Here is a 72,089-nt window from a genome sequence, read left to right as displayed (position 1 = left end):
GGTGGTAAGAAGTTAAATGTTTTAGGCTTCGGAACAAAAATATTAAAAGCGCCTCTTATATTAATTTTATGGAAAATTCCATTACTTTATGTTTTTTATTATTAAATACAAATTTGAAGGTTTTAAATATGAAAAGAGATCTCAATGGTAATATTCTTAGCTGGATAAAACATGGAAAAGACGAATCAAGTCCGCTTTTCATCAGAATTATTCTTACAAACACTTTCTTCAAAGTAACACGTAGTTTCAAATTTGTAATGTAGGTTTCTCCCGAACATATAATACGATACTGTAATCTACTATTAACTAGAGGAAAGTAAAGAATTCTTAGAATACTTTGAGGACACATGTCGCAGAGAAAGTAGAAGAGACATATACTTGTTAGAAATTTCTTTTTCAATTTTGTAAGATGTAATTTCCAATTTAAATCTTGGTCCAATAAAACTTTTAAATATTTTGTACTGGTACTATTTTGAACTTTAGCACAGTTATCGCATACAATTCCACTTTCTAAACAGACTTGACATTTATAAACTAAGTCGGTCAGATTCCGTTATATGCCCCCAACGCTTAATCTTTTTTCAATGAACTTAGAACGTTATAAAACGGTGTAGTTGAGTAATAGAACTAACATTATGCCCCCAACGCTAATTTTTCATTTACGGATGATTATAATGAATTACAATTGGTTACTAGCTAAGAAAAAAGGGTACTTAGCCTACGTATTATATCAACCACACCCCTACATTTCTCCAAACACAAAAATTCAACAAAAACAAACATTACCAAACAAAAAATAAACTATTTATTGAAAAAAACACACACAAAACTTATTTTTATTCTTGATCACACTTCGCCACCCAAAATGCGAGTGCCTCCGGCCATCAGCGCGGGCTTCGGCAGCACCTTCAGTGCTGATGTTAACGAAAGAAAAACATCCCTCGAGATACTACCTATCAGTAAAATATCAAATTCTAGAGGAGCTGATCAGAAATATAAATTGAATTGTAATTGAAAGGCAATTATGTACCGTGTAAAAAACTTAAATAATCATGTGATGCCGCGCGGCCTGCTGTAATCGGGATTCTCGAGAAAGATAAGATGATTGATGGATTATTAGTTCTGTTACTTAACTACATTGTTTTATAACGTTCTAAGTTCATTGAAAAAGGTTTAAGCGTTGGGGGCATATAACGGAATCTGGCCAACTGAGCCAATGGCACAGTGTAGTGGGTACGGCGGTTATCGCAAGATAACCAGATCAAGCAACGTCGAGCGTGGCTGCTGCTTGGATAGGTGACCGCTGAGCGATCCTGTCCTTGCAAGCGGCCCGCCTGCCCGGCCATTGGTGGTGGTTCGGAAGTCACCTATAAGCCGTTGGTCCCCAGGTTAAGTGTTAGAGAGGGCTTCTTAGCCCTAACTTCGCCTGGTAAAATAAGACATTCTTTACTTTACTTTCATTTTGCACATGACGATTTTGTCTCAAAGAAAAATTAATATAGCCTACGTAGTTTGTTCAGTACTCAAGACAAAAAGCTGTTAATTCCCCCTTGAATTTTCCATTACACAAATCATTAATACAAATTATAAAGATTGCACCCAGTACAGAATCTTGCGGCACTCCACAAATAACTTCCCACCTTTCACCTTAAAACTATTCTCCATTTTGACCCATTGCTGTCTTTTGCTTAAATAACTACTGAACCACTTTTGAACTGTACCTCTAAATCCACAGTGGCCTACTTTTTCTAGCAAAATCAAATCTCATGATCTACAGTCTCAAATACCTTCTTAATATCAATAAACAGTCCAGTTACAAATTCCTATCGTTTACCCCCACATTAATCTTCTCCATAAAAATGCACAACGCTAACTCTGTATTTATTCCTGCCATAAACCCATACTGATTCTTTGAAAAAATAAAAATAAATTTTTATTTTAGAAAATCAACATTTTTCTTTTATAATCTTTTCGAAAACCTTAAAAAAGGTTGATACTAAAGATATGGGTCTAAAATTACAGCAAACATCAGACGGGCCCGCTTTATAAATAGGTATGACTACTGTGTGTTTAAACTTTTGCGGGAATACCCCTGTTTCGAAACTTAAATTCACAATGAAAGTTAACATGTCCAAAATTGTTGGATATATTGTGTTTAGCATGTTAGAATGGACACCATCTAAACCTGGTGATTTACCGTTTTAAGGTTTTAATAACCTTCTCTACATCTGAACTTAAACCTGGCTCCATAAAAAACGAGTTCACTTCATAATGTGCCTGAAAACTACTGGAATAGCTCATATTTTCAAAATTTTCACTTATTGTATAGCTTCTCACAGTTTCTTGAACAACGCTAAGAAAATACCTATTAAACTCTTCAGCTATATAGTCACATCTTTCCTCAGCTTGTTTCTATAATTTAAAAAAGGTTTCCTAAATTTATCCTCTAAAGGTCTATATTTTATTTTATTATATAAATAATTTATTTTCTTCATCCTTCTGCATATACTAGTTGAGATCCATGGTTTAAGTCTTTTATTAATGCTGTATTTACATTCAGATTCTAACGTTCAAGCAGATATGCAAGTGATAAGCTGTTTTTCAAACAGATCATATGCGTAAGATGCTCAGTCTGCGACGTAACGATTGACAAAGTATACTCATCAGCGGATGACGCGGGGCGCGGGCGGGGGGGCCGAGGCAGTCAGCTGTCAGACCGGCCCGTCGTACCTCATACCTCAATCCCCACACCCGCACACCACAGCCGCGCAGCACCTTCACGCAATGGTCCGTTACCTGAGTCTGCAAAACTTGCGCTTCAAACTCAATCCAACGTTTGCTTACTAATCTAATAAACACATGATCAATACATGTCCGTGACATATTGGTTACCCGGGTCGGCTCATTTATCAATGATTTAAAGCCAAAACTGACCATTAGTATTTTATTATTGTCTATATCGTTACTCTCTGAAGAAAGCAAATCCAAATATTAATATCTCCCAAAAATATTAAATTCTTAAATTGTTTGTCAAATTTATTTTTCATTAAATACATACGTAACTCATCAAAAAAATAATGTGCTGTAAATTGCAGCATTATATAGATTTCCAAAATATGAAATTCCCTACCTAAATAAATAAATCTAATTTTGATCATGTCAGCTGATAATAATTTTGGTATTCCCTGTTCTACTACATTAATATCACTTTTTACGTAAATAGCCACTCCACCAGAATGATGATTATTGTTGGCATTTATTATCAAATCATAATAAGGAATGTTATAATAATTTGTCTCATAAGAGTTAATACATATTTCAGTAAAAATTATAATATCCGGGTACCTCTCCCAGGTTATAATTTCGGCTAGAAAAGCATCAAAATTTGATCCCATACTGTGAATATTTTGCTGTACAATATTTAAAGAAATATTGGATTTGTGAGAAGATTAAATTGACATTAAATTAGATTAAATCGACATTATATTAGATTAAATCGATTGGTATTTAAATTGAACAATACAGCAAAATATTTGTTCATTCTACTTACATTACTATTTAAGCTACAACCCATTGAGGTCAGCCTGGGTTGTTATCTCTACTACTGGTGCTTTTTCTTCCTTCGTCAGCAAGATGTTGCCGTTCCGCAGCCATATGTACTTGTATCCCCGTTCCTTCCTCAGCTGCCGTGCCTGGGCAAGGTGTATATATAAATGTTAAATACACCTTAATTCTATGTAATAATGCCATGTATATAAATACAACTAATCCTAGTCATTTTAATTTATTTGTTTTAAATGTGCTGATTTTTTTCTAAAATAACATTCCTTATTATAATTTTTACCTTATGTCAAATATGGTCTTAAAGTCCACCCCCGCCCATTAACTTTCTTATGAATAGAGATGGAATATGATTTTCTTGGGGGATGTTTATATTACCAACTGAGGAGGTTTTCGATATAAGAAAATGGCGGGGAGATCTGAACCACTTGAGTTCTCTGACTTAAAAATGACTAAGCCATAAGAGCGGCACGCCTCTGATGCCATGAGAATGTAGTCTGTCAAGCAGTATTTCATGGTCAACGCAGTCGAATGCTTTGAACAGGTCAAGGAACACACTTAATGTGTGATCCTGACGTTCTAGCCACTGTATAACCGTATCAAACAGACTCACCATTGCGTCTATCGTCGATTTATTTTTTCTTAAATCCAAATTGGTGTTCAGAAAACTGGCTGTGTATATTTAAGAAGTAAAGCATTCTCGTTAGAAAAAGTTTTTCAAATATTTTGCTCAAAAGAGTCAAAATTGAGTTACAAACAATCACTTTATTTAGTGAATAATACACATTAAGACTTCATCACAGGTATTAATATAGAGTAAACAGAAGCTACAATCAGTGTCGGAAATATTCGTACAAAATGTATCTGTTGTCATAATTGAACGCGTGGGGCAGAACTCACGGCAGAACTCACGTCAGACAATATACAAACACTACTTGGCAGCAACACAAGAGAGTAAACAATGGTTGACCCCGACCATTTATTAAAATAGAATACTTAATTGTTCATAGACATATTAGGCCTACAGCTTTTCGAACATGAGCATAACGTTTAATAAATTCTATGAACAGTTAACATCAGACAAGCAGTAAAATTCCTCATTCATAAGAAAGGATCCCAGCATGGATTTAAAAGAACGAATCTAAGGGCAACTCTAAATGGTGTCAGGCAAGAAAATAAATATATCTGGTCCCAAATATAATAATGATTTTTGGAAGAGCTTTAATCTATGTGCTTTAAATCTATGCTTTAATCCTCTCACTTACCATTCTGATATATCTAACCTAACACTATGTGATTGTCAACCTTTGGAAAGACTAAACCATTTTAAGTATCTGGGGATTATTTTGGACGAAAAAATGAGTTTTGAACATCATATTAATAGTTTGAATAAAAAATTAAAATCTTCCATTAGACCGTTTTAATTTTTAAGAAATTTTTGTACTCTAATATTGATTTTCTACGTTCCCTAAATTTTGGCTTAATAAACTCAGATTTCAAGATGGTATAATATGTTGGGGCGAGATATAACTTACGTACATGTATCTTTTACGTGTTATCTTAAAAAATCTAAAAAGGGAAAGTTCGCTTCCCCTCTACAAAGAAATAAATATTAAACATATTCAACACCTTTTTGTGTACAAAGTCCTGAGATTGTTTTTTATTAAGAGTTGGGAATGTAGGCAATGACACAATCTACATTATTGTACTAGATATGTAAATGGAAATAATTTTAAGACTACCAAAGATAGTCTAAAAATAGAAAATAGAAAAAAGAAATAGAAAAATCAGTTTTTCGCCATTATTTTCAGTATTTGGGACCAAAGTTGTTTAATGACATTCCATTACACTGTTAAGTACGGTAACACTTAAAAATATTCCAAATAAAAAAAATGTGTCAACAAGTAATTATTTGGCTTACTTTGCAGCAAGACATTGACTATTTAATTACTGTGATGTTATAAGGTGTAAGGTAGTTTGATAGTTTCATGGTCTTTGTACATCTTGTATATTGCTTTTTACCTTTTTTACTGATATTTATTGACATTTATTAGTATTTATTGTTATTTATATTTGTGTATGTTATTGTGGTGTACAATTTATTCGTTTTGTGTATTTGTTTATTATATATAATTTATTTTCTGAATTGTATTATTGCATAAATATTTTTAGTAGATACCCAAATGGCGGTTTAAAGTAATCTAAGATGCTAGAATCTCCTCATAGATGTGTATTTATTATTTGTTTGTATTTACTAACTGGCCACACTGCATGTAAAAGTGGCCATTCGATTTCAAAAAATGATAATGTTTATAATTTTGTTTATATTGATTGTAAATAAATTTATTAATTTATTAATGTTTAGGAATTATGCAACTGATCTTGTGTGTTGTATTATACTGGTAGGAATATTGAGGAAATAGGTTTTTATAATTGAAAGCAAAAAGTATAAATTGATTGGAAACAATGGAGGTCAGAGTTAAGATTTCCTCTCGATCAAAATACCATCTTGAGCTTTCTCTGAGGCCTCAGATAATCCTAAGCGACCTTTTTGGAAGCACAAAACTCTCGCCAAAGGGGATTCAGAAGCCCCCCCCCCCCCCAAAGTGCTTCCATAGCCGAGACCGGGGTAAATTTATCCGAGACAGTGAGTAGGGGAGATGCTCAATGAGAGGAGGTATACAGAGTTTTAAATTAGACGGCGTTTAATTTCGCGTTCTATCAGATAACGAAGGGGTGGCTGGGTGAAACCCCACCCCACCCCAGCGCTTGCGCCTGAGGGTTCATTGTGTATTCTGATATAGAAACACAAGTGCCTTTATAAAGGATATTCACATAATGCAACACATTTTTTATCACTATTTAGCAATGAAGGAAAACAATTGTTTCAATTTAATGGCTTGAGTACAAACCCTACTTTGCTAACTGCTTGAATGTGAATGTTAAGATTATCAGTTCGGACTGTTATTAAAATTATGCTTACTTTTAAAATAATTCTTTTCCACTTTCGACTAAAGGGATGTGACCCAATGGCTTCCAATCAACCATTGTTGGTCTCATGAGCGAATTTTTGATTAGTAAAAACAGCTTGTCACTATAACAAACGCGGTGCTCAAGCTATTCTCAATCCACAACGGGGCGTCATGGAGTGGCGGCCTCTACCACCTGTTGGACTTGTCAGCAACTGATAACGACACGAAGGTCGTCCAGAGGTCATTCTGACTGAGCCTCTCTGTGTACTACAACAGCTGTCCAACACCGGTTGAATTTAAAATTGCTCTAAATGATTTTAATCCATTGTTGAATCCGTGTATTATACTTCTTGTATTATTTATCTTTCTTTAATTTATTTAATTCATTTGTGACAACCTCTAAACAACGTAATATGTCCAACGAAAACATTTAATTTAAACTTAAACAAACCAGAAGTGGAAAGCCTTGCATTTTATTTAAATATATAAAATCGCGCCGCACGGCCCAACCTCTAGTCTTGGGTTTGCCACTGGAGAGTGAAGACGTACGTATACTTCGGTATTGTTTTTGTTCAAGTGTTTTGTTTTTTTGTTTTTTTTTTTTTTTTTAAGTAAAAATGAGTGAAACATAAGAGGTAGTGGCAGTCGACTGATGAAGATATTGACATGGAAAAAGTCATAAAGTTCATCATACGATTTGATTGACATACGAAAGTAATGAATTGAATAAAACTTTGAAGGACCCAGAAGTATGTAGATTTTGAAGCAATGGGTGAATCCAATACCGCCTATTTCTTCTTCTTCGCCGTCTCCACAGTAAGTACATGGCTAGCACTTTATTCTTCCGCGGTGTTAACATTTAAATAGTTGAGCATGTACTGAACAGTCAAAACATGGGAGCGCCGCACGGCACGCACCGGACGAAACCAACCTCGTGTGAAAACCTTCAGCTTCCCAGGCGAGCGCCGCGCGGCGGGCGCCGCACGGCGTGCGCCGGATCGTGTGAAAGAGCACTAAGGCCCCGTCCTAGCCGGAAGGAAAGGGCGACGGGCGGTGCTGTCGGTGCCAAATGTGTGTATACTGGGCATCACAAGGCGGCAAGTCATGGACGCACGGTACTCGCGCACGGTTATTGGGAAAATATTTTCCGTGCACCGGAAAGGCTTATTGCAGCACTAAGAGTTTGTGTAGACATTGGAAAAGCTTGTTTATATAAAAATTAGAGATTTATCGTGGTTTGGTTTCCTGTAAATTTATCAATACAGTAGAGTCCCGTTAATCCGACCTAATTGGGACCGAGCCCTATTCGGATTATGTGATTGTTCGGATTAGCCAGAATTACAGAAAAATACGGTTTTAAACTTGAGATGGGTCTATTTTGTTATAGAATTATCAACATTGTTTATTAAAACATGTTTTATGACTGTTGCATTGTATTTCTTGACAAATAAACATGTTTGCGAATACTAAGCACATTTACCGTATTTAGTGTGAGAGTTCTATTGTTAAGCAATGTGAGTCATCCAATAAACTCTCTTCAATGCGACAAAAGACAATAACTGAATTTATGTCTTTTAACAATTAATATTATACTCAATAATAATATCAGTACTGTACATCCAATTTTTGTTTGATTTCACTTCTTAATACAGTAATATAACTCATACTTAACCTATAAGTTTCAATTTGGTACTGTATTTAACTTCATTATTTATGCACTGTACCGTACACAACTTGTCTTAATAAAATACTGTATGTCTATTTAATTAAAGTTTTCTTTGTTTATGTATGAAATGATGCACCCATTTTCATTTTTTAAGTAATTAGTTCCTATAACTGTTCATTATCGTTATAAATAATTCCTCCTGGACCTGTTCGGATTAACCGACGTTCGGATTACACGTGTTCGGCTTAGCGGGACTCCACTGTATTTTCCTTAAGGAATCACTTACGAAGTGTGTATTCCATAAATCGAGTATGTTTTTTTCAAAATAGGTCTTCGTTATTCCAGCCATTTTTAGTAGACTCACTTTAAGGCGAGTAAAATCAATTGTACAGCATATAGCGTTGCGTATAGACGTGGATTTGAAATTTGCATTTCAATATACAGCCTAAGTTATTAAAAACAGTTTTTTGTTCTCTTAGCACAAGAAGCTTATAAATTGCACGTAATCCTATAAGAACCTTAGCGCTGCTTCCGGAGTGACAGGATATTCAGGATGGCTAAGGTTAGGGGGTAGGGGCCGCCTACTATCGAGATCCACGAGGAAAAATTAGGGCACTAATCTCAAAGTCATGTTCCCCCGGAAGAAGGGGAGGCCAGTTCTGAACCAGCCTCTCCAGTCAAAGCAGGCAGGGGGTGGCACACCCTTGTTGAGGCTAGCAAGAACCTCTGATATTTAACAAACCCCACCAACTCAACAGTCGTCTCCCGCAGTAGACTAGACCTATCGAATTACCCTTGCGCCCCATATTCTCGAAATTTGCGGTTAGTGATGTGCCGTTCCTGGACATCCATAAGGTTACCCAGATTTAAGTGACACATCGGTTTTTGCTGTGCCCAGTGGTAGGTTCAACTGGAAGGTATAAACCAGCCAGAAGAACCTGGGTTGGGAGGGCTACTTAACAACCATGTGAACGCTGCAGCGTTATGAGCAGGAAACAAGCAACAGAACAGAGCAACGCCTCTTCTCTGGGGGGTGACCTTGAAGACAGCCCTTCCAACACCCTTCTGTTTCAATGTCCGCGTCCCAGGGACGCGTGAAGGGATAACACTGATAGAAAGCAGCTATGGTTGGAAGGGCTGATTCGATGTGAATGTCCAGTTCACCTTCGTCTTACGTGCAGCATCTGAAACCTGATGCTGTTGCAGACTTTGATTAGTTGAACTGGACCTAAATTCAACATTCACACCGAATCAGCCCTTCCAACCATAGCTGCTTTATGTGTAGAAGACTTGGTTGCTCCACCTTGCTTTGAGATCGTGCTAGTCAACATCGTAGTGTGTTCAGTTGTGCACCTGATGATACAATGAGAATACCTCTTTACTTAGATTGCACTACTTTTTGTAGTCTGGGTGTCTCTGATCGAAACGAAGGGAGGGTTCGTTTTGAGTGTCTTCGTTCTTCGTCGCCGACTATCTTTGGATATCTTCGGACGAACTTGACTCCAGATTTTAGGAGTCAAGTCGACAACAGCGTCAGGGTCTAGATGCTGCACTAAGAGGAAGGGGAACTGGAGTTAAATTCAATATTAACATTGACACAGTTAGCTCAAAGGTTGCCTCAGGCGTTCATGTCTTGAGCAATTTAGCAAATTTCTGCTCGCTGGATGTACTAAAAACCAACCAACTTCGGCATAGTACATCTACATCTGGCCTACGGTTTGAGACTATGGGGCAGCTGTTCTAAATGCAAATTTGATAAAGTATATAAAACACCAAAGAAACTTGTCATTTCGTAATTTTGTAATTTCGAAATTAAAACCCAGAGAGTCGTGTAAAATTGCCCTTGAGGAGCTTGGATTATTGACCTTACCCAGCCTCTATATTCTCGATGTCACACTGTACTGCCGATTCAAATGTGAACTGGTTCAGGGCAGGGACGTTCACTAGTACGAGACCAGAGGCAGGAACAACTTTAGAACTGAACAGCATGTAACGACTATGTTCGAACACTTACCGTCTCAAGTGGGTGCCAAGATAATCAACAAGCTCCCTGGAGTTCGAACGAATCAATGAACCCAAACAATTCAAAAATCGAGTAAGACACTTTTTGTTGTCTAAGGCATTTTACTCTGTTGAAGAGTTTACTAGGGGCTGCTGTAATGAAAATTAGCATTTTATTATAGCATTTTTATTCTATTTCTCCTTTTCTGATATGCAAAATACAAATATATTAAATTCCTGTCAGTGAAATAAACGACCAAACCGGCGTGTTCTTATTACAATTTTTACCTTGTGTCAAATATGATCTAAAAATTGCCACTCCTCCCCCATTAAGTTTCTTATGAATATAGATGGAATGATATACTTTGGGGGATTTATATGACCTACTGCAGAGATTTTCGATGTAAGAAAATGTTTGACTCCCCCCTCAAAATGGGTTGTTTTGGGGGTTAGTCAAAAGTTTTAAATAGGAACCCCTCTGGCAAGTGACACCTAATTTTAAAGGTATTATAAAAAGAAGAATAAATGCTCAAACTACAGGTCTCTAATGTTACTCTATCAAATTTGGTGGCCAATTAAAGTTAGATTTGATCATAAATTCCCACAGTTTAAATTACATTCAAAGTTATTGTAAGGCAGATAACACATTCAGTGAGTAATTATTGTGAGAACTTAAGACACATAATCGTAAAATAAGTCATTACAAGGATTAAAACCATCCACAATCATGATTAACATAGCATTTATTAGGCTTTGTTCTGTCTGACCGAGGCCCATTAGTAAGTCCTGGGAATACGACTATCTGGTTTTGCCATGTCATCTCTTATTGGTTACCAGTTAGTATGAGAGACACATTCAGATCACTTTGATACTACTGGACTGAAGACACTTGCTGGGGGTTCCTATTTCAACATTTTGACTTACCCCCAAAATACCCCATTTGGGGGGGGGGGGTAGTCAAAAATATTCTTACTTCGAAAACCTTTTCAGTTGGTCATATAAACAACGCCCAAAGTAAATCATTCCATCTCTATTCATAGGAAAGTTAATATGGGGGGGAGGGGAGGGACTTTTCAGACACCCGGTAGGCTATAACGAAATAACGTGTTTAACAGCTGGGCTGAACGATTTGTGTTCCCATAACATCTTTCTGGTATCCTGATTACTGAGTAACGGGCGGGGCGAGGCGATATCGTGCAAGTAAAGAGGTTACGAACGGGACCAGTTCTGGCAACGCTTTCCTGGTATTAGGTTACTGAGAAACCAATAACGTAGTGGAGTGAGCTGGATGGTGAGGGAGGGACACTGAATAAAATATCAGATAGAAGAAATAAATAAAATAATTATATTTATCAAAATAGAAAGCCTATTCTTAAATATCTATCTACCAGTTTAAATATTCAATTGTACTGACTTAGTTAAATGTGTTTATACTATGTGTAAATAGCTCTACACGTAGGCCTTTAGTTAGACTGACTTAGTTACTTTTCGCTCTGAGGCTCCTGTCCTTTCTGGTCGACAGGAAAGCTTTGCTTGTTGCCTAATTTGGGATTATCTACCCATATCTTTCATATGGGTCACTGTTTGGGGCTTTGAAAATAGAAAAACAAAATACCGCTTTGAATTACAAAAAAAGCCTTCAAGAACCATATACAATAAAAGCAGACGGTTTTCATGCAGAGAGCTATTTAGTGAGAGCAATCTCTTAACATTTCCTGCTGTATATACATTCTATATAAAGCTTTGTTTATTCGGAAGAATATTAATCTTTTTAACACTGCCGTCTGTAGTGAGCACCAAGTCCGTAATGAATTAAATCTTAGAATTCCAAAACATAGGACCTCGCTTATCGAAAATCAACTCGTTTACAATGGAGTCAGACTTTACAATTATTGATTGTCGGAGCGCTGAGGCAGGAGAGCGGGGTTGCTTTCGAGAAGGGATTACGGAACTTCTCTTGTTAAAAAACCCTTACAGTATTCAGGAGTTTCTTACTTTTGTCTAAAGGAGAGGCCGACAGGTCCCCTTATAAGCCTTATTCTGTCCGACCTGGGCCACTGGCCTGTGCGAGGATCTTATCAAACAGAACAAGAGGGAGAGTCGATACAGTACAAGGTCCAAAGTACTGATAAAGATGCTACGGTCACAGACACGATTTCAACCTGCGCTATCTCAACTCAGACCCAAAGTCCAAAGTCTTGGACCGCTCGGCTATCGGCACTCCCAAACGACAGAACAACGACAAAGGTTGACAATGAGCATATAAATATTTAGCTATAAGAATTAAAATTAACTATTAAAATTAAAAGTGGCTATAAACTAAAACACGGATAGTATAGCTTTTTATTTAACCTTGACCTTATTGTACAGTGTATACTATTTTAAATAAAAACAACTTGAGTTTGAGTGAACTTAAAAACGTCAGTTCAGCATGATATTATTATGGAGCATGGGTCGGCTGGTACCGTGATAACATGTTATTTTGGTAATAGGTTATTGATAAATAACGACAATTCCCACATATAAATAACACAGCAGGACAGGGGAGCTCGCCTATTGGTTGTGTAGCGAGTGGAGCGACAGACCGAAGCGACATGCAACGGAAGCGAGCTGACGCCGCGATGCCGGGGACCGGGCAGTCAAAGGCACCGGTCTACGATTTCCAGGAATTGTTTGTTTCTAGTTTAAACTTGGAAGTCTGATTCCCACACTGCTTTTTTCGTGGAATGTTCTATTTTTATTTTAGTTTATTTTATTTATATCAGGATTTTTCTGGACGCTTACGCGTGTCACGACGCTTTGGTTTGATTTGTTTATTTTAACCTAGTTTGTAATAATAAGAATAAGAATATTTATTTTCTCTTACACACAAACAAAATTTTTTAAGAGTACATAATTTTTATGGCAAACAGAAGGAAACAATATATATGAATATATAAAACTTATTGATACAAAATAATCATTACCGGTACTTAAAGAAATTAAAATAAAACAATACTCCGTACCATAAGCGAGTATCATTAAAAAAAAAATTATTACCTTTTTCAAATAAAATACCGGACATTTAAATACAACGTGGTCGTGAACGTTTTATTTTTTAATAACGTGTTACTTTAGTTATTCCCCTGAAGAAGAGGTCAGATTGTAGATCTCGAAACGTTGTGTTAAATTTTCGGAAAAATCCTGTTTTCGTTTAAATGTATTTTACAGGCTCCTCTTATGGTGATATTACCATAATTTTATCATTATTTTACCTTCACGTAGGCTCTAGTTTTGGAAGGAGTGATGGGGATGAAGACTAGGAAGTCACGAAGGAAGCGACCCCGAGGAAGGCTCATTAGATGGTCGAGGCAAGTACAGAGAGGAGCGAAAAAGGGTGATGCAGAAGATCAGTGAAGATGTGGATGCAGCTTATGTTAATCAACTCAAGTATAGACGACCTGGCATCATGAGTAGGTATGCTAAGTAAACTCTAGTAATATACACGTGTACTTTAAACCAGGGGTTCTCAACCTGGGGGGGGGGGGTCGCGACTCCCAGGGGGGTCACGGAAGAATAAAAAGCTACGTTTATAACAATCAGACCAAAAATTCAAAAGATTATGTATCTAAGTCTGACGATTTCTCGGTTAACTCGGTCAGTACAAAGTTATTTTGTATTGATACCACCAAAGATTTCTCTAAAATAATCGATAAATCTTTAGATTGGAAACAGAAGCACAGCGCCAGCAACAGTGCTAGTCTCTAGTCACTTAAGTTAAAGAGGGTGCCACGGCACTTGGCTTGTAATGGCGCTTGTGGTGTTGCGGTCGCCGCTCTGCTCTCTTCCGACCAGGGTGACCAGACGTCCGGCTAGGAGGACATGTCCTCATTTTTAACGTTTGTCCTCCTGGCTTCTGAAATTTATGTAAAATGTCCGGCTTTTTAGCGAACGCTTAAATGTTAGAGAATAGTAGCACCATATAAAAAATTCATCCGATTTTCGAAGTCCAGAGTAGGTAATGGAAAAGTTATTGCAGCGCACACGTAATGCCATGGCATGTGAACTGCTGTTAGATTCAGTTGTATGTTGAGTGTTGTCTATAGTGTCACTGACTCACTGTTGCTTTCCCCCCTTGATTCTTAATTATGTATTATGAATGATAGGTCAATTGTGTTGCAATACGTTATATATATTCTTATGTTATAGTGATAATTTTTTATATATGTGTGTTAGTATAGCTCACTAATAATGTGATTAATCAATGTGATAAATTAATTCCAGTAATATCACAAAATCTGTTATTATAATTCTAAATATCTGTATTCAAATCAGTTATAATTTTTTAAAGAGAAAATTTTTAACACTACTTAATTCAATCTTATGCCACATACAAAATAATAGCCTCAAATAATACGTTCATCCATCAATATAAACTTTATTGATCAATAAATTCCTTTTATTTTTCTATTTATAGCCTATGTCGAAAGAAATTCAATTTGAGTTTTGTTTTTATTTGCATTACAGGGAATACACTACTGCTGTAATTTATGTTCATGTTTTTAATAATGTACAAATATGTTTAGCAGGTTTGTAAGAATAGTTAATACTGTCCTCCTTTATGCTTTAATGTCCTCCTTTTTCACCCCCAAAGTCCTCCTTTTAGGAGTTTGCGTCTGAAAATGAAAAAATGAAAATGAAAAATTATTTATTTTTACAGGCAAAGTTAGGGCCGCATGGCCCTTTCTTACACTTAACCTGTTGCAATTTAAAATGTAAAACATTAAATAAATATTATCTAAGAATAAAACAAAAAATAATAAAGATAATAAAATCAAGAAATAATTACATTTACACAGTGGTGAAATTAATGTAATATTTTAACGTGTTATAATTAAAATTTAACACATTAATAAATTAACCATCTCTACTATTCTTAAAACATATAATATAAATTTATATTTTTAATATACAAATAAATTAAAGTATTTATTGCTAAATTAACTTTTATCACACACAATCTCACATTCATCCCTCTGCCAGTGTCACGCCCACAGCATCTCAGACCGGAACTGCCCCGGCTAACCGCTCAAGATATATCTTTCAGTTTCGCCACAAACCGGGAACTGCTATCTATGGAAGTAATTGTTTGGGGAAGGGCATTCCACAACCTACAAGCCATTACATGGAATGACTTATCAAACACTGCAGTCCTGTGCTGAGGCATTCTGGTCACTCTGCTTCCGACACGACTGCTGCATTGACCCATCCCCCTTTTCAAATTTGAATTAAGTAACAAAACCAAAGGGTAGACAAAATTAAATACGCTGTCGAATTCTGTAAAACAGTAGGCTAATTTATTTTTATGATTATACAGTAAACGAACAATTATTGGGAAAAAGAAACTGTATGTAATAAACGTGACAAAATACGTTAATCATAAGTGATAATGTACAAAATTGTCCGTTAAAATATTATATTTTGATTTCGTTTTCACGTTACTCCGCATTATGTCGGTTTTACTGTCGTACTTTTATTAGTGGAAGAATAAATTTAGTTTTTATCGAATATTTTATGAGGGAATAAAATAAAAAAAAACAAAAAAAAACACACAGATTCAAGCAGGTCACTTGAGCGTTCGTAAAGGTCACCCTAACATTTCATATTTATACGTACGTAGGCAGTGTTAACCTACTCATAAGTACACATGAAAAACAACTAGTAGATAGAGACAGAATCTCTGAATAAGACCAAAGTACCAATTCAAAGATTGCCTTTAGTAAATGTCAAAATAATTGGTGTTTCTTTCGTTTCAAAAGAAAGTTGAGAAGTATACCAGTGTAGGCCCTCACATGTTTATTTAATGGAGACGGCTACATATTATCATCCCTGAGATTAGTAGATTTCTGAATTACGAAATCTGATTAAAGTAAACGTTTTGGTAGCCATTACTTCTGTTTTAGTTACAATAATTATTTTTGTCATGACAGATCCTAGTGTGGCTTGAGGGAGAAGAGATGTGTAGGGGCCTCGTGATGAATCAAGAAGCTTTCCCGCCCATCGCTATCTCCGCTTGAGAGGCGGGCTTCCATTGGCTGTTTAAGCATACCAGTGTAGGCCCTTACATGTTTATTTAATGGAGACGGCTACATATTATCATCCCTGAGATTAATAGATTTCTGAATTACGAAATCTGATTAAAGTAAACGTTTTGGTAGCCATTACTTCTGTTTTAGTTAGAATAATTATTTTTGTCATGACATATCCTAGTGTGGTTTGAGGGAGAAGAAATGTGTAGGGGCCTCGTAGATGAGTCAAGAAGCTTTCCCGCCCATCACTATCTCCACTTGAGAGGCGGACTTCCATTGGCTGATGCCATCAATGACAAGGGCTCCACCAATGGGGAGTGAGTTCGACGCGCAGCCTTCACGCGCATGTGGAACTAGGAAGGGACGCCAACAACCGAACAAGTGGATCCTTCTTGCATCTTGGACTTCGTGCAGTAAAGACATACAGTACCTGTTAGTGCGTAAAAAAATTATAGTTTTTTTCCGGAGGTTTTCGTGCATTAAAGAAGACGTCTACCGAGAAAAAGTAAGTCAGCATTTTTCTTTCTGCTTTGTTAAAATTTCAGTTAAGCTTTTTTGTGTGGAGAATTATTTTTAAATTTGTTCTAAATCATATAATTTGTATTAGTAACGTTTCTGAAAAAATGTGAAGATGGCCTCGTTGTCACACACAAGGGTTTTGCACATGTGGGAATCTTCCCACGTAATCTGTTTGCACTATATTTGATTATATGTAAATAATATAAATTAATAAATGAAATTTCGGAAACTAGAAGAGACTAGCAGGAAATGCTTTAATTTCATCTATTACACGAGGTAACAAGGAGGCCATTTTGAATAATTGGTAGCATATTACAATGTTTAGCACTGACCTATCTTATTACATCCAGCTACTCTAATTATAATATTGTAATTTACTTTGGGTATAAAACGAATTCTTGTAAGTAGGTAATGTTTTTAATCATATCTGTAGGCATTTTCATACATAGGGTTTATTCTACTACCTTAGGGAGTAATTCATAATCTTAATATTCAAAAAGTGAAGGTGACGGAGAATTTTCTTCTTTAGTTGACCCTATTGTAAAATCAAAATTTGCTAGATGTGTTTTATTACGTGCTTTAGACTCAATAGTGGTTATACCTTATCTTAGTATCCTTTGCTTAATAAACAAATATTATTTTATATATTACACAAATTTTAAATAAACCTTAATATGTTAATTCTTTCATACATGAAATGAAATACCATGTTTTTATACTGATACAGTCATGTTTTTAATTTATGGTTCATGCAAATTTCATAATAAATGTAAAGTAATGGTATCTTATGGCCTATGGTATTACTTTCACTTTCTTTTCAAGTTGCAAGTAAATTTGATAATGAATTTTGTGATTTGTGTAAACATATTAGTTCCCTGCGACTTTCATAGTGTGATCGTGTATCCAACATTTATTGTATGTTATTGGTCTATCTTATTAAAATGTTTACTACTCTCTTTTTAAGCATAGCTGTATTGTAGAATAAAAAAGTTGTAATTTGTACCATACGGGATTTTAACGTGGATAGGATCTGCAGCATTCAAGGTTATAATTTCTCGTGCTTTCACACCATCTGTAATCTGTGATCCACATAACCTTAAAGAGATCTTGTAAGATGTCGAAACGATGCAACAACTCAGTTCAGACAGTTTGGTTTTTAATTTATAATGAAGACAATTCCATTGACCGAAGGCTCTGCTTATGGTAGCAACCCCATCGCTGAGTACAGGTAGCAATGAATTGTCTTGAATGAATCTTTTCAAAAGAAGAACGAGCAATAAACATATCCCTTCTGGGACGTTCATATTTTTCAACGTAATCACCCCATTCAAATTGAGACATTTATCATAACGTGCCACATGTTTTTCGATTCCAGCTTTGTAGAAATCTGCCACCTGAGATCTCAACCACTGATTAACTCCAGCGTGAAGTTCAGGCATCACTATTGAAGTGCTGTGTTGCAAGCCAGGTCTTCATCGCTGGAAAGAGGTGGTAGTCGCTTGGTGCCAGATCTGGGCTATAAGGCGGATGATCAAACATTTCCCACTCAAAATCATCCAATACGTCATGTACGATTGGCTGTATGGGGATGTGCATTGTCGTGGAAAAACAAAATTTTTGAGCTCAATTTTCCCCTACGCTTGTTTTGTATTGTTCTTCGTAGGTTCTGCAATGTTCACGGTACCTCTCTGTGTTGATTGTTGCTATAATTTTTCTCGCTGAAAGAGTTTAGAAACATTTTGTATTTATTGCTTGTTATTATATATTATAAGATACTTTATTACTTATCGAAACTTCATATTCTACTGCAGGTTAGATTTAATTATACACGCATACATATATTATACGCACACACACACCTCACGTCCCCTTCGCACGCACCCTCCCCCACACATAAATCGTTGTTGTGATTATTGTCATAATTTTTTAATTGTTCATATAGTTGGTGTTATTTATTTGTTGCTTGTTATCTTTAAATATATTATTGCTTGTTGTACTGTATTATAAGATAATTTATCTCTTGTTGAATCGGATTTAACATTTGTTGTAAAATGGTGTATGCCGTATATAAATAAATTTTATTGGGAGAATGTGTCCCTATTCCATAGACGGGAGTATGTTGAGTGTTGACAGAGGGTATTGTGCTGTTGCCTATACAGTATAATTACTTTGGAACCATCTTTTCCATTCCTTAAGTCACTGACCTTGCTTGGTATCAAAATCTGTGAAAAGAGAGACAAGACTGCTCTTTCACTAGTACTCCATATTTTCATCTTACAGGATCTCTTTAGGTGTGTGTGGATCACAGATTACAGTGATCAAACCTACGACACGGCTTACAGATTGCAGAAAGCTTTGGCGATGGTGTGAAGACATAAGGAATTATAACATTGAACTACTTATTCGCCACAAGAAATAACCCCGGGTATTCAGTATGTAAACGTAAAATTTTGTCTAACTCGCCCATTTTATTACTCTCCACCAACTTAGAAACTCAACGGCAAGAACCTCTCTTCTTTTACTGTGTTTCACAGGTAACTGGTAAGTCTTTAGTCTCCAAAGAGTCAAAATGAAAGTTCTGCTCTAGAGTCTAGATGTATTTTCATTTAAACCCCTTGAATTGAACTGACTTGATTTTATTAATATCAAGATTATATAATCTTGAATATATTTTATGTGAACATTATTAGTCCGCAACAACAAATACTGCTGGTTTTTATTCAGTCTTCCAGTGAAATTTTATTTCTTTCTAAAGTCTTATTCAATTAGAGATATTCAAATATGTGAATACCCGGGTTGTATTCAAATACTATTTTATTCTATATATGAATTTTGTTAAGTATATTGATGATATTAATATAGATATAATTGAATATATAGAATTTTGTTTTCTCAAAAAGGTCTTTCCCAAATTTGGGGGGGGGAGGGTTGTACCTTCCTTCCCCTATGGGTCAACCATGATAAACATTTACTGACTTGAAAGCATGAATTTTTTTTATCCTATGGTATTTTCCTATAAACTTATTTTCATTTTTAAATAACTGCTTAAAAGAGACTAGGTTGATTTACTATAGAGAAAAAATAAATCAGTGTGGGAATAATCAACGTTTATTTTGGAAGACAGTTAATGAACTGTCAGGAAGAAATAAAAATAAAGATTCTTTCCCAATAGGGAAATATATGCAGGGGACGGACAGTAACATTACTCACTGTGACTATGTGGACATAGCCGACGACTTCAATAACTATTTTTCAACAGTAGGATGTAACTTGGCAACTGCAATCGACTCAAGCGGCCCACCAGTGTTATGTGACAGGGATTACTCTACCGACTCCACTTTTACTTTAAGCACTGTAACTGAGACTGACATTATTGAACAGGTTAACAACTTACGTGGACTGTCCGCGCCTGGGTGTGATGGTGTATCAGCCTCCCTTCTCAAAAATAACATTGAATTTTTTTTGAAACCATTATTGCATATCTTTAATTTGAGCATTATTTCAGGCAAATTTCCATCTGTTTTTAAATTGGCAAAAGTTATTCCGCTCTACAAAAATAATGATTTCCGTATCAAAAGTAATTACCGTCCAAAATATCATTATTAAGCGTTTTTTCTAAAGTACTCGAGAAAATAATTAAAAATCAATTAGTTAAGTATTTAAATAACAATAATATTTTAACCTCATGTCAGTATGGATTTAGAAGAGATAAAAACATAACAGATGCGTTGTACATGCTGACTAAAGGAATTAACGATGCTATTAGTTCGAATAGGCGTTGCCTCATTGTATTTTTAGATTTGGCTAAAGCATTTGACTCCATTTCACGGAGTAAGCTCTTACAAAAGTTACATTGTATAGGCTGCCGAGGTAGCACATACTTATGGTTTGAGAGCTACCTGTCGGACAGGAAGCAATATGTATCGATCTGTGGAGCAAAGAGTAGTGAACAGCAAGTAGACTACGGAGTCATCCAGGGAAGTACACTTGGTCCCATTCTTTTCCTGATCTATATTAACAATCTTGCCAATCTGTATGTGGAGGGTGAGTTGTTTCTCTTTGCAGATGATTCCGCAATACTATACGAAGGAAAGAATTGGGGAGAAGTCAAAACTAAGACATTACGTGGCTTATCCATAGTAAAAAAATGGTTTGATCAAAACTTATTATCTTTAAATGTTTCCAAAACGAAATTCTTGCCAATTTCATTACGAACTAATAATGATTTTAACCCTCCAACTGTTGTTTATCAAAATTTTGATAAACATAACCCTAAGCTGATTGTTGTTCGTCAAAATTTTGATAAACAAACGTTCCCTTGCATAATCACTCATAACAGTATATTCCGGCAACGTATCGATTCGATTCATGCACCATTGGATTCGGGGAAAAAATGCCTAAGGAATACTATAGTTTTATTCCTCTTTATATTGTAGTTGCAACGTACCAAGTTTGTAGTTTGGAACGTAAAAGATGTGACCGCCATGTTGTCGATGCCGTCTGAGTTGTTGATGTGACGAGTCGTGTTTATTAGTAAGTTTTTAGTAGGTTTATTTGTGTTTTAGTGTTGTGTTTAGTGTGTGGTGAATTGCTAAATATTGCAGTAGTGCAAATAAATATATTTTAGAATAAATAAATTTCTCGAAAATTTTTCGCAAACTTTTTGAGTAATGACAAAATGAAACTTTTTTCGACTCTTAAAAAAAAGAGTTATGGAATTTATTTTACTACTGCTGTATAGTTTACTTCATTCTGAGTAATAAAATATGCAATATAACATGTATAGAAGTAAAACTGTATTAGTAAAACTTTTATTAGCAAACTCTTACATATACACCCTATTTTCACAATTTATGCGCATCGCTGCTTTTTGTTATATAGTGTTATTATAGTTTCATAAATTTGTATAATGCTTATGTGTTTCTGAAACTAGAATAAATTTGACACACAATGGTACTCTCACTTTTATAGTTTTCTTACTATAACTTGGTTTGCTAGGTATGGTCCCCCCCCAAATAAAAAAAAAAAAATGTAAATTTTGAATTTCATGGAAAAAAAATTTTAGTAAACATTTTTTAAGGCCAAATTTAAATACTAATATTATTATATGTTTAATTCTGAACACAAAAATATATACTTCTATATATATTACTTTTAATTTATATTTTTAATAAATTTTTTAAAAAACCCTTGCACGAGGCTCGAAAACATGCCGCCACTACAGGAAAAAATGACTGCCAGTTGGAGGGTTAATGAAAATAGTCTAAAACTTCATTCCTGTGGCAATTTCACGAGTGAAACATGCGGTTGTGACACTATAAGCAGTGTCGATTCATATAAATATCTAGGAATTATGTTTGACAAACGGATGCGTTGGGCAGAGCACATAGATTACATGAAAAACAAATTAAGAAAATTTATTTTTGTATTTAGGCAGCTACGTGAAATTTTAAATTTTAATGAATTGAAACTTGCTTATTTTGCTTATTGTCAATCAATGTTATTGGTTGGTATTATAGCTTGGGGTGGTGCCTATAAATCAGTATTAGAACCTATAAATGTTGTCTAAAGAGCCATTCTTAAGACTGCCCTGTGTAAAGGTAACCGTTATGCATCATCTGCACTTTTTAATGATATGGGAGTTTTGGGGGTCAGGCAGCTATATGTAAAAACATTGGTTTTGTATATGTATAAAAACAATAACACAATTTTTAAACGAACTAACCATAGGTACGGAACTAGGATTTCGGTTTCAGTAAATATTTTAACAGATAGATTAACTAAAAGCTTTACATTAACTAATTCTCATTATATAATGCAAATTTTGATTAGAAATTTACCGAGACCATTAACTGATTTTTATAATATAAAAATTGGAATATTTAAGAAGCTACTGGTTAATTGGCTCACGGATTTGGGAGGGGAGGCAACGGAGAACGTTATTGCATCCAATTACAGATAGGATTTTCTTTTCTTTTACTTCAAGCTCATGTCTGTTACTAGCCTATGCCCCGTTACCTTACTTACTTTTTTTAGCTCTATTGTAATGGGAGCTAGGTTCATGTATTTATGTATGTACGTGAGTGTGTTAAGTGTGCTACATATCTGAGTTATATATGATTAAAACTTATCGGCAATGTGGGTCGACCTATCTTTTCAACGACTCGTGCCCACGCACAGGCTTGCCTATGTGGGTACTTTTTTCCTATATTTTAAGTAATGTTAATGTTTTAATCATACTTGAAAATTACTATAGTATATATTACTCTATTATGGAACTGTAATTTCTTTATTTGGAAATAAATAAGGTTTTGAATTGAATTGAATTGAAAAATTTAATATAAATCCACAAGTAGCTAATGCACTTACTCGGTTTGGCAAGTCCAACATGTTTTATCGGCAACGTAAGGGTCTGGTTCGAATTACAATTTGCCAACTTGTGTCTTATTGTTTAATGATAGGGTTTCAATTTCCTGCGTGTTACAGTTGTGAAATTGTTAAGATTTAGAGTGTTATTTTATGATGCAGACAAGCAACTAAAACTTATGTTTTGTAAACCCGTAACTACTTGGTGACCATTTAGTACTGTTTTCATGAATACCATAAATAATAGTGTGTAGCTCTAAACAAAATATGAATTAAATGTCATTTGTTGTAATTTCTGGTGTCTGACAAATATTATTTGCTGTGCGGTTGGGGGGGGGGGGGGGTTGTCTCAATGTCAAACATACATAAATCATTCTAGTGTGATCTTCAATACAAAAGCATTCGAATGTCGAGCACTGTAAAACTAGATGTTAGAACTTTACCATATTGCTGCTATAGTGAGAGGGGAGGGGTCACAGTTTGTGATGAATTCCATAGTATTTCTTTCTTTCATGTATGTATGTACCGGTTTACAACCCGTAAATAGAGGTCCTTTAAACAAGGGTATATACGTACAAGAAGGAGCTCGGGGGGGGGGGCCCAAGCTCCCCCCCTAGAAATTTTAAAAGACGAAAATAAAATTGCACCCTGTTGTTTCTTTCAAACTAGAACACATTTATGAGGTCTTAAAATTCAACAATTTACTGTCAGAAAATTCCCCAAGTACTATTGTTGGACAGTATTATTATATTTCTTGAACCACACTGTGTGTTAGCGCCCTTCCAATAAATAATTTTATTTGTAAGCCCTGTAACACATACGTTTTGAGGTAAAAGTTACAATAATTATATATTTTGAAATCAGGATAAACTTTTGAATAAGTTATACATTTACGGTTTTGATGTAAAGCTTATTGCTAAGCAGTTACACAACGGAATATTTACAAAAAAAATTTCCAAAAAACATTTTTCTTACATTTTGTAAAAACAATAAAAATGTGTTTCCATGGAAACAATAAGAAGTTGTGAATACATTGACATATAATAGTTTATATTTGGACTGACAGTTATCAAATGTGATACATTATAAGAAACGTCTGCGAGGCTGTTAAAATAGAGCCGCCAGTACAGTGACTAGTGACACCATTGCCAGCTCTAGGGTTAAACTTGTATGTATCTTGTATAAACATTTTTTCTTAATCGGATCATAAGTTTCCAAGTTATGAATGTTCAAAGTTGGAATTTGGTTGAAAATCGCCAAAAACTGGTATTTTTTATTGTTATTGCTGTAAAAACTTGGCGAGTTCTTGGTAGTAAAGAGTTTTATATGTAGAAGCGCACAAATAAACAAGCTAAATTTTAATCCAAACCTTATTGCAGCTCTGTTAGTTAATTTTTGGTCAACCTTCAAACTAGGATATCTAGACTTTTTGATTCGATAGTAGACATCAAGATTTACCTTTCGTCTTGATTTACGATTTAAACTTAAATATTTTTTTCTCAATATTTTCGTAACGTGTTATGATTAAATTTTGTTTTAGCTAAACATACTACAGTATTGTTTAATTGAACATACTGTAAACTTGTATTTGTTACAGAAGATTTTAATTGCCCCTGTATAAGCTTCCCCTGATGATTGATAGTAGAGTTGTTGTACTTGTAACCTTATACTCATCAAACTCATCCAAAGGATTACCAAATATGAAAATTAAAAAATTGTCTTCAAATTATACTTTTATTAGCTTGTCACACTTAAAGCTAACCGCCAGGCATGTAAATATATTTTAAATTGACATCAGCTAACCATATAAGGCCTACATACTAATCTGAGTGGTGACTAAATCTTTACCCAGTTGTCTGATAGTCATCCTTCTACTATATTTGTGTGACGGGTTGGTTTAAATGTATCTTCAAGCTAGGGAAAAATATAATGTGAGAAAAACATTATCTCTAATTTTTTAAACCCTTTTGGATACTCTTTCTTAAGGGAAATTTATATATGGATTTTTAAAATCCGGCTTGTTCTAGGATCAAATCGTCAAAAGTCAGGAGGTTTGAAATTTGAATATAAACTGTAATACAAAGTATTTCAACGCTAAGTGAGTTGTTGACGTTTATTAGGTAAAAACAATTCATTTAGACAATAGATCAACATATTGAATACATCAATACGAGGGATCCATATGGGATTGGTGGACAGTTAAATAATCTTGACAGTTGTGTGAAATTGTGAATTATTTGAGCACTTTGAAAATGAAAGATGCCATATTAAAACATTCCAGAAAAACCATTGAATTACGATTCACAAACAATATCAATGTGAATTAAATGTTTCAAAGTAGATTATTAAACGATCTTAAGTTTCTTTAAATTTTAATTTACAGGTTTTCTGAGGACCACCTAGAATTGTTTTTCATGTAGGTATAATACATTTTTTAATTTTTGACAAATAAGTAGGGGTTTCCTGTTAATAGAAGTTGATAAGGTAGGTTGTTATGTTTATAAATTTAAAAAAATTGTCTGCAAGTAAACATAAGGCATGTCAAAGGAATTTAGAAAATTATGGTCGTTTTCAAGAACCCTGTGTTTTTAGTTTTGATGTAAATAATTTTTTGCTAATGAGGATTGATATGGGGTTTAAAAAGTGTACAGGCATGGAAGGGTCAGCAAATAGATTTTTAAAAATGTAGCACACAGGGTGTGGTAAAAAACAAACAAGTTATTATGATAGGTTAGCCGTGAAAACAACAAGTAACGTCGATTCCCAGGGAGTTAAAAATAGAATTTGGTGGTAATGGAGGGGGGGGAGTAGACTTGAGTCGCCCCTCTCTGAGGCCGCTGTCGCCGACGCCAGCCACTGCATCCAGTCTGTCTGCCGCCATTTTCTTTGCCGAGTTGTTTACTCCGTTTCAAGGTCAGCTCAATGTCATCACCATTCCCGCCAATACTGGAGTTTCGTTATCGATTATCGGTTCTGGTCTAACTTACAACGCTAAAGATGGAAGTAGACTACAACCTATAAATTAAATTTTCTTATTTTAAATTAATTTTACCAAGGATTTTGGCGTTGGACTCTTTGATGGATATCACGCAGCCGTCTTTTATAAGTATTATTTTGTATTTATAAATTATTCGGAGCCTACAAAAATTGCGTTTTTAAAATCACTGTGTAACTAATTTCAGTAAAATTAGAAATTCGAATTACGTTAGGCCTGTTCTTATTATAATTACCGTGGTTCCTAAAATCTTCATGTTTTATGGATTTTATCTTCGGAGAGAGTTGAACAGTTTATAATAAATTTAATAGTAAGTAAATGTCCTTGAAAAGGTCAAGTATTTTGAGTGGTGGGGAAGGACTTGTGTTTTTGTCCATATCTGAAATGAATATGCAGTAGAGGTCTTGGTCATCAACTTATCTCTGTTTGACATAAATAAATTTGTCTAAAATGATCTTTATTTATTACAAAATTGTTCCAAGTAGGAGAGTTTATTTTGGAACAATTAATTAACACTTCAAAATCATAATTTATATTTCTTTTGCACAACGTGGTTTCATTTGAATTATGAAACCGTTAAATTTAAACTGTGTAGTATTGCGTGTAAGGCGACTCGTGATTGGTCGTAGTTTTGGCGGCAAGGGGTGAGCAGCCAATGGGACTCTTTTGCACAACGTGGTTGGTTTCGTTTGAATTATGAAACCGTTAAATTTAAACTGTATGGTATTACGTGTAAGGCGACTCGTGATTGGTCGTAGTTTTGGCGGCAAGGGGTGAGCAGCCAATGGGACTCAAGATGAGATGCTTGTGGAGGGGAGGAAGATGACGCGCACGCCATATTGGTTTTCCACCTGTTAGCTTCAGTTTCATTTTTAGTGCGGATTAGTCTTGTTCGCTATTGTTACGTGTTTGAATCTCCTGTGCCATCGAACGTTTAGGAGTTTCGGTGAGTAATAACAAAATACATATAATATTTTACGAATCAAATTTGTATTTAAATTATATATTATTATTTTGTATTTTCTTTACAGACTTAATTTTTTTCCTGACAATATATGAATATTTAATTTAATTCAAAAAGCTTCTGCCTTGATGGCGGCCATCTTGTTCGTTTTCAACCACGTTAGACTTTGAACACTAAAGGCTTCATTTTTTATCATAGAATAATGTAGATGTCTCTTTTTAAAGTTAAATATGAACCTAAATTCTAAAAGGTCTTTAGCTCTTTTTTATATTTATTGGTTATGTAGAAAATTTAAAGTTTGTCATTACTCCATCATTGAAATGTTAGAAAAAGGTTACAGTTTTCCAGTAAAACTGGGAATGCGATTGCTTATTTGTTATTTTAACTATAAAATGGTATATCTCCCACTTTATGATCAAATGTGTGGCCGAGTTCTCCACATGTTCCTGTTCCACACATGACTAGGATGCTCTTAGGACTTGTAGGTGTCACAATATATAATTAACATATTTTCTTGTAAAATATGAAATAATTTTGAATTTTCATAACAAAGTTAAAGTTTGGGGGTTTTTTATTCAGTTTTAGTTATAATGTATCAACTTTTCTCAAATGTGGCATAGTTAAACTAAAAAAATTATTACTAAAAATTCTTTCAATTTTATCATCATTAAGATTGTTCTATTACAACCTCAGATTGTTACACGTAGATAACATGCTATGTTTTTATTTAAATATAATCTATCTACTATAAACATTGTACATAATGAGATTGTTATGTATGTTATACATTTTATGATTCATAGAGTTTTTATGAGGATATGGGGAGTTTTTACAGGGAGCCTGCATGTGTGCACATGTGTGTTTTGGTCTGTGAATCAATGTATTAATTTCTATATAGTGTAGGTTTCAGAAATCAACAAAAATTTGTTTCTTTCTCTGTTTTCATTTATATTTGTTTTCCATAGTTTTATAAAATATGTTTCTTGCGTACTCTTCCTGTATGTTGTCTTAAATCTTACAGCTATTATAATTTCATATAATACAATTTGTTGCATCTTTGTCATCTACTTTCATTACCATAAGTGTTTAAGTTAATTATCATTGCCACACGTAGATTATATTTGCAAAATGTGGTTACCGTACTTTTCACTCCTTGGATTTAGTTAATATGCATCCAAACAGCATGTTACTATTAGTTATTTTTAGTTTATTTTCAATCATACAATTTTAATGTTGTACTAAATCGTACATTGTATATTGGTAATATTGTGATCACAAACTCGGGTGATAATGGACTCGGTTCTCACACACAGGCTTCTGCCCATGTGGAAACTTTCTTTAGTAATCTGTTGGCACTATATTTGTATATATGTATATACGATAAATAGATGAAAAATAATATGTATAAATTGTGGCATGGCAGTAGCGAGTAAAAAATTTTGGGAAGGGGGTTGGAACCCACCCCTCCTCTCATGGTAAAAAGCTCCATCTCTCTGCATTGCAAACAGCAAGTAAATTTAAGTAAATATAAAAAAATGACTCATACCTAGTTAAGATTTTATATCTTGACTCTTAATCGTTTGCACTTGAAATTAGAACCAGTTTTTTGCCAACAGCATAACGCGTTGCACTCTGCGTGATAGTCAACCTTACAAAAATAATAAAATAAATTAAGAAATTATTTATACAATTCTAAGGGGAAATACCAATAATACATTTTGTTACAGTTTTTATAGTCGGACCTGGTGGGCCATGAGGATGGGCTGAATGAGGACAGGCTTTGCCTATCCTATTTTTAAGAAAGAGAAACAATAAGGCGTCCAATAACTGAATTTTACTATGGGGGAATAATTACATGATATCGATTTGTGTATCGTATTAAAATTATATCGCGCCATATAAAAATTAAATTTTCCATGCTGTCAACAAATCTGATCCAAATTTATTTGATTTAATATAATTTTTATAGTTTATACGACTGCACTGCCTCTAGGAGCAGCTGCTAAAAGATAATAGTTGGCCAGTTGTGTATCGAGGGGGTTTGGGGGGGGGATTGCTCCCTGAGGACTCCTTGGAACAACCACCCCGTCTGCAAGTAAAGTAGTTTGCATCGTTCAACTCTAGACACGTTTTATAACTCGTATTAATTATACCTTTCTAGATTCGTTTTTATACTTTTAAGGTTAGTTACGCTTTTAAAATAGTCATTGATGGTTAGTTTTTAGTGAAATTAACTAGTAGTGTTTACCACTGAGAAATACTCTTGTACATAATATATTGTTACATCTCTTTAGTCAACAAACTTCAGATATACCGATTATCTGACAGTGTAAAACTGTAAAAACAATAAAATATGATTATTAATGTTGTGAACCTGTAGTTTATACGCAAATAAACAATATCTATGTAACATATCATTACAGTAAATGCAATTACGAATACATTGTCTAAATGTTCACAGGGTCGTTGCGAGTGCGTGTGATTGGCAGTGATCTTCGTATTTTCCCTTGATGCAAGGTTCGACTACTAATTTGTAATATCGGTAAGTTTATTTGGACTTTTATTTATAAATTTTATTTTAGGAAATCAAATTCATTTCTTGAGTGGTTTTATTTTATATCAATACCTATTTGTCGACATACTTTTACCAGTCTCGTTATTGCCTCTTATGATAGAAATATTAAATATGTTGTATCTTTTTATACTTACTTAGCCTTTAGATTTTGAGATTTTGTAAACGGAAAATTTAAATAAAATTACACACTTAAATTTCATTATGGTGGTGAATCGGACTGTTGGTTGGAATAATATTCTACAAGTTTAAAGACGTGTATGATCACCGTTATGATCATTTATAGAGACAGGTAAAATGGATATTCTGTGACAAGTGGTAGGAGGTTGAATCAGAATTTTGAGTACTCTAACAAGGCCAAAAGAAAAACTACTAAAAATAAAAATATAATTGTTTGTAGTATACTATAAGTTACATGAGAGATACAAGTAACTAGATTTCATCTCTTTATGTCATAAAGTGTCCTTCCATACCTTTGAGAATATAAGTGTTGACCGTAAGCAAATGAATGGGTGGATATTGACGTTTATCACGGGGGTGTAAATTAATTGTATTATAGTTTGCTCTTTTTTATTGAAAACCATTAAAGGTTTTCTTAAAAACCACTCTGACTCGATTAAACTGTGAAATATTTTTAATCTTAGCACATACTTCGTCAAAGTAACTAGATTTCGTCTCTTTACGTTATAAAGCTTCGTTCATATACATTTTGCAAAGATGTTACAGTTTTTGTTCAGCCTTTTTTTTATTTCAGCATTATTACAAAATTGCCTGTATTTTAAATTACTGCCTGTTGTAGTTCCTAGTGGAGTGATTAAACTTTTTTAGTAAAACTGTTACATTCACAAGTTGAGTTATGTCTTCAAATTTACCCATTAAAAAGAATTGTATTCTAGTATTTTACGCTATTTCTGTTTGTTACCAATACAGTTTGTGAAATGTGTGAATTCTGTTACTTAAGATGTTGTCAAAACATGCAGTTTTTTGTATTCTTAGTTTTAAAATTGTTTCCACAACAAGTAAGTATGTTTTTCAAATGGCTAATTTTGCAAAAAAAACTTACAATCTTTTAATTTCAGTTAGTTTAGAACTGATTTGGAACAAACCTTCTGCATTGTGTACATCATAAAAGATAACTAGTTCCGAAAATAGGTGTGACAAGAAACAAGGTTAATAGAAAATAATATGAGGTTTCTGGACAATTTTTAGGGGCACTAGTAAATCAATGCAAAATCCGGTCTAATGAACCAAACAGAAAATCTCTTGTCTAAAAATTAATGAAATATCTATGAAAAATTTAGGCCTACTCAGAATCAAGGAAAATTTAATAAATTATGTTTACCATTGTGTACTTGATCTACATTGAATTGAAATGAGTTTTCTTCCTTAAAGCAGATTTTACCTTACCTTTTTTGATTTTTGCTGAAATTTATGTTCACAGATCAATTATAATTATTAAGCTAAAATTCACATTTTCTAATATTCCCATTCCTAATTTTCTCTTTAAAAAAAATTGCTCCTGCTGTTGGAAGTGCAATAAATGTTTCACCTAAACTAGCATCCGTTGATACAATCTCTCTATTCCTTGATCTTGTAAACATTTATTTACGATATGCATTGAATTTGTATCGGGAGGGTTACGTTGAGTGCAGGTTTCATTAAGTCCAGACCTGATTTAAAAAAAAAAAACTACATCAAATAAAGTGCCTGTCTCATAAAGTCAAGGTTTCACTACATCCAGGTATCTGATATTAATTTAAAATATAACACAGTTTCATAAAGTCCAAGTATCACTGGGTCCAGGTCTGAAATATTATTAAAATACAGGAGACTCAGGAAGTCCACATCTAACAGTATAAACCAGCAGTTCGACGTCCAATGCTGTGTGCAGCTGCAAGTAAAGTAGTTTGTATCGTTCAACTCTAGACACGTTTTATAACTCGTATTAATTATACCTTTCTAGATTCGTTTTTATACTTTTAAGGTTAGTTACGCTTTTAAAATAGTCATTGATGGTTAGTTTTTAGTGAAATTAACTAGTAGTGTTTACCACTGAGAAATACTCTTGTACATAATATATTGTTACATCTCTTTAGTCAACAAACTTCAGATATACCGATTATCTGACAGTGTAAAACTGTAAAAACAATAAAATATGATTATTAATGTTGTGAACCTGTAGTTTATACGCAAATAAACAATATCTATGTAACATATCATTACAGTAAATGCAATTACGAATACATTGTCTAAATGTTCACAGGGTCGTTGCGAGTGCGTGTGATTGGCAGTGATCTTCGTATTTTCCCTTGATGCAAGGTTCGACTACTAATTTGTAATATCGGTAAGTTTATTTGGACTTTTATTTATAAATTTTATTTTAGGAAATCAAATTCATTTCTTGAGTGGTTTTATTTTATATCAATACCTATTTGTCGACATACTTTTACCAGTCTCGTTATTGCCTCTTATGATAGAAATATTAAATATGTTGTATCTTTTTATACTTACTTAGCCTTTAGATTTTGAGATTTTGTAAACGGAAAATTTAAATAAAATTACACACTTAAATTTCATTATGGTGGTGAATCGGACTGTTGGTTGGAATAATATTCTACAAGTTTAAAGACGTGTATGATCACCGTTATGATCATTTATAGACAGGTAAAATGGATATTCTGTGACAAGTGGTAGGAGGTTGAATCAGAATTTTGAGTACTCTAACAAGGCCAAAAGAAAAACTACTAAAAATAAAAATATAATTGTTTGTAGTATACTATAAGTTACATGAGAGATACAAGTAACTAATTTCATCTCTTTATGTCATAAAGTGTCCTTCCATACCTTTGAGAATATAAGTGTTGACCGTAAGCAAATGAATGGGTGGATATTGACGTTTATCACGGGGGTGTAAATTAATTGTATTATAGTTTGCTCTTTTTTTATTCAAAACCATTAAAGGTTTTCTTAAAAACCACTCTGACTCGATTAAACTGTGAAATATTTTTAATCTTAGCACATACTTCGTCAAAGTAACTAGATTTCGTCTCTTTACGTTATAAAGCTTCGTTCATATACATTTTGCAAAGATGTTACAGTTTTTGTTCAGCCTTTTTTTTATTTTCAGCATTATTACAAAATTGCCTGTATTTTAAATTACTGCCTGTTGTAGTTCCTAGTGGAGTGATTAAACTTTTTTAGTAAAACTGTTACATTCACAAGTTGAGTTATGTCTTCAAATTTACCCATTAAAAAGAATTGTATTCTAGTATTTTACGCTATTTCTGTTTGTTACCAATACAGTTTGTGAAATGTGTGAATTCTGTTACTTAAGATGTTGTCAAAACATGCAGTTTTTTGTATTCTTAGTTTTAAAATTGTTTCCACAACAAGTAAGTATGTTTTTCAAATGGCTAATTTTGCAAAAAAAACTTACAATCTTTTAATTTCAGTTAGTTTAGAACTGATTTGGAACAAACCTTCTGCATTGTGTACATCATAAAAGATAACTAGTTCCGAAAATAGGTGTGACAAGAAACAAGGTTAATAGAAAATAATATGAGGTTTCTGGACAATTTTTAGGGGCACTAGTAAATCAATGCAAAATCCGGTCTAATGAACCAAACAGAAAATCTCTTGTCTAAAAATTAATGAAATATCTATGAAAAATTTAGGCCTACTCAGAATCAAGGAAAATTTAATAAATTATGTTTACCATTGTGTACTTGATCTACATTGAATTGAAATGAGTTTTCTTCCTTAAAGCAGATTTTACCTTACCTTTTTTGATTTTTGCTGAAATTTATGTTCACAGATCAATTATAATTATTAAGCTAAAATTCACATTTTCTAATATTCCCATTCCTAATTTTCTCTTTAAAAAAAATTGCTCCTGCTGTTGGAAGTGCAATAAATGTTTCACCTAAACTTTGATACAATCTCTCTATTCCTTGATCTTGTAAACATTTATTTACGATATGCATTGAATTTGTATCGGGAGGGTTACGTTGAGTGCAGGTTTCATTAAGTCCAGACCTGATTTAAAAAAAAAAACTACATCAAATAAAGTGCCTGTCTCATAAAGTCAAGGTTTCACTACATCCAGGTATCTGATATTAATTTAAAATATAACACAGTTTCATAAAGTCCAAGTATCACTGGGTCCAGGTCTGAAATATTATTAAAATACAGGAGACTCAGGAAGTCCACATCTAACAGTATAAACCAGCAGTTCGACGTCCAATGCTGTGTGCAGCTGCAAGTAAAGTAGTTTGCATCGTTCAACTCTAGACACGTTTTATAACTCGTATTAATTATACCTTTCTAGATTCGTTTTTATACTTTTAAGGTTAGTTACGCTTTTAAAATAGTCATTGATGGTTAGTTTTTAGTGAAATTAACTAGTAGTGTTTACCACTGAGAAATACTCTTGTACATAATATATTGTTACATCTCTTTAGTCAACAAACTTCAGATATACCGATTATCTGACAGTGTAAAACTGTAAAAACAATAAAATATGATTATTAATGTTGTGAACCTGTAGTTTATACGCAAATAAACAATATCTATGTAACATATCATTACAGTAAATGCAATTACGAATACATTGTCTAAATGTTCACAGGGTCGTTGCGAGTGCGTGCGTGTGATTGGCAGTGATCTTCGTATTTTCCCTTGATGCAAGGTTCGACTACTAATTTGTAATATCGGTAAGTTTATTTGGACTTTTATTTATAAATTTTATTTTAGGAAATCAAATTCATTTCTTGAGTGGTTTTATTTTATATCAATACCTATTTGTCGACATACTTTTACCAGTCTCGTTATTGCCTCTTATGATAGAAATATTAAATATGTTGTATCTTTTTATACTTACTTAGCCTTTAGATTTTGAGATTTTGTAAACGGAAAATTTAAATAAAATTACACACTTAAATTTCATTATGGTGGTGAATCGGACTGTTGGTTGGAATAATATTCTACAAGTTTAAAGACGTGTATGATCACCGTTATGATCATTTATAGAGACAGGTAAAATGGATATTCTGTGACAAGTGGTAGGAGGTTGAATCAGAATTTTGAGTACTCTAACAAGGCCAAAAGAAAAACTACTAAAAATAAAAATATAATTGTTTGTAGTATACTATAAGTTACATGAGAGATACAAGTAACTAGATTTCATCTCTTTATGTCATAAAGTGTCCTTCCATACCTTTGAGAATATAAGTGTTGACCGTAAGCAAATGAATGGGTGGATATTGACGTTTATCACGGGGGTGTAAATTAATTGTATTATAGTTTGCTCTTTTTTATTGAAAACCATTAAAGGTTTTCTTAAAAACCACTCTGACTCGATTAAACTGTGAAATATTTTTAATCTTAGCACATACTTCGTCAAAGTAACTAGATTTCGTCTCTTTACGTTATAAAGCTTCGTTCATATACATTTTGCAAAGATGTTACAGTTTTTGTTCAGCCTTTTTTTTATTTCAGCATTATTACAAAATTGCCTGTATTTTAAATTACTGCCTGTTGTAGTTCCTAGTGGAGTGATTAAACTTTTTTAGTAAAACTGTTACATTCACAAGTTGAGTTATGTCTTCAAATTTACCCATTAAAAAGAATTGTATTCTAGTATTTTACGCTATTTCTGTTTGTTACCAATACAGTTTGTGAAATGTGTGAATTCTGTTACTTAAGATGTTGTCAAAACATGCAGTTTTTTGTATTCTTAGTTTTAAAATTGTTTCCACAACAAGTAAGTATGTTTTTCAAATGGCTAATTTTGCAAAAAAAACTTACAATCTTTTAATTTCAGTTAGTTTAGAACTGATTTGGAACAAACCTTCTGCATTGTGTACATCATAAAAGATAACTAGTTCCGAAAATAGGTGTGACAAGAAACAAGGTTAATAGAAAATAATATGAGGTTTCTGGACAATTTTTAGGGGCACTAGTAAATCAATGCAAAATCCGGTCTAATGAACCAAACAGAAAATCTCTTGTCTAAAAATTAATGAAATATCTATGAAAAATTTAGGCCTACTCAGAATCAAGGAAAATTTAATAAATTATGTTTACCATTGTGTACTTGATCTACATTGAATTGAAATGAGTTTTCTTCCTTAAAGCAGATTTTACCTTACCTTTTTTGATTTTTGCTGAAATTTATGTTCACAGATCAATTATAATTATTAAGCTAAAATTCACATTTTCTAATATTCCCATTCCTAATTTTCTCTTTAAAAAAAATTGCTCCTGCTGTTGGAAGTGCAATAAATGTTTCACCTAAACTAGCATCCGTTGATACAATCTCTCTATTCCTTGATCTTGTAAACATTTATTTACGATATGCATTGAATTTGTATCGGGAGGGTTACGTTGAGTGCAGGTTTCATTAAGTCCAGACCTGATTTAAAAAAAAAAACTACATCAAATAAAGTGCCTGTCTCATAAAGTCAAGGTTTCACTACATCCAGGTATCTGATATTAATTTAAAATATAACACAGTTTCATAAAGTCCAAGTATCACTGGGTCCAGGTCTGAAATATTATTAAAATACAGGAGACTCAGGAAGTCCACATCTAACAGTATAAACCAGCAGTTCGACGTCCAATGCTGTGTGCAGCTGCAAGTAAAGTAGTTTGCATCGTTCAACTCTAGACACGTTTTATAACTCGTATTAATTATACCTTTCTAGATTCGTTTTTATACTTTTAAGGTTAGTTACGCTTTTAAAATAGTCATTGATGGTTAGTTTTTAGTGAAATTAACTAGTAGTGTTTACCACTGAGAAATACTCTTGTACATAATATATTGTTACATCTCTTTAGTCAACAAACTTCAGATATACCGATTATCTGACAGTGTAAAACTGTAAAAACAATAAAATATGATTATTAATGTTGTGAACCTGTAGTTTATACGCAAATAAACAATATCTATGTAACATATCATTACAGTAAATGCAATTACGAATACATTGTCTAAATGTTCACAGGGTCGTTGCGAGTGCGTGTGATTGGCAGTGATCTTCGTATTTTCCCTTGATGCAAGGTTCGACTACTAATTTGTAATATCGGTAAGTTTATTTGGACTTTTATTTATAAATTTTATTTTAGGAAATCAAATTCATTTCTTGAGTGGTTTTATTTTATATCAATACCTATTTGTCGACATACTTTTACCAGTCTCGTTATTGCCTCTTATGATAGAAATATTAAATATGTTGTATCTTTTTATACTTACTTAGCCTTTAGATTTTGAGATTTTGTAAACGGAAAATTTAAATAAAATTACACACTTAAATTTCATTATGGTGGTGAATCGGACTGTTGGTTGGAATAATATTCTACAAGTTTAAAGACGTGTATGATCACCGTTATGATCATTTATAGAGACAGGTAAAATGGATATTCTGTGACAAGTGGTAGGAGGTTGAATCAGAATTTTGAGTACTCTAACAAGGCCAAAAGAAAAACTACTAAAAATAAAAATATAATTGTTTGTAGTATACTATAAGTTACATGAGAGATACAAGTAACTAGATTTCATCTCTTTATGTCATAAAGTGTCCTTCCATACCTTTGAGAATATAAGTGTTGACCGTAAGCAAATGAATGGGTGGATATTGACGTTTATCACGGGGGTGTAAATTAATTGTATTATAGTTTGCTCTTTTTTTATTCAAAACCATTAAAGGTTTTCTTAAAAACCACTCTGACTCGATTAAACTGTGAAATATTTTTAATCTTAGCACATACTTTGTCTCTATACCAATTCTTGTTAAAAACCGATATAGATTCAATCTAACTTAAATCAAAACATGATGACCCAACAATTTTGTGATGACTAAAAGCATAATATGATACTAAAAGAAATTTTAGATTTTTATGGTATTAAAATCAATTTAGTCCGAGTTTTACTTTTACCAATGTTTCATAAAAGGATTCCATAAATTTAGATGAAATGTGTAGATTGTAGGTTTTATATAGTTTAAATCTATTTTGTCACACAATCAGGTTTAAGACCCGTAATAAAACATGATTTAACCTTGATATTATTAAATATTATTTTAATCTTGGGGATTTAAGAAATTCTAAGCAAGAAGTACTGGGTTGTTTAGAAATAGTGAAATGCAGTGTATATTTTACATTTGTATTACCATAGTCCAGTGTACATAGCTAAAAATGTCCATATACATCTGAGATTCCTTTTTTTTTTTCTTGGATTCAAATTCAAGTTCATTCAAAATTTGATCTCGACTACAGCTTAAGAAAGCTTCGTTCTTTAATTTCTAGTCATTTCAGTCATAAAGGTTTTGCCCCAACTATCCTAAAATTAAATTTAATTTAAAATCTTTATTTTCAAGGTATATTAGACACCATATGTGTTTAAATTTCTTACATGTTATTGCTATGCAAAGCATTTTTCAAGGTTAATAAATTATGATTAATTTTACCATTAAAATACTGGCTACATCTTTGCTACGTATTTAAATGCGCTTAGAAACAAAATCTCTTTTCTTTTACACCAATCTGATCAGGTGTAGAATCTGCCCTTCTGCAGGGATTCAACAATTTTATCTTGCCAGTGAGATAATGTACTCATGTAAGAATATCTCTGAAGACAATGCATAGTAATAAAAATAAATAATTTACTAAACTCTTTCCCAAATCTCAGCTCGCCACTTCTTTATAGGAACATTGGCTCCAACTCATGCTCACTTCTTACCTTTAGCTCAAAGTGATAGCAGTGCTCTATACACAACTAAGCATTATCCCAAAGGAATGTCACTGGGAAAAGACTTCATCCAGTAGTATCCCTGATTTATAAGCAATAAAAATAGTCTAGTTTTATTCGTTCTAATTATGTTAGTGAATAATTTCACTTAACTACTTACTAATTAAAAGTAAATTCCATTATCTCCAGGTCTTAAAACAAAAAGAATAATAAGCTGAAAAGAAAAATTTATATAAAATCATTGAATTAATTACAGAAGATTGAATTAATTACAGACAAAAATATAAAACTGCATGCAAATTTACTTATAAATTTTATATATATTTTAATTATGTTCACTATATAGGAAGCATAATATAATAATGAATGGTTGGTGTATTGTTTAAGAACTATTCTACATTCAAATGTGAATAGTATTTTATATGTATACTGGTACATGATAAGACATTCTGTTGTCAAGGCTGTAAAATAACTTAAAATATTGCAGTTTTCTATTACAATTTCTTGCAAAGAGAGAGAGAGAGAGAGAGAGGAGTTTCTAAACCTTCTCAAAAAGGAGGTGAATAAGAACAAAGGCAGATACAAATTTAATAGAAGAATGTTGTGTTAAAACATTAAACATGCACAATTTATTACACACCCTGGTGTATATCAAATCAATTTACCATTAACACATTGAAAGGAGTTTCACAGATAAGCTTTATGATTTCCTAGTTTGTATAGTGCTTACTACTAATAATAATAAGCACAGATTTTATTTAAATGCCTTAAAATAAATCATCTACATTTAAATTCACTTAACAGCCTTGTTAAAACATTGAAATTCGACTTTTTGAATAAGTAGTGCGGGTTTGACTAAATATAATATAGTATTATTGCAAATGCGCAAATTTATAAGCCATATTGTCAAAATGTGGTCTATACAGACATCAAACCCAGCAATGTCATGGACGTAGCCATCGAGGGAGTCCAAGGGGTCCGGACCACCCCAAATTTGTAATTAATTTTTTAGTAAACGATTATTATTATTGAAATAATTCAGTATTACTGACATGTACTGCTGAAAAATCGTTCTCAACATAGATGGAATAAGAACTTTTTAAGGAAGAAAATGGGGCCTTACTCTGTCTCCTTTGGGGAAAAATATCAGTTTTATGGACCCCCCAAAATTTTTTTCTGACTATGTTCTTGGTCCCAGTATAATACAACTATTCATTACTATAAACCAATTGTTTAAATATCATGTGATTTTCTTTTTTCCTACAATACATCAACATATCGGTTATGGCAGAAAGTCTGTAGTTTCCTATTGCAGTGAAGGTGTTAATAAACATATGTATATGTAACTAGAGAGAAAACAATCCAACACCATAAATACAATATGTTACCAAATTTATGTTACCAATGTTTACGAAATTTCGTAAACAGCTGAAATTTTCAGCTGTCTAGCAATTGTTGAAACAAAATGGTGGCATTTTGAAAAACTGTACTTTAAAAACAGTACAAAAGCAGTAATTTTGGTTTTGTCATATTCTAGAGAAACAAAGCCTTTTAATCAGAAAATATTTATCCATCAACAGCGACACATAACAGCACTTAAAAAATGAATCGTAAGCTCTTACAAAGAAATTCTGCGGTATCCGGAGAAGTTCCTCTTCAACTGATTGCTTTAATTCCTCATCATTATTGAAGCTACGAGTATAAACTTGTTCCTTTAAGTAACCCCATAGAAAGAAATGACACACAGTTAAATCTGGGGATTGGGGTGGCCAATATAAAAATAACTTCCACGACCAATCCAACGGTCATGAAGGTTGTTATTTAGTAAGCGCTTGACAGGATTTGCAAAGTGAGGAGGAGCACCATCTTGTTGGAAGATTGCTTGATCCATTTCTGGAACCGTAAAATGAGCGTCACTAAACAGCTGTTCTTTAAAACTGCAACACAGCTAATAAATCAGGTACCGTAATACACAAAAAATGAATTTTCATAGGAGGCGAAATGGTAAAATTTTCAATATGTCACCATTTTGTTTATAAAATTGTTACGGAGTTTCAATTTTCACAGAATATATTTAAAACATACTTTATTAATTGTGTAGACTTTGAAAACATTCTGTGCATAAATGGGCAAGTAATATAAAATCAAACATTTTAACCTCTTCGTAGGACACTCTGTATATTTATTAGTTTGTAAATATGATTGGTATATAATGTAGTGTTGTATGTAATTTAACCCTTTTAATACTGATGTCCTCGGTTTTACTAATCACTTTAGTTAGTTTATACCTGTTACTTGATGATTGCTAATATCACAATTGAATTATTGTATTGTTTGTAATTGTTGCTTTAGTATTTATTAATTGTCTGACTTCAAATTATATTAAAAGACTTACAAAAATACTACAAAAAAGAACACATATTATGCAGCAATTAATTACAACATTTCATATAAGTTGTTTTATGTTATTATTATTATTATTATTAATAGTATTAACATTGTTGTTATTTACTATGAAAATGGTAGGAGGACATATGATTTAAAAAAAATAACAAGCCAAAAGAATGCACGCCAAACTTGTTTCTGTGAACACAAATGTCAGGGCTATTTTTTGTTGTATTTGATAGAGAATGAATGTGAATTAGCATATCTTTATTTACAATCTTTGAGATTATAAATAGTGTCATAAATACATTAACATTAGGCGAAGGATGTTTGCAGAAACTCTTCTAGCGTGTAGAATGGGCGTTCTATAAGCCATTTATGTAGAGCGGCCTTCAAATCCTTTCCTTTTTTGCACAACAGGTGAGGTGGTAGGCGGTTGTAGAGCTTCACACCCGCGTTCGAAGATTTTCGCTCGTAAAGTCTCAGACAATGTGCTGGAAGGTTGTAGAGTTCAGAATTTCTGGTATTGCAGTGGTGTACAGCATTGCTTCTTGGAAGATTTTCCCATCAGCATACATTAAATTACTTCTTTAATGTGAAATGACAGTGAGAATCTTCAGAGATTTGAATGCCTCTCTCAGCTTTCAAGAGGTTGGATACCAGCCAGTGTCCTAATACATTTTCTTTGTATGATAGACATAGACATAGACATAGACATAGACATTTTCTTTATTTGCAGTTTCGTCAAGAAATACAATGGCGTCAAACATTTTAAAAATGAAAAGAAGAAGAGAATGGACAGTTTTCAGTTCTTCCATTGCAGGAACTCTTCCAGCGTATAAAAAGGTTTGGCGATCAGCCATGCTGTCAGAGCAGTCTCAGTCTTGTTCCCGTTAGGGTCCTGAGCTCATTTGGCAGGAGGTTGTGGAGTTTTCTTCCCATATACGCTGGTGTCTTCTCGTACAGTGTGAGGTGATGGCGAGGCATTGTGTAGTGTGTGGCATATCTGGTGTTGTAGCTGTGGATATTTGAGCCTTGTGGGAGGGTTCCTGCATCAACATACAACACTACTTCTTTTATATAAAGGGAGATGACAGTCATTATTTTTAATGTTGCAAAAACTTCTTTGCATGAGTCTGTAGAGTTTATACCGGCCAGTATTCTCACTGCTCTTTTCTGCAATACTAAGATGCGTTTTGTGTTTGTTGCTGTTGATGCTCCCCAAACAGCCAGCCCATATTGCAGGTGTGACTGAAAGAGCGCATAATAGGCGATCATAGCAGTCTCTAGACTACCTGATTGTCTGATGCGCTTTAGGACATATATACAGGAGCTGAGTTTAGCTGTTAAGGCATCTATATGCCGAGACCAAGAGATTTGGTTGTCTATAATTACTCCAAGAAATGCAGAGTATTCTTCCAAAGACACACCAGGCACAGTTTGAACCAAGACCCCTCTTCTCCCGAAAGCCAGCTGCTTGGTTTTGGAAACATTCACGGCAAGATCGTTCTCATGGCAGTATTGGTAAGCCATTTCCAGTGCAATATACGACTGTACGGCGAGTTCATCTGGTGAGTGTTCAGCAAGTAACAGCGTTGTGTCATCCGCATACATTACAGCTTCACAGTGTTCTCCCAAGTACCGCGGCATATCGTTTGTAAGGAGTATGAACAACACTGGCCCCAGTACCGAGCCCTGCGGCACACCCCTTTTTATGGGAAGAGGGTTTGATCTTATAGCCTGTGAGAGCCCTCTATTTATTTCTGTCAGCTCTACCACCTGACTGCGGCCCTCCAGATAACTTTTGAACCACTTCATAGCAGTACCCCCGACACCCAAACTTCCAAGCTTGCCAAGGAGCAGACTGTGGCCCAGGCAGTCAAAAGCCTTACTAAAGTCCAACATAATGCTTGTAACCAACTTTCCTGATTCCAAGTTTTCAACAATGAATTCAGCTAGAGCAATGATGGCTGATGTTGTAGAGCGGCCTTTAAGAAATCCATGCTGTTTACCTGTCAAGAGGTGCTTAGTCTCACAGTGATTCATGAGTCTTCTGAGAACCACTTTCTCTATTACCTTGGAGAATGTTGGGAGCAAGGAGATAGGCCTGTAGTTACTGGCTTCCAGTGCACTTCCTTTCTTTAGCTTAGGGTAGACCTTAGCTTGCTTAAGTGCTGAGGGGAAAAGTCCTTGTGTCAGGGACATATTTACAACATGTGTCAGGGGTGGTATTAATTCAGTACTGCAGTGTTTTAACAGTTTCGCTGGTATATCATCAATACCAGAGGATGTTTTAGGTTTTAATTTGTTTATAATATCACTGATTTCTTTCTCATTTGTGAGAGGTAAATGTAGAAAATCATGATTGGTTTCTGCTATTGTAAGATTTTCCCTGTCAAAGGTAGGGTTGTTTCTAATTGTCTGATCAGCAATGTTAGTAAAAAACAGATTTAGATGGTCAGATATTTCTCTAATATTTTCTGTCGTTTTGCCATTAATACTAAGTTGAAATTGTTTGCTTGTAGGTGCTTGTATTTTACGTTGTCCGTTTATTACTTGCCAGATAGCCTTTGACTTATTGCCTGATTGTTCAATATAGTTTTTGGACGCTTGCTGTTTAAGAAATCTGAGTCTGAGGTCATATTCTTTTTTAATTTGATGTGCTTCAGTCTTATAGTGGTGCTGCCCTGTAGTTTCATAGTTTGTAAGACAGTTTAGGTAATCTTTTTTAAGTCTGGAAGCTTCCTCATCCGCAAAGATACAGCCTTTTTTCCCTTTCCAAATTCGGATTTTTTTTTTTGGGCAGGCATAGTCCATTGATGTAGTGATGGTATTAATTAGAAAGGTGTATGCTTCGTTGGTTGTTTGAGCTCCATAGACATTTTCCCAATTTTCATTATGTAGCAATGCCTTCAGTGTATTTAAGTTTTTTTCATTCATGATTCTGGTCATTTTGCTGAGAATAGTAGGCTTGGGTATTTTGATGTTAATTGTGCTCATTTGTGCAGTATGGTCTGAGATGCCTGTCATGATGATTGTTGTAGTCATGTCAGTTGCAGAGAGATTCGAGCATACACAGTCTATCGATGTTTGACTAGTAGGAGTAATTCTAGTTGGGGGGAGGTTCATTCTCATGATATTATGAGTATTTAGCATCTCACTCAGCATTCTACTATCTCTGTCCTGTATCATGCTGTTTACATTTATGTCTCCCAGTATGACTGTATGGTACTTCTCTGCTTCCACCTCATCCAGTATCAATGAGAGTGTTTCCAGTCCTGTTTCCAAGTTTTCGCTGGGTGATCTGTAGACACCAATGATATTGAGATGTCGTTTACCTAGGGTAGTTCTTATTACAGCTGCCTCACAAATGAGCTCTTTACAACATTGTGAGATGTCACAGGAATTTGTTGTGTCAGTCATTGTATTATCAACAAATATTGCCACACCTCCCTTCCTATGTTCTATTCTGCTAAAGTGAGCTGCAAGAGAGTATCCAGGGATTCTTGTATTTTCCAATTGTTCAGTTTGAAGGCCATGTTCAGACAGGATGAGGATATGTGGATGTATTTCATCTAGTAGGTGAGATACTCTGTTTATCTTACTTCCCAGGCCATCCACATTTTGATGGAGGATGGATATATTCGTTACAGAGACTGTTTCTTTAATTTGACCTCTTTCATTTGTCTGAGCTCTAAAAAAGTATTTAGGTTTGATGTGGTATCTTCTGATGCAGTTCCAGATGTAAGATGCTGCTTGGTGGGGGGTGAGAAATAGTTCATGTTTATTTTCATGGCACTTTCTATGTTGTCCATAAAGAATTTCTCTAGAGATTCATCAGTACCCAATTTCTTAGCTGTAATAGGTGGTTCTCTTTGCACTTTGAAGGCATTTGTATTTCCTGTTGTTTTTCCTTCCTGACTCGTCAATATAGACTCCAGAGATGGTTTCATTATGGTGTTCTTTTTAAGGAGGGCATTAGCTTTTGCCATCTGAAGGGAGACACTGTAGTGGTTTTCTTCCACTTCTTCAGGATTTCTCATCTTGGCTATGGCATTATGTTCAAGGTGTGTCTGTTCCACAGAAGTGCATATGTTGAGGGATGCCGGTGGAGTAGTCCTAGCAAGTAGCTCAAGCTTAATGCTCAAACTCTCCATCAATTGCTCCATCCTGCCCTGGCCGGACCTCAGCTGCATCACTTCCAGAGACAGAGGTGCAAGATGTTCTTTAATAGTTGTTTCTATGGTTTGTGTTTCTGCATTTGGCACGAGTTTTGATTCCGGTGTCCTGTTGTTTTCTCTCAGTCTCAATTTATTTATCTCCCTCTGACATTCTGTCAAGGCGTACAGGTTTTCATTACGGGTTTGGCTGGTTCCTGAAGTCTGGTGGTGTGGGCTACATTCTGTCAAGGCGTACAGTTTTTCATTACAGGTTTGGCTGGTTCCTGAAGTCTGATGTGGGCTACATTCTGTCAAGGCGTACAGTTTTTCATTACAGGTTTGGCTGATTCCTGAAGTCTGGTGATGTGGGCTACATTCTGTCAAAGCGTACAGTTTTTCATTACAGGTTTGGCTGGTTCCTGAAGTCGAGTGTGTTCTTATGTCTGTTAAAGAGTTCTCCAGTTTTTCTTGGCAGGTTTGCTTGGTTCTTGAAGTCAGGTCTACCTCTGTCAAGGTGTTATTCAGTTTTTCATTGCAGGTTTGTCTGTCTCCTGAAGTTAAAGTATTTATAGCTAGGGTATTAATAGCTATCTCCATCCGATCAAGTTTTGTTTTGATACCGGACATTTCAAATAGGAGGGATGAGGGAGGACTATCTTTGATTATTTCGGATGAAGGGGAAGTTTGTGTCTCGGAATCATGAAAAGTCTTGGTTTCTTGATTTTCAATTTTCTTTTGCAGAGTTAAAACAGTTTTTTCAAGCTCTGCTATTCGTTTTACATAGCTATCCATGTGTTGACTAAGTTGTAAATCATGTTCCTCATAGATAAATTGCGCTTCTTGGGAAAGTTTCTTCTCTTTAGTGAGCTGAGCTTCAACATCTGCATTCAGTTGTAGGAGGTTTTCAATTTTATGTAGATGTTTCTTTTCCTCATTTCCCATTTCTTCAAGTTTTTCTTCCATAATGCTCAGTTTGGTCTTTAGCTTGAGTGTTTCGTCTTTTAAGAGTTCATTTTCTTCTACTAATGCTGATCCAATTTTTGCTGCCATTTCTAATTTATCCTCCCGACTGTTTGAGTTTTCTAAAAAGTTATTTCCAATGAGACTTTTTTCTAGTTCCTGAATGGTATCAGAGCTATTTAGAGAGAGTGAGTCAGTGAGTACTTGGTTTAATAGCTGTGGCTGTTTGTCAGCACTGCAGTTTGTGCATTTCCATTTTCCAATTTCCTGGCGAGTTAATTTTTTCAGGACCTTATCTAAAATATTTTGACAGCCTGCATGGTACCAGTTATTGCATAAACCTGTACATTTTATTCCAGAAAATCTGACTCCAATGCCACAGTTACCACATGGATACTTTGTGGACATTTTGAATCAGTATCTCACTGTAGTTTGAATGGTAAGCAGCAAGAAAAATTTTATGTTTATATAAAGAGGTTTAGTGCGGCAATTGTAGGATTATAGGTCTCATTAGGAGTCAGCAGTGAGTAGCAAGCAGATGTCTGAGGTCAGTTATCACCAGCCGCACTGTCAGCAGGTGAGGTCAGTACACTCAGCCGCTTGACACACTTACTCCATCTGTCTGTCTGCCACCTGTTGGTGTATTGGTGTAGTGTTGGAGGTTGACATGTTTAACAGCAGTGAGTTGGCTGTGAGCTAACTCTTGAGTTGGCTGATTAGTATTCGTTGAAGATTTGAAGCAGTAGTTCCCCCCCAAGCAGTAGACCATAATGCAGGTGAGATTCAAACATAGAAAAGTAGGTTATTTTTGAAGTTTCTGGGCTACTGAGAGTAAGAATTTGTTTACTCACAAAGTGCCCGGTGTTGAGTTTTTGATAAGGTTTTCTATATATTTGATCTAATTTAGGTCGGTATCTATTGTTACGCCAAGAAATTTCAGCTGCCCTTCAATACTGATATGAGGAATGTGGGACTTCTAGTGCTCTTCTTCCAAAAGCAATCTGATTAGTCTTTGATGGGTTTACTACAAGATCATTTCCATAGCAATACTGGATGGCCATGTTGAGTGCTATGTAAGATGAGACGGCAAGACTATCTGTAGATTGTTGGTTCAGGAGTATGGTGGTGTCGGCATATATAAGAGATGTGCAATAATTTCCTAAGTGTTGGGGAAGGTCATTATTGAAAAGTATGAAAATGTATGGAGCCTTGTGGCACACCTCTCAGCACTGGAAGAGCTTTTGACCTGATTGCCTTTGTAATGCCGTTTGACGAGTGGTTGAGCTCAACTAGTTGTGTACGGTCCTTTAAGTAGCTACCAAACCAATCATTTGCTGTCCCTTTTATCCCAAGCAGTTCTAGTCTCTTCAGAATGATGTTGTCGCTGAGGCAGTTGAATGCTTTGCTTAAATCAAGAAACAAGGCTGTGGTCAAATTTCCCTCTTCAATGCTATCTGTGACGGAATCAATTAGTTTGATCAATGCCTTAGTAGTTGATTTCCCTTTTGTAAATCCATGTTGGTTTTTATTTAGCAGGTTGTGCTGTGCACAGTGATCAAGGAGTCTTTGGAGTACGATTCTTTCACATAGTTTTGAGAATGTTGGAATTAGTGAAATTGGTATATAATTGTTCGCATCATGTTTTAGGGAAAACTTTGGAAATTTTTGGTTTTGAGGGAAACTTTTCTTTAAAAGATTTGTTGAATATGATAACCAATGGTAGAGCCAGTTCATCAGCACAGAATTTTAGTACTTTGGAATAGATACCTGCTGAGTTTTTTTATTTAAGTTTCCTGATTGTGTCTTTAACCTCTTGCTTGTTTCTGTTATTGTTTCCATTAATGCTGTTTCATGTGGTTCAAGCCACAGTGACAAAGAAATGAATTCAGATAGTTGGCGATTTCTTGAGGGTTGTGTGAAAGTTGTCCATTTATGTTTACTGTTATGTTGTCTGCGGAGCTCTTATTTTTGTTACGGGCGTTGTTATCTATTTTCCTCATGGCTTTTGGTTTGTTGTCAGCTTGTTCTATGAAATCAGCGGAGGCATGTTGTCTCAATAGTTTTCAACTAGTTTTCTACATTAGTTAGTTGTTCTTTTAAAAATTTGTTTTCCTCCAACAGTGCTGAACCTATTGTCGCAGCCATAGTGAGTTTATCATCTTCGTCTTCGATGAGACTGTTCTCCAGAACTATGATGGAATTGCAAAGGATTTCATTTCAGCTGAGAGACTTTGATATTAAATGGCTTTCAGAAGAGTGAGTTGAGGAAGAATTGTCACTGGCACTGTGTGGTATTGATTTTATTATGTTATCATTGTTGTAGTTATTTTCAAATCCTGTTTCCTGAGGTTTTTTTACATTAGTTTTACCCACTTTTTTATGGCTTCTAAAAGCAGCTTCTGCTTCTCTGAGAGCATCATTAAATGTTTTATTTCTCGCATTATCGGTTTTAGGTATGCCGTGTATTGGTTTACTCTCAATATACGGGTCTAAAGCAGCTTGTTTGACAGTGGTTGTTGTGTAGTCTCCAAAAAATGTTATGTTGAACTTTGGAGTTTTTGACTTATTGTCTGATATTGCAATAGATTCTATAATTGCTGGCCAGTATGGGTAGTTTTTTAGTTTAGCAAAAACAATGTCCCCACTACTAAAATGAATTTCATCTCCAGGTGTCATTTTTTTACAGTAATTAATAAGATACTAATACAGTTCTTTTAAGCCAGGTTTGTCCAATTCCTATTGCTGTAATTAATAAATGGTAATACAGTGTTTTAAGCTAGGTTTGTCTGATGCCTATTGTAATAATTATAAATGTTATGTATTTTAGGCTATCAATTCCCTTGTCAAATCAAATTGCAATACCACGGTAATTTTGTCTAAGAGTCGACTTTGCTCCAATAAGAGTAATCTTAGCTTGTTTGCAGTAATACAATACACCAGCTGTTGGGTGAGGTGGATCAGCAGGTACAGTACACTGTTGGCACTAGCATAAATTTATTGAACCAACTGTGACAGATTTACTGATGTTACTTGTACAGAGTTAATTATCTGTGAGATTGTCGTGCGGTTTTGGTCAATTCTTGTGACGTCACTTATTGGTCATTTAGGCTAATTTTTAAGTTCTTTAAATGCTTCTCTGAACGTGTCTTTAGGTTTTAGTAGCTCTGCTAAGCTAGTGCTCTTATGGCTTTCTTTTGGATAACCAACACTCGCTAAAAATTGGTTGTACTTGTGCTTCCCCATACCGCTAGTCTATATGTAAGATGTGTCTGGAACATCGAGTAGCGCACTGTCAGAGTTGCTTCTTTTTTGCTTATCTGTATAATTCTTCTTACAGCATAGAGGCCAGAGCTAAGTTTTTGGCATAGGTAGTTTACATGTGATGTTTAGGACAAGTTGTTGTCGAAGATAGTGCCTAAATATTTAGTAGAACTTAATGTTTCAATTTCTGGTAGACCTTGGTGATTATTTTGATGTGCAATATATATGAGCTGGTTTGATTTATTTTCATTCAGAACTAGGTCATTTTTAAGGCAGTATTGTTTTGCCATATTGTATGCAGTGTTAAAGCTCATTTTAAGTTATTCTATTTCATTGCTTGCAGTGATTTGTTTTGGTCTTAAGGGATAAGGACAGTTTGTTCGCACGCTTTGTTCTAAAAGGACTTTTGCGCCACCTCCCTTAATTTAATTTTGTGTCCTTAAAGTCCGAGGCTTTTGCAAAAACCGATCAGATTGAGATCTCCTATTCTCTCATGTCCCTGGGGCTGAGGAGATATGCTCCCAGGAATCTTTTCCGAATTTCTAATAAGATTCCGACTGTCAACATCCTTAATATCAGTCTTACATCCTCCTTATTCTGATCCAAGAGAGCTGTCCACCCTTTAACGTAAGGAGGGATAAACATTTGGATAGTCGTAAGCTCTACTCCAATTAATGTTTCTTATTCTCTTTGCCCAATCTTTGACCAGAGCTTTGCTGTTAAAGAAAGCTATCTCGCAACCTGGCTCAAGCCCCACCATTATGGACTCCGCTCCCTTTTTGGCGAGGATGTCTGTTTGTTCATTACCATGAATGCCTTCATGACCCGGTACCCAACCAAGTGTTATTCTGTTATTCGTTGACAGCTCAGCTAGAGCATTCTTACATTCCCAGACTTCTTTCAAGACAAACGAACAGGTATAAAGTGCCTTTAGTGCAGCCTGACTATTAGAAAGTATTAAGTATTTTAATCCTTTTGTCCTCATTTATATGAGTCTTCTGGAACATGAGTATTGCCATGACCTCCGCCTGAAAAACCACGGCATGTTTTCCCAGTGACTCTGCCATGTTAACTCCTGGTCTGTATATTCTGTATCCTGCCCTAGAGTTAAGGCGTGAACCATCTGTGTAAAACTTCAGGACTCCTTTTGTAGGGTAGGCCTCCTTTTTAATCCAATTCTCTCTTCCATCGATGGAGACCGTATATGGGTTTTAAAGGAGTATTTCTTAAAAATTGCATCTGTCACATTAGTTAGCATTTCACTTTCAGGAAATACCTGCATTATCTTCATGTGGTCTTCTAAGGAGGTAGTATTTATTACCTTTGTTCCTAGAAGCATCATTGCACTTAGAGCGGCTGTTCTCATCACCTCCTGCCCCAGAGGAGTGTATCCCAGGACCGCTTCTATTGCTAGTGTTGGGCAGGAGCTCATCGCTCCTGTAATGCTTAAGCAAGCTAGCATTTGATGACTTTGTAGCCTTTTAGCAGCTGTTGTTTGTTCTACTTTCGGCCACCACACAAGGGCAGCATATGTGACCATCGGTGTTATTATAGTTTCGTAAATCCAAAATATCAATTTGGGTTTCAATCCCCATTTAAATCCAGATAGTCTCTTACAGGCCCCAAGGGCCATTGTCGCTTTGGATATTCTGTTTTCAATATGTGAGTTCCAAGTGAGCTTCTCATCCAGGATTATATCCTGGTATTTCACATCTTTTGTTTGGTTTATACTGATTCCTTCCAGGACAGGTTGTGTAAGGTGGAACTTTCTTTTCCTGGTAAAGGTTATCATATTTGTTTTAGATGGGTTGATCCGTAGACCTTCCCCATGACACCTTGCTTATGACGTTTAGTTCTTCTTGATTTATGCGTTCCAGAGTGCCTTTCTTTTTCCCGTTGACCATAAGCATTAGGTCGTCCGCATAACATAGTAGCCTTGTTCCCCTCTCCTCTGCTTTACTAAGAAGATCATCCATCACCCACCATCGCCCACAGGAGAGGTGACAGAACTCCCCCCTAAGGGCAGCCTTTCCGGGCCGTGATTGCGGCAGATTCGTCTCCGTACTATGCCTTTACTTGTCTGCTTTCTAGGAGGGCTACTATCCATTTGACTACATCTGAGGGAACTCCAAAACGTCCCATAACAGTCTCCAAAGATTGATATGCAACTCGGTCGAAAGCTCCTTCAATGTCCATAAAGACGCTGACTAGGGCTTTCATTTCGTCGAAGGTGTTCTCCACCGCTCCCACTAAGCTGTGGAGAACGGTGGTCATTGATTTATCTTCTATGTAAGAATGTTGAGTGGGACTAAGTGGGTGGACTTGTAAAATTTCATCCCAAATGTATCTGTTTATTATTTTTTCCATAGTTTTCACGAGTTGGATTGAGTTGGATCGCTGTCTTTTTTCCGCATGATCACCACAAGTGCTGTCCTCCAGTTTTTTGGTATATATTATAAGGGGTAACTACTTCTGAACATAATGATAAAAGTATTTAACACTTTGAGTGCTGGCCCTAAATGACATGTAAACTCTGTAGAATGCTGGGCGTTTTGGGTGGTTTTCAAAAATTTATTTAAAAAAAAGTATTTAAGGTATGAGAAAAATACTTACATGCCTTAATTCAGCCTACTTTCGTCTTTCTTTTAACGTGAGATTGTTAGTGGTTTTTTTAAAAAACTACACACAAAAAATGTTTTTTAAAAACATTTATTTAAAAAAAAAATTATTTTTTGAGACAGTTTTTTATCTAAGTTACTAAACTAAGCATATATACAATTATTTACAATGACCCATTTACAAATATAAACTGTCCTTTGAATAATATAAATCATGTTTTTATGTTTTGTAGTTTTTTGAGAAAAAACTATGCCGTCATATTGATTCGTCGGCATCATCACTTTCGCTGTCAGCACTGTTTTCAGCATCTGTAAAATAATAATATACTATGTAAAATATGAATATATTTTCATTTTATTTATAAGAATAGAATATTAGTTGAATAAAGTTAATTTATTATAATACAATTTATAGTTTGATTCACGAAAACAATAACATAACCAAACTTTTAGACTGATGTTTATATGATAAATAGACTTACTTATTCTTACCTGAAGTATGTGTCTAATCTTCTTCCATTAAATCAGGATCAATGTCAGAATTGTCAAAAATACTATCTACACCAATAAACTATCACATCTAATACATCACTGATCTCAACGTCGTTCAAGCTGCGAGAATCCATGATTGCGACATCGACTGCCAGCTGCAACGAACGTCACGTCAGCGGCACGTAAACAACGCGACCGAAGTTGCTTTGTCATTAACCTCATACAATACATCTGACGCTTTCTAGCGGTGAATTGTGTTACTAAAAAACCCAAATAACATTGTAGAGTAGGCAAAACCCGTTTAAATACGGACGATGTAATATAATACCAATTGAAATGACAACCACGTAAAACTACGGGATTAGCATTCTTCGGAAGTTTCGCCGTTCCGTAAAATTACGGGATTAGCACTCTAAGTGTTAATAAAATGTCCAACCCCTCTTGAAAAAGGGCTAGGAAAAACGCCATCTGCCCCAGGAGATTTAAATGGCTTGAATGACCTTATTATCCATTTAATTCTTTAATGTGTGAATAGTCTTTAAGACTGTATCTGGATTTTGAAATTTCTCGACTGGATCTCCCCTCGATTAGAGAATAAATATCCTCAATTAAAGTCAAGTGACTCCCGGAAAGTGCGTCTCGAGAAGGAGTTCTAAGGTCTCCATATTGTTAAACTTTAAGGTCACTGTTGGCCTTTACTAAGGATCCTATAGGGTGATCAGTTTGGAGAGTTTTTTCAAGCCTGGCAGCCTCTGGTAGCCTGCTTATGTTTTTAGGAACATGACTGTAGAAGTTCCTCTCCTCTTGGGGTTATGTTTGTGCCTCCCCAGTACGTATGGTGAGCATTGTAGTCACAGCCAAGAATTATGGCCGAACCTTCTTCTCTGCAGCTCTGTAATAGTCTTTCCATTTCTTTTGGTGGGCAGCTTGTTGACGGTTTGCAGAAGTAGGCTGAGGCTATGGTAACCTCTTTCACCCCTTTGCTGTGATACCACTTGCACAGCAGTCGCCACCAGATCTCATGTTTTCAGATCTGTAATAGGAATGGCTGTTTTATTTTTTGAATTTACGATACATGTTGTGGGATTTTCAATTGATCGATCATATATGAGATTATTAACTTGAGTCGTCAATCCTCTGATGCAACCTCTGTTGATCCAAGGTTCCTGGATTTTTGCGTTATTCAGGCCTGTTGAGATAAACCTCCTACCCAAGATGTCGGTTTTTCTCTTAGCGTAGTGGAGGTTTATGTATAAGGCATGTACTTACGCGCATACTTCCTCTTTTTGAGTGATGCTAGTGCTCTCCGGTTTGTTAATTTTTTTGGTATTTCTTTACTCATTATTTTACCACAAGTAGCGGAGATTTAAAGGTCATCCTAAGCATAGTCCCGGTATACTTGAGGAAGGCTATGTTTAAACTGGAGGTCGCCAGGTGTCCAGAGTTAGCATATTAACGACTAAACACACCTTTGATCACTTAGCCCTCGGCATATGCTGTCCCACTTTGGCTTGGATAAAGAGAGAAATTAGGTTTAGTTGCAGTAAAGTATAGTAAATACTAGACTATTTAGAGGTTTTCCCGCTAGATTAGGGTAGAACGAAATAAAAAAGGAGTGTGGTAAGGATAATCAGAAATAATCCCGCCAGATCAGCTCAGCCTGATTGGAATAATCAAAGAAGTCAAGAATTGGATCAGGCAGTTCCCATGTGCGCACGCATGAAAATACAACACTTAAGTATCAAATCAAATGAATCATCAATCACATATTCATTGAGTACAATCTTGAGTCGCGATAACAAGTTTTAAAGAAGGTTTTAAATAAATGTAAATAATAAATCCAGTAGTGATCTATTGGCTTCTTCAGTCCAGGAACTCCTTGACCTGTGTATATAGATCTGCCAAAGAGATTTAAATGGCTTGAATGATTATATTACCCATTTAATTCTTTCGTGTGTGAATAGTTTTTAGACCACTGTCTGGCTTTTGCAATGTCTCGACTGGATTTCCCCTTTGATTAGAGAATAAATATCCTCAATTACAGTCAAGTGACCCCCGGAAAGTTCGTCTGGAGAAGCAGTTCTAAGGTCTCCTTCTTGTTCACTGTAAGGTCACCGTTGGCCTTTACTAAGGATCCCATAGGGTTAGTGTGATCAGTTTGGAGAGCTTTTAAAGCCTAGCAGCCTCTGGTAGGCTTTTTATGTTTTTGCAAAAATTCCTCCTGGTTCTTCTTATGTTCTTTCTTAGTCCTCTTTTATATTCGTTTTGGGCGTGTAGATAAGGAATACAATAGTCTATCCTTTTTGCCCACTTGTCTAGTTCTGGTAATAAAGGTGGGACTGGACCCTCTATTTTCCAAAACTAAATCATTACAGAACATAGATCATTCATAAATCATTCATTATTCACATATTCATTGAGTACAGTCTTGAGTCAAGATAACAAGTTTTAAATAAATGTAAATAATAAGTTTAGTAGTGTTCTATTTGTTCCTCCAGTCCAGGAACTCCTTGACTGTGTATATGGATCTGCCAAGGAAAATTAAGTGGCTTGAATGATCTTATTACCCATTTAATTCTTTTGTGTGTGAATAGTTTTTAGACCGTTTACTGGCTTTAGCAATTTCTCGAATGGATCTCCCCTCGATTGGAGAATAAATATCCTTAATTACACTCAAGTGACCCCCGGAAAGTGCGTCTCGAGAAGCAGTTCTAAGGTCTCCTTGTTCACTGTAAGGTCACTGTTGCCTTTTACTATGGATCCCATAGGGTTGGTGTGATCAGTTTGGAGAGTTTTTTCAAGCCTGGAAGCCTCTGATAGGCTGTTTAATTTTGTGTAAAAATTCCTTCTGGTTCTTTTTTGTTCTTTCTTAGTTCTCTTTTATCTTCGTTTTGGGCGTGTAGATAATGAATCCAATTGTCTATCTTTTTTGCCCTTTTCAGTAATTTCCTAGGTGTATTTCTTAGTGTCTCTAACCTCCCAGTCTACCACGGCACGTCTACCTTCCGCCTGTTTGGTCTGATAGGGCAGTTTTTCTCGTATGCCTTTGTTATAGCTTGTTCTACTAATTGTGTAGACCTTTCTAAGTTAAATTCATTTTTCTGGAAGGGTTCTATTTCTTCTAACTCTTTGGCTAGAGACACTCTGTATCCTCTCCATTTGGAAGATTAGGATTACTGTGGGTCAGTTATTGTCCCCCTATCTCCTCTTTCTATTTCTTTTGGTGTACAGCTCGTTGACGGTTTGCCAAAGTAGTCTGATGCTATGGTAACCTCTTTCACCTCCTACATTTTTATGGCATGAAAAATAATGAATTACGTTTATTTTCTTCATATTAATTTACAAAATAGAAGGCAGATGGTTTCACAAAATAAAGATGTATCTGGTTTCCAAAATGTTCCTAGGAGTACCACAAGGCTCAGTACTCGCTCCTTTTCTTTTTGTAGTAGCAATAAATGATTTTTCATTTAATATGCCTTTTAGGTCTGTTCTATATGCAGATGATACAACTATTTTAAATAGCAATAAACATCTGGAAACTTTAATTTTAGAACAGGAGCAGGCAATGACTGAAGCTATTAAGTGGTTTAAAGCCAACCTTTTGGTAGTAAATAATAGTAAAACAGAAAATTTAATTTTTACTCTTGATCGAAATTGTGTCCTTAATAGTAAGTACACAGAACCTATTAAGCTATTAGGCATATACATGGATAATCGATTAAAATGAGATGCACATGTAAGTTTCCTTTGGAAAAAATTAGCTAGGGTTACATACCTTATCAGGAAACTAAAGTATAATATCAGTATTGAAATGTTAGTCACAGCATATTATGCCTTTTTCCATTCCCAGCTCAGGTATGGTGTAACACTTTGGGGAAACAGTACTAGTGCTAAAACTGCTTTCATTTGGCAAAAGAAAGTAATTAGAATTATTGCAAATGTTGGCAATAGAGTTTCTCGTGTCCCACTTTTTAAAAAATTTAGAATTATGACCCTTCCATCCCTGTATATTTAAGTATTGTACTTTACTTAGTATCAAGGAACAATTAGATAGTTTTATTAGTAGTCAAGAAATACACTCCTACTGTACAAGAAAAAAATATATGCTTGAACAGATGAATGTTCGATTGGAGAAAACCAAAGGCACTTTTATTTATATGAAGATTAAACTTTTTAATAAACTTCCTGAAAAAGCATGGCATGTGTCTATTAGTAGATTTAAAAATGTGAGTGATTGGCTTGTTGATAACACATTTTATTCTTTAAATGACTACTTAACCTGTGATATTAGTACTTTAATTTTTTAATAGTTACCTATGATTTTGTTGATAGTTATCTCTTGTTATTTATTTATTGTTGTTAAACCTATTTTATTGTTAATTTTAATTTTTTGCATTGTTATCTATTTATTGTTACTTATTATTGTTTTATTGTTACATATTTATTGTTTTTATTTACTATTTAATTTATTCTGTATATAATGTTTTAGATATGTTATACATATTTAACGAGATGCTGCTAATACCATTTTTACTTTTATTTTCTTTTTAATCACCAAATTGTGGCGTTATTCACATGTTCATATAAAATTTACTTTGACTTACTGTCTAATCATTACACTTGTATTATGGGATTTTAAATGTGTGATAGGAGTAGGCCTTTTAAATATAATAAAAAGTGTCGTTGTCCATTGCATTGTCAAGTGCTTAAAGACAATAAAGATTTCTTGATTCTTGCTGTAATGCCACTTTCATAATAGCTGCAGACAGATCTCTTGTTATCAGATCTGTAATAGGAAAGGCTGTTATATTTTTTGAAATTAGGATACATATTCTGGGATTTTCAATTGATCGATCATATATGACATTACCAACTTAGGTCCTCAATCCTATGATGCATGCTCTATCGATCCAAGGTTCCTGGATTTGGGCGATATTCAGGCCTGTTGATATAAACCTCCTACCCAAAATGTCGGTTTTGCTCTTAGCGTAGTGAAGCTTTATCTGTTTAAGGCGTGTACTTACGTGCATACTTCCACTTTTTTAGTGCTGCTAGAGCTCTCCGGTTTGTAAATTTTATTGGTATTTCTTTACTCATTATTTAATCACAAGTAGCGGAGATTTAAAGGCCATCCCCAGCATAGTCCCGGTATACTTGAGGAAGGCTACGTTTAAACTGGAGGTCGCCAGGTGTCCAGAGTTAGCATATTAACGACTAAACACACCTTTGATCACTTAGCCCTCGGCATATGCTGTCCCACTTTGGCTTGGATAAAGAGAGAAATTAGGTTTAGATCTAGTAAAGTATAGTAGATACTAGATTATTTAGAGGTTTTCCCACTAGATTAGTGTAGAACGAAATAAAAAAGGAGTGTGGTAAGGATAGTCAGAAAGAAGCCCGCCAGATCAGATCAGCCTGATTGAAATAATCAAAGAAGTCAAGAATTGGATCAGGCAGTTCCCATGTGCGCACGCACGAAAATACAACACTTAAGTATCAAATCAAATGAATCATCAATCACATATTCATTGAGTACAATCTTGAGTCGCGACAAAAATTTTTAATAAGGTTTTAAATAAATGTAAATAATAAGTCCAGTAGTGATCTATTGGCTTCATCAGTCCAGGAACTCCTTGACCTGTGTATATAGATCTGCCAAAGAGATTTAAATGGCTTGAATGATTATATTACCCATTTAATTCTTTTGTGTGCGATTAGATTTTGGACCGCTGTCTGGCTTTTGCAATGTCTCGACTGGATTTCCCCTTTGATTAGAGAATAAATATCCTCAATTACAGTCAAGTGACCCCCGGAATGTTTGTTCGGAGAAGCAGTTCTAAGGTCTCCTTCTTGTTCACTGTAAGGTCACCGTTGGCCTTTACTAAGGATCCCATAGGGTTAGTGTGATCAGTTTGGAGAGCTTTTAAAGCCTAGCAGCCTCTGGTAGGCTTTTTATGTTTTTTCTAAAATTCCTCCTAGTTCTTCTTTTGTTCTTTCTTAGTCCTCTTTTATATTCGTTTTGGGCGTGTAGATAAGGAATACAATAGTCTATCCTTTTTGCCCATTTTAGTAATTACCTAGATTTATTTCTTAGTGTCTCTAACCTCCCAGTCCACCAAAGCACGTCTATCTTCAACCTGTTTTCTCTGAGAGGGCAGTTTTTCTCATATGCCATTGTTATAGCTTGTTCTACTAATTGTGCAGACCTTTCTAAGTCCAATTTTTCTGGAAATGAAATGGTTTTTTTACAACACTTTGGCTAGAGACACTCTGTATCCCCTCCATTTAGTAGATTTAGGAACCCTGTTGGTCAGGTCTGCTTCTCCGAACGAACATTCCGGGGGTCACTTGACTGTAATTGAGGATATTTATTCTCTAATCAAAGGGGAAATCCAGTCGAGACATTGCATAAGCCACACAGCGGTCCAAAAACTAATTACACACGAAAGAATTAAATGGGTATAATCATTCAAGCCATTTAAATCTCTTTGGCAGATCTATATACACAGGTCAAGGAGTTCCTGGACTGAAGAAGCCAATAGATCACTACTGGACTTATTATTTACATTTATTTAAAACCTTCTTTATTGCAGTCTTCATGTTAATGTGATTGTTTCCATTTTTCTTAATTTCTTCTGGCAGAGCATTAAAAAGTTTTTTCCCGGCATAGGTTGGTTTTTTCTCAAATACAGCTGTTCTGTGAAGAGGTAGTGGAAAGTCTTGACCATATCTTGTGTTATGTTCATGAAGATTACTATTTCGAGGAAAGTCTTTTGATAAGCAGTAAAATATCGTTTCCAGAATATATAGAGAAGTCACTGTCAGTATATTCAATTCTTTAAAAGTAGCTCTGCAGCTTTCTCTAGGTCCTAGCTTCCCCATTAACCGGATTGCTTTCTTCTGAATTTTGAGGACTTTTAGTAGGTTAAATCGAGTTGTTTCCCCCCATGCTGCTATCCCATACCTGAGATGACTTTCAAATAGGGCATAGTACGCTATTTTGGTAGATTCAAGAGTGCTTGTTGCATGGGTCCTTCGCAAAGCATAGAGTGATGAATTTAACTTCAGGCATAAGTTGTCAATGTGATTTGTCCATGTCAATGTATTATTTAGTGTTATTCCTAAATAATACATGTCCTCTGTTTCTTGAATACCATGGGATTTCGGACACATAGTTTTTATTAGTTCCTAGAGTGAGTTGTTTAGTTTTCAAGCTGTTTAAGACTAGATCATTGTATTTGCAATATTGTTGGGCCATATTGAATGAGATGTAGGAGTTTATTTCTAGCTGTTCAATATCCTTCTGGGTTGAGAGTAGTACGGTATTGTATCGTCTGCGTACATGATGGAATTTGTGTAGTTTTCCAAGAATATTGGCATGTCATTGGTGAATAAAATATATAACACTGGTCCTAAGACGGAGCCTTAGGGAACCCCTCAAGTCATAGGTAGTTTTTCAGATTTAACAGTACAGGTCTTTCCCATTCTTCTCTGTTTAACCTCTACAACTTGGTATCTTTCGTTCAAATAACTCTCAAATTATTTTAAGGCTGACTATTGGACGCCAAGAGTTTGTAGTTTGGCTAGGATGAGCTTATGGCCAAGACAGTCGAAAGCTTTGCTCAAGTCTAAAAAGATACTAGTGATGGTGTTGCCCTCTTCCAGGTTGTCTGTAATATATTCAACAAGGTCTATTATTGCAGGTGATGTAGATCTTTCTTTTCTGAAGCCATGTTGATTATTGGATAGGAGGTTATTGTCTTGTAGGTGAGTGAGTAGTCTAGAAAGAGTGATCTTCTCTATCATTTTTGATACAGTTGGTAGTAGTGAAATGGGACGGTAGTTTGTTTGCTTCATCTTTGTTTCCTTGTTTATATTTAGGGTATACTTTGGCCTGTTTTAAGTTTTTTGGAAATATGCTCTGTATAAAGGATATGTTAGTGATGTGAAGGATTGGTTTCAGAAGTTCAGCTTCGCAGAATTTTATGATATTTGATGAAATCTCGTCCAAACCCGAGGAGGTTTTACTTTTCAATGAACGGATTGTTTGTTTAATTTCTTTGGCTGTGGTTGGGGTCATTTCTGTCATTGTGGTATCTATATTGTAGCATGGACTATACAGTAAGTTGTCATTCGATATTTGGTGTTGCTTTAGCGTATTTTCTGCTATATTTACAAAGAAGGTGTTAAGGTGGTCAGCGATTTTTTTTTTGGGTCTGTTTCTTTTATTCTGTTGATTGTTAAATTATTCAAGTCTGATGTTGATTGGTTCTTAGCAGCTCTTTCTCTATTTATGAGTTCCCAGACTGCTTTTGTTTTGTTATTAGCGTGATATATGTGGTCTGCATTAGCTTCCTTCCTGAGTCGCCTGAGTTTCAGATCATAGGCCTTCTTCTTCTGGTTTGCCTCAGATTTATCTTCAGTTCTTCCTGTGACATTAAACTTATCCTGCGCATTGATAAATTCCTTTCGTAATCTTAAGGTTTCTTCATCATAGACTGTGTTCTTTCTAGAGTGGCTTTGTTTCTTGGTCTTGAGTGGGCAGACAAGATCTAATGCCCTTGTAAAAGTATTAAGGAAGTTATCGTAAGCGTCATCAATGTTGTTCGATTGCGTCACATTCTCCCAGGTTTCTGTGGCTAGGATAGATTTTAGGTAATTTAGGTTCCTCACGCATGTGTTTCTGTATGTTGAGAATGTTATATTGTCAAATATTTTAGGAAAGTCAACTGTGCAATATTGCCCAGTATGATTTGATAAGCCAGTGTTACAGATTTCGACATTTAGTTTACAGGGCGGGAGGTCAGTGCATATAAAGTCAATAGAGGAGTTAGAGGCGGCTGTGACTCTCGTTGGTGGCAGGGCAAGTCTCTTTAGGTCATGTGAAGCCAGCAGTTCATCTAGTGCACCTTGTTCTCGGTTTCTGGTAAGGTTATCTATGTTGATGTCTCCAGTGATTATGATGTAAGAGTTGTGTCTTTTGACTTCAGTTAAGGTATCGTCTATCACTTGGAGTGCAGTCTCAAGATTTGCATTCGGTGGTCTGTAATAGCCAAATAAATGTATGTCCTTTTTATTACTAATTTTTATTTTAGTTCCAGTTACCTCACATACCATTTCTATACTGTATTTTTCCAGGTTGAGAGTGGTGGTTTTGTTGGCTAACTTCTTGTGTCTATATATATAGCAACTCCTCCCTTGATATGCTCTGTTCTGCCATATGCACACACAAAGTCATAATTACTGAGCCTCACATGATTGATGACATGCTGTTTTAGTCCGTGCTCAGTTAGGACCACTATGTCAGCAGGTTTAGTCTGTAGTTGGTGTTCCAGTCTTTCGATTTTATTGCTTATTCTGTCTATGTTTTGATGAAAAACTATGAGCTTCTCTGTTTTTGTGTTACTTAGACAGGTGCGTCGTGAGGTTGGCTTGTTTCTAAAAAATTGCTGGATGTGCTAGAGAAATTCGTAGAAGCTAAGGCAGATACATTGTTAGTGCATGACAGAGCACCACTATTACAACCATACCCATAATGTTTTTTCATATGCTCCTTATAGAAGGCAATGTATTTTATGAAGAAGTCCTCATAGGTTTCATCGCTTCTTTTTGATATTGAATTAAGTTGTGGAGAATTGCTCAAATTCATCATTCCATAAGGCTTAGTAGGGACTTGGAGCTTCAGTGAATTTGCTTTATCTGCAGCTTTGACCACTTGAAGGGAGACACTAAACATGTTTACCTTTTTACCTCTGGTTTTCCGGGGTGTATGTACTTTTTGTTTACTGGTTCCTGAAGTCGGGGGTAGGTTGCAATCTGTCAAAGTGGTTTGCAGTTTTTGTTTGCAGGTTTGGCTGGTTCCTGAAGTCGGAGTGAAGTGAGTTACAGAACATAAACTGTAGAAATTAATCTCCTTTTGAGTTTATGTTTGTGCCTCCCCAGTATGTATGATGAGCATTGTAGTCACAACCGAGAATTATGGCCGAACCTTCTTCTCTGCAGCTCTGCAATAGTCTTACTATTTCTTTTGGTGTGCAGCTCGTTGACGGTTTGCAGAAGTAGTCTGAGGCTATGGTAACCTCTTTCACCCCTTGCTGTAATGCCATTTGCATAGTAGCTTCCACCAGATTTCTTGTTATCAGATCTATAATAGGAAAGGCTGTTATATTTTTTGAAATTAGGATACCGTACATATTGTGAGATTTTCAATTGATCGATCATATATGACATTACCAACTTAAGTTCTCAATCCTATGATGCATCCTCTATTGATCCAAGGTTCCTGGATTTGGGTGATATCCAGGCCTGTTGAGATAAACCTACCCAAGATGTCGGTTTTGCCCTTAGCGTAGTGAAGGTTTATCTGTATAAGGCGTGTACGTGCATACTTCCACTTTTTGAGTGCTGCTAGAGCTCTCCGGTTTGTTAAATTTTATTGGTATTTCTTTACTCATTATTTTACCACAAGTAGCGGAGAATTAAAGGTCATTCCAAGAATAGTCCCGGTGTACTTAAGGAAGGCCATGTTTAAACTGGAGGTTGCCAGGTGTCCAGAGTTAGCATATTAACGACCAAGCACACCTTTGACCACGCAGCCCTCGGCATATGCTGTCTTACTTTGGCTTGGATAAAGAGGGAAATTAGGTTTAGTTTAGATACTAGATTATTTGGAGGTTTTCCCGATGGATGAGGATAGAACGAAATTAAAAATGAGTGTGGTAAGGATAGTCAGAAAGAAGCCCGCCAGATCAGTTCAGCCTGATTGGAATAATGAAAGAATTCAAGAATTGGATGAGGCAGTTCCCATGAGCGCACGTACGAAAATACAGCACTTAAGAATCAAATCAAATCATTCATTAATTACATATTTGAGTCAAGATAACAAGTTTTTAATAAGGTTTTAAATAAATGTAAATAATAAGTCCAGTAGTGTTCTATTGGCTCCTCCAGTCCAGGAACTCCTTGACCGTGTATATGGATCTGCGAAGGAAAATTAAGTGGCTTGAATGATCTTATTACCCATTTAATTCTTTCGTGTGTGAATAGCTTTTGGACCGCTGACTGGCTTTTGCAATGTCTCGACTGGATTTCCCCTTTGATTAGAGAATAAATATCCTCAATTACAGTCAAGTGACCCCCGGAAAGTTCGTCTCGAGAAGCAGTTCTAAGATCTCCTTGTTCACTGTAAGGTCACTGTTGCCTTTTACTATGGATCCCATAGGGTTGGTGTGATCAGTTTGGAGAGTTTTTTTCAAGCCTGGAAGCCTCTGATAGGCTGTTTAATTTTTTGTAAAAATTCCTCCTGGTTCTTTTATGTTCTTTCTTAGTTCTCTTTTATCTTCGTTTTGGGCGTGTAGATAATGAATCCAATTGTCTATCCTTTTTGCCCATTTTAGTAATTTCTTTAGATTTATTTCTTAGTGCCTCTAACCTCCCAGTCCACCACGGCACGTCTATCTTCAGCCTGTTTTGTCTGAGAGGGCAGTTTTTCTCGTATGCCTTTGTTATAGCTTGTCCTACTAATTGTGCAGACCTTTCTAAGTCAAATTCATTTTTCTGTAAGAGTTCTTTTTTCCAACTCTTTAGCTAGAGACACTCAATATCCCCTCCGTTTGGTAGATTTAGGAACCCTGTGGGTCATGTTTTTCCCCTCTATTTCCTCTATGACGAACCTAATACAGCAATGCTCCGATAGTAAGGCCTTCTCTGAGATGTGCCATTTTGCAATGTTTATGTTTTTGACTCCTGTGGATAGGGTTATATCTAGGACAAACATTATAACTTCAAAGAATTCTTCTAGATTTGTTGGGAAGTCATTGGTTAATTTATAGATAGAGCACCGGTAAGAGTACGGATCCTTTGGGTACTCTTTTATTCATAGAGCTCCAGATTTTACTTTGGTAGTTTTGTAATTTACCTTACAGGTTACCTCTACCACTTGTTTCCTTCCACTAAGGTAGCTATTAAACCAATTTCCTTCTTTCCCAACATTACCCAGGAATGTAAGTTTTCTTAAAATTAGTTTGTGGTCAATAAAATCAAATGCTTTACTAAAATCTAGCTGAATGCTGGGTGCTATGTAGCCCGGTTCAAGTTTGTCAATTATGCCTTCAACTAGTTGGACCACCGCTGTTGTCTTTGACCTTTTTTTTATAAAACCATGCTGTCTGGGGGGTAAAGAGGTTGTGTTGTTGTATGTGTTCTATAAGTGTGTGTAAGTTTTGAAAGATTGTTTTGATAAGTTACTTCAGTGGTTTGCCACTCTAGATCAATGTTTTAAGTTTATAGGTTGCATCTCTTTAACAATTTTCATAACTTCCTCTTCAGTAGTACTGTAAAATTTTAGCAATATTCTCAGGTGTGTTAAAACTCACCGTCCACTCCCATGCTCTCGGGAAGTGCAGTGGTTGGTTTAACTTTCCTCTCTACATTAATTACTTTCCACAGAGCCTTTGATTTATTTTCGGCTTGTGCAATAAAATCAGAATTTTGGTTTTTTTTTAACGATTTAAGTTCAAGATCATAAGTTTTCTTCTTGATTGCAGTCACTATTATGTCTTTTTCATTTCCTGTGAGGTCTTCTTAAGCGCCTCTAAGTAAGCTTCTTTAAGAGTCATACATTCAGAGTCTCAAATATTTTTGAACTACTCCGGTTTGTTTTTATTTGTTTAAATGGACATATTGTCTCATATGCAAATCTTAACAGCAGCATTAAATGCTTCAAAACCAGTTTCTGTGTGTGCTTGTACGACCCATGCCCATCATCAGAGGTGAGATCTACGGTCTTCCTTCACCTACAAGAGTAGATTTGACACGAGCAGTAATGGAGGGTTTCATCTGTGATATAATCAGGTGGTTTCATCCATTACTGTGTCGTGTCATGTCTACAAGACTGCAACATCATGTGTCTACAGCTCTAAGGTCTTCCTTCACCTACAAGAGTAGATTTGACACGAGCAGTAATGGAGGGTTTCATCTGTGATATAATCAGGTGGTTTCATCCATTACTGTGTCGTGTCATGTCTACAAGACTGCAACATCATGTGTCTACAGCTCTAAGGTCTTCCTTCACCTACAAGAGTAGATTTGACACGAGCAGTAATGGAGGGTTTCATCTGTGATATAATCAGGTGACTCCATCCATTACTGTGTCGTGTCATGTCTACAAGACTGCAACATCATGTGTCTACAGCTCTAAGGTCTTCCTTCACCTACAAGAGTAGATTTGACACGAGCAGTAATGGAGGGTTTCATCTGTGATATAATCAGGTGGCAAACTCGATTTCTGTGTCGTGTCATGTTTACAACACTACAACGTCGTGACTGCAAGTTGATCCTACAGTTCTTCCATCAACACTGAATATTTATATTAGATTTATTAAATGAATGTTTGTAAAACCCCATTTATTACCTATTTATATCATTAGAATTAATCTTTTTGAATAATAGGACAATATATAGTATTCCAAACAATTGTTTGCGTAATTAATTTAGTATTTTACTGCTGTACTAATGTTTATTCTAATGTTTAACCTGATTCCAATTCTCACAATATATGTTGCATTGTATGCTGATTACCTCTTTTAATGCGCTTTCTTTATTGTTCCTTGTTGTTTTTTTAAGTACTTTTATCATTTTGTGTTACTTATTAAAATGTTAATCAGTCAATATTTAGATTGTTTGTTTCTTTAGTAATGTTAATTTTTATGTAATAAATTAAAGTTATATATGCGATTAAATACATTAATGTTTTATATTATATATGTGATGTTATGATTTTGTAAATGTTTCAGTAAGGTATTAGAATTTACTATAACCCCCATTATTAGTCATATCTGCATATATAAATAATTTATTATTAAGAAAAGTGGGGAACCCAAAACAGAGCCTTGTGGAACAATGACACTTAGCCCACTTAACAATGACATTTACCAATTGTCTACGAGTAATGAGATAAGATTTAAAAAAATCATAATTGATATAATCATAAGTTTTAGCACATTTCGCACAAATTACAGCATTTCTGTATTCACATTTTAATTTACTAAACATAATTTTTAAATTTATACTATTTTTATTACTTATACGTTTAATTACTCCATCCAAGAACAGCAGTCTTTCTTTCTTCATGGCTAGGTCAGCAGTATACCAATTCTAGTTGCATCTGTTTTTATCTACTGGTATTTTTTATTTAAGCTAACATCAATCTTGGAAGGATTTAAACTATTTAATACGACACAAAAAATCTTAGCAAATAGTGATACAGAACTTTTATTTCTACACTCGCTTAACAAGGATGACCAATCTACGAAGCCAGAGGAAAGAGGTTCAAAATTATTTTCAGGCAATATCAATTTGATCTGATTAATACACCAAGATACATCTCTTGAGTCAACACAGGTACTTTTAAGGATGCCTTAACCAATATCCCATCATGATTCGAGTAGGGCAATGAGAAAGTCGTTACGAAAGAAACATTCATACAATGATTGAAAATATACACATTATCCAAACAATCATTACCTCTAGTTGCGTTTTTGTTCAGGGGGAAAAGTTAAACTCTCTTAAAATATTAAGAAAATCTTTTAATGTTTTACTATTTTTTGTAATATCAAATTTACTCTTAAAATCCCCCCCCCCCTATGATAATATTGTAAAATTTCCAATTCATAATGATTGCCAACAAGATTTCCAGTACACAGAAACATTGCTGTGGATTACCATTAGGAGAATGATAAACTGAAACTATAACAGTTTTACATTCATCAAAAAGTATAGCTGCTGCTTCAATGTTCATTTTTCACAAACTTTTATATATCGCAATCTCTAGATTTGTGTTAATTGTTACCAATATACAGGTTCCACCTCTTATTCGGTTCACTCCGGAAAAACCAGGAGCACAATAAACCCAATTGGTATAAGAACAACTGAAATATTATGATTATATGTTGTGATCTATGTGTAAAAAATTTTTATTTAGTCTACAACCAACCTTAAAATAAACATCACCTGTCTGTTCCGCAACTCATGATACAAGGTCCATACATCACAATCTCTTACAGAGAACCGAAAGTCCAACAAACTATTTATTAACAATTCCACTCTTTACTAACTCATTTCTTACTAACCTACACTCTCAGTAGGAAACTCACCCATTAACCCAATAAGTAACCCAATCACTTATTAACTCACACTTTATCTAACACACTAATATTTACCCCGGAGGTTTAACTTCTGGCTGGTTCATACCTTCCAGTTGAAACCCGTCCGGGGCACAGTAAAACTGATGTATCGAATTCTGGACAACCTGATGGATGTCCAGGAGAAGTACATCACACACTAACTCACTGAGAACAAAAGATAAATTGTCCTATGAACCAAGTCACTAACTCATTCACTGAATAAGCACCTAATTCCTTAACCTACTAATGCAATAACCCACTCACTACCGCTCGTACTTCCCTACTCAATCACTTACTACCCCACTTATTGCATAACCAAATAAGTAACCCCATTAACTAACACACTAATATTTACCCCGGAGGTTTAACTTCTGGCTGGTTTATACCATCCAGTTGACCCTTCCCAGGCACAGTAAAACCGATGTATTAGGCTTCGACAACCAACAGGGTGGTCGTCCAGGAAGAGCACATCGTACAATTTCTCACTTAGAATAAAGAACTTACTATCCTACTCGCTCACATTCCCAAGCACTCATCTTCCACTCACTTAACTCATTCTTCGAGTTAAATCATTCCAAGATTAAATCAATAACATGTGTAGAATATTTTAAAGTAAAAACATTTTTGTTGTTGTATTACTTAGAATGAACAATTTTGAAATATTACATATCGCTTACTAAATAAAACAATGCAGCTCACTTCCCAATTTCTGGTATTCTTACAGAAATACATATGGTATTGTGTGTAGTCCTATAAAAATGTTGACATATCAATAAAGGAAACAATGAGATTTTCTTACTTCTCTAGACTAAAGATGTCATTGTATGATACTGCTTAAATCGTAATATATAATCAGTCAAACTCATCAAGTTATTTCTTTTCGCTGTATAATATTCATATACCAGTAAAAATTTTACTAAACGAAGTTCAGCCCGATGTCATTGCCTTATCTAAACACAAAATAACACAGAATGAACATGGAATTTTAAATATTACAAACTTGTAGGACAACTTCCAGTGGAGGAGGTATTTTAATCTTCGTATGAATTAACATAAAATGCAATAACATTTCATTCTCTTCAGTAAAGTCTCTAGAAACTGATAAGGAGTTTGAGTGCTGTCTATCTGAGATCCATTTGATATAATTTTCTTTTGTATTAGCCTGTTAGTATAGAAGTACTAATCATTGTTACATTAAGCCTTTTTTGACCAAGTTAGATGCACTATGTGACATTCTGTGTTATAAATTTAGAAATATTGTACTGGTAGGTGATTTTGATATAAATGTATTAAACAAAGATATTGTTCATAACAAATTTAACAACATTTTAAAGTCATATAATTTAAGCATAAAATAGGTCCAACCAGAGTCACTTCTGAATCCAAAACAGCTATTGATAATACAATAACAAATTTATCTCCTAGATTAACTAATGTTATTGGCATTGTTATACATATCTCTGACATCATGGTTTCGATATATATCTCCTATATAACCAAATAAGTAAACCCATTAACTAACACACTAATATTCCCCCTTGGAGTTACCTTCTGGCTGGTTTATACCATCCAGGTGACCCTTCCAAGGGTACAGTAAAGTGATTATTACCTTCCGGCCAATCCTTTGGTTGTCCAGGAGAAGTACATCACACACTATCCCTTGCACTCACTATCATGTTCACTCACTATCCTATGCACTCATCATCCATCCTATGCACTCACTATCCCAACACTCACTATCCACTCACATTCACCCATACTTTACTAAACCTTTCTCTCGTTAAGTCAACTAACTCAATAAATAACCCGATTAATTATTAACTCACTCTTAAATAACTAATACGCTAATACTTCCCCCAGAGTTTTATCTTCTGGCTGGTTTATACCTTCCAGTTGACACCCCTCCCGAGCACAGTAAAACTGATGTATCTGCGCTGGACAACCAAAAATTTGGTTGTCCAGAAAGAAGCACATCATACATTTACTTAGAATAAAGAACCAACTATCCTACTCGCTCACATTCCCAAGCACTCACCATCCACTCACTTAACTCATTCTTTATTAAACTTATTAAATATAGTGCATTATGTCATACATATTGCTCCCATTTACAGTTTTATTTATCTCTTTGGCCTTTTATATTAGTGTTTTAAAGTAAAGATTAAATCTATAACATGTGTAGAATATTTTAAGTAAATACATTTTTTTTTGTATTACTTTGCATGAATAGTTTTGAAATATTACATATCGCTTACTAAACAAAACAATGCAGCTCACTTCCCAATGTCTGGTATTCTTACAGAAATACATATGGTATTGTGTGTAGTCCTATAAAAATGTTGACATACCAATAAAGGACACAATGAGATTTTCTTACTTGTCTGGACTAAAGATGTCAATGTATGATACTGCTTAATCGAAATTTCTATTGATCTTCACATACAGGGGTAGTTGGATCATGTATATGCTCCACCAAGAAGATGGTTGATGCCAGTTGTAGCTCATCCTCTCCATAGTCAGTTTACCTTGCAACAAATAGCAATCCTATTGATGGCGTAAAATAATTTTTAGTCACAAAATTTGCAATGTTTTGTACAATACTTTTATTGAATAACTTATGTGTATGTAGCTATTGTTGTCAGCCTATCATCTTAAATCAAAGATCTTCAAAAATATTATCATCATTAACCCAGCGGCAGTTCGTACATTTTTAAAATGTTTTCCTTAAATCTTTTTGGCATGGGTCATGACCAAAACTGATTGTAGAACTGTAGATCCACGGCTAGTTTTAACCAGGGTGGCTGAAGTCACTTTCCTGCAGAATAGGACACTTAGTCCACGCCAACACCCGTGGAATAATGGTCCTACTTTTCAAAACTGACCTGGCCGTGCATTAGTTTTTCTACCTGCACTCATTCTTCATTCTGATCAGTAATCCTTCCACTGCATTCGCACAGCTTACCGCTTAAGCAGTAAAATATTAACAACAGTTTACTCCAACCAAAATTCAAGCTATCACATATGAAGTGGATTACGAATTTGGATTATATCTAAACAAATTCCACATGGCATTACATTACTATCTGAGTTATTCAGCATTATCCTAATGTATCATAAACATCTACAGTAAATTTATATTAATTACTTCTTCCCTTTGGTCCATCGTTGCTATAATTCTGTATATGCGACTAGATACTTTACTCGTAGTACACGTTAATTAAATGGATGGTTCATTCTTTTATTAACACTGTTAATAATTAAATTAATCATTTAGTTCATATATAATATATTACATCTATAGTTGTATCAAATTATGTTAATTAGATAACTATACAAAGAAAAAATGTTATTACCTTAAATGGTGGCTTTTGACATATAAACCAAAAAGTAAACAAAACTTATCTGCTCTTATGAGACATAGTAACTTACATAATAGTGACCATATGATGCTATGGATAGTTTGCAAATATCACTCAAACAGCAATTTGTTGATGACCGGATAAAGAATTTGTCGAGTTTCATTCAAACTTCCAATTGCTACTCATCGCTATATCGAGCTGCGACAAAATGTAAAGTTATTTTAAATAGTGATCCATAAACGACAGAAGATAATATGTTTAGTGACTTGGAACGTAACGAATTCTTAAATATATTCTTAAACCCTATTAGATGTATTCCCTGTTAAAAACTGTTAACCATTAACGTTTTAAAATTTAGACTTAATTTGATAAAAAAAACTCAAACGCCGTAAGGGTACAATCTAATCTACCCTAATCTTGGATTAACGGTACAATCTTCATGTTAAATCTAGTAGTTCCCCGCGGTTTCGCATGCAATATCGTAGACTTTCGTATGAGCACTTTTGGTTCGAGTGAATTATACATGGAGTTCATTTGAAAACTTCAAACACGTATTAAAAGACTTATAGCCCAAGTATCAAAATTCTGTAAACGGGATTCTATAATACTAATTGGGAGAACACAAAAGATATTTTCAAAATGAGGATGCTTACTAATACCTTGAGGCACCTCAAATTGAAGCTCATAAAAAGTATTTTGGCAAAAAAAAGAGAAATCTGCCAAGCCGTTTGTTAACAGCAGCCAATAATGTAATTTCTTACATTACAATTATTAGTCTACAAAATATTGTACTAGTACTGCTAATTAATAAACTTTTGTTAGTGAAGAAATAGATCCATGGTTCTACAGAGAGTATGAAAACTTATTAATTTAACTATTTGTATTTCAGGAACCACAAACTGTCCAAACGAAAACATTTAAAACTCTCTTATTGAAGGAGAATAAAACAAGTGTTGTGGATTGGTTAAAACATCCAACACTTTTTGTAACAAAAAATCTTTTACCCGGAATGATTTTCAAGATGTTATTAACAATGTAAAAACAGGGACACCTGGAGCAATTTATATTTAAATAGCCTTCCAAATAATCCTGAGATAAGTGACTTTCGGATTAAATCTATAGATGGTACCACTGTCATCGTATTAATTAAAAATTGACAACATATAAAATAAGTCCAATATTTCAGAAAATGTTAACCATAGCTTAATACATTAGAGGGAGACTGATTTCATAGCTAATATA

At 34.8% G+C, this 72,089-nt stretch overlaps 1 protein-coding gene across 1 annotated transcript; it reads right to left on the bottom strand.

Annotated features, from left to right (window-relative positions):
- Window positions 1-44,462: 44,462 nt before the first annotated feature.
- On the bottom strand, window positions 44,463-46,025 carry LOC124369665. Its single transcript, XM_046827716.1, has 2 exons — window positions 45,395-46,025; window positions 44,463-45,259 (listed from the first exon to the last, which is right to left on the bottom strand). Exons 1-2 carry the CDS (start codon window positions 46,023-46,025, stop codon window positions 44,463-44,465), a joined length of 1,428 nt encoding a protein of 475 aa, XP_046683672.1.
- Window positions 46,026-72,089: the final 26,064 nt, after the last annotated feature.

This window comes from Homalodisca vitripennis, chromosome X, assembly GCF_021130785.1.
Source record: "Homalodisca vitripennis isolate AUS2020 chromosome X, UT_GWSS_2.1, whole genome shotgun sequence".
Classification (NCBI taxonomy): Eukaryota; Metazoa; Arthropoda; class Insecta; order Hemiptera; family Cicadellidae; genus Homalodisca; species Homalodisca vitripennis.
This window is presented reverse-complemented; position numbering and strand designations above follow the sequence as displayed.

Excerpts from the sequence above, each read along its gene's own strand:
- LOC124369665 (XM_046827716.1), bottom strand. The coding sequence starts at position 46,025 with ATGGCAGCAAAAATTGGATCAGCATTAGTAGAAGAAAATGAACTCTTA. Across the intron at positions 45,260-45,394 it reads AAGAACACACTCGACTTCAG|GAACCAGCCAAACCTGTAAT; the intron begins GAACCAGCCAAA and ends ATCAGACTTCAG.